The sequence below is a fragment of the Talpa europaea genome (assembly GCF_964194135.1).
Source record: "Talpa europaea genome assembly, chromosome: 9".
Taxonomy (NCBI): domain Eukaryota; kingdom Metazoa; phylum Chordata; class Mammalia; order Eulipotyphla; family Talpidae; genus Talpa; species Talpa europaea.
In genome coordinates, this window is record NC_140076.1 from 15,399,770 (window position 1) to 15,470,683 (window position 70,914).

Genomic DNA, 70,914 nt, shown 5'->3' on the forward strand with positions numbered 1-70,914 from the left:
TACACAGCTGAGGGGAGCAGCGGGCAGCAGGAGAGGTCTGCGCGCCATGTGGGACCCTCCTCCGGTGGCCGGGGAGCAGCCGGGGATCGAACCGGCGCCACAGAGGCCTCAGGTAGCTTTGCAACCCAGCGCTCAACCGCTGCGCCACCGGGGAGGCCCTGTAGGTGATTCTTTTTAATTTGAATTTTTATGTTTTCTCCCAGTTGACCATGTATTGCCTGTCATTTAAAAACCATTTTATTATGTAAAAAGCCCTCTCCGGGGGCTGACCTGTGCTGCTAAGGGCTTAGCTGAACTAGCCATCATGACTTGGAGCGCTGGGACGGCCTGCAGGCCCCTTGATCAGAGCTTTATGTGCCATGTACTAATTCATTTAGTCCTCACTAGCTTGGCCGAGGTCATGGAGCTGGGGAGTGGCATGCTGGAGCCTGGCCTCTCCACTAAGCATTTGTTGTTTTTTCGGAAATGGTTTTCAGTCCCCCATGGAGGCCACAGTGAAAACAGCCTCCATTCTGCTCTGAGTAGCGTCACTCAGGTGACCGGTGGCAGCCAAGGAGGGGGGCGGGGAGTGAGAGGAGTGTTCAGCCATTGTTTGAATCCTTGGAACTAAGACAAAGCTAATTCTTCTCTTGGGTGTCAGTCTACTGAACCACTGGGGGTCCCCCAGACCCCAGACTCCTGGACATGGTATGTGTGGGTCGAGACGGTGGCTCTTTGATGGCTGGAGACAGCTGAACTTTGGGGTTAAACACTCGTGTCTTCAAATCTAAGCTCTGTCACTTCCCGCTTGTGAGCCCTTTGCCAAGCAACTGGCAAGTGAGTCTTGGTTTCTTCATCAGTAAAATGAAGATCTTGGTAATTGTAGGTCTGGTGGCACAACGTACGGAAAACTCTAGGTACACAGCGACATGTATTAAGTGAAGGTTCTTATCACTGTTATTTAACAAGCTTTTTGAAGTATTTCATGCCCAGCACTGAGTCAACAACAGATTCCCTGGAGGTGCCAAAGTCCAGGCTCCAAACACCCACAGACATGAGAATTCCATAGAAGCAAGAAGCCAGTGCTAGAAGCCCCCAGCATGTCCACAGGCACGAGATAGGGTTTGTGAGAAATTCTCCCCAGTCCGCAGAGCACCCCTGCTCACCTTGGCCACAGAACCCGCAGCACCTACCATCCTTGGCTGACTGGCCAAGTTGTTGGCAATGTAGCCAGGTCGGGGGGTGTAAATTGGGTCTGGTCTGAACAAAGCATGGTTTTCCTGTTCTTTTGCCAGCAAGAACTTGCTCAGGATCACTCAGGGAGTTAAGTGTGATTTGGGGTGTGTGTGTGTGTTTGTGTGTGTGCGTGTGTGTGTCGCCATCTGCCACACAAGAACACTAGGACGTACTTGATGGGATTATTGGTAGAATTAAATTCACTTTACACACAAAGTACCAAGAATAGTAACTGGCATTCAACGAGTGTACAATTGACGTCAGCTTATTTTATCTTTCATTTCCGCCATCATCTTCCTCTCTCGTTTATCTACTTTGGATATTCTTTTTGTACCTAAAACCACCAGAAACGGTCCTTAAGTGGAGAGATCGTACCTCTCTGCCCTGTTCCTCTTTTCAGCGAGATGAAATATAGGCATGATGGCTGGACTTGGAGCAGCCATTTTGGGCCATAAAGCAAAAGCCGAATGTAGAAGATTATAGGGCAGCAAGTTAGAAGAAATCTAGGTTCCTAACAATTGCGGGACCATCATACTGGCCTGAACTGCATTCCTAGACATTCACATGAGAAAAAGTAACTTCTGTCTTGGTTAAGCCCATGCTGTTTGGGGGATCCATTACTTGTTGCTGAAATGAGTCCAAACTTGAAAGAGAACTTGGACTTGAACCCAGGATTGCCTGACTCGGAGACACTCTGCTCCTGACTATGGCAAACTATCTGTATCAGCACCATGGGTAGGGCGTTGGCTTAAAATGCATTTTCTAGAGAGTCCCACCTCAGTTCTGCTGATTTAGACTCTCCAGAGCTGGCCCGGGCAGTTCTATTTTAAGCAAACTGCCTCCCCAGAGGGTTCTGATATGCACTCAAGTCTGAGAACACAACTTGTCATTCTATTTCCACATGTGAGAAAATCGGGATCCATCCTGATCCCTTGGGTGGAAATGAAGGCAGGTAGTACTCAGGGACCTAAGATAACAGGGACTTGGGAAGAGGCAGGGAGGGCTTATGGGGGGTGGGGGGCGGTGGTCAAGAGTCCAGGGCCTCAGGTAACCTGCAGTGGCAGTTGCCCTCTCCCAGGAGAATTGTCAGAATTGAGGCCCCTGCCCTAGTCACAGAGGGCCTGGCTGGCGCGGAGGACCAGCTGCCCACACACTCCTGCCCTCACATGCAGTATTTGCTCCAAAGCTGGAAATGTTTGAGGCGCTGAATGTCTGTGGCATATTGAGATGCCCTTATGGAGCCTGGGATAAGCCCCAGGAGGCAAATCTTAGCCCAGAGCCAGGATTTCTGTGCAAAGCTGTGCCCCCTTCTGCAAGCCACTCTTTTGCTTTTAAGAAACTGTGCATGCCCTTCATAAGCTAGTGGGCCCGGGGGAGGTGGAAAGCCTGACACGAGGCACCTGGGGACCATGTGACACGAGCTGAGTGCTGTCTGACCTTGCTACAAAGTCAGGTGCTTCAGCAGCATCTGTCATCAGGGAGCAGGTGCGCGAGGGACAGAAATGGGCCTGGGCACATCCTGAGGCCCAGGCTAGCTGCTGAGCAGGCAGCTCGGTCCCCCGAGTCACTCCTTGGCTTCCCGCTACCGCTCCCTCCACCCACACCTCAGAGGCACGCCCCAGGAGTGAAGGAGCTCAGAGACATTCACAGCAGCACCGGTGAGGGCTGCAACTCAGGCAGGGCGCCAGCCTGCACCAGGTCCCTGACTGAGACTGGAGGCATCCTGGGACGTGGGACCCTGGTCCCTGTGGCCCCCAAACCCCCACACTTCTGCCCTCATAGCATCTGTGAGGAGGACCTTGGGGTGATGGAGTGAGAGGAACAAAGAGGCTGGGTTCACTTCACGTTTCAGATACTAAGCAGTCTGAACTTAAGAGGCGGCTGTTTGGGGGAGCAGGTCCTCATCTCATCCCCATCCAAGGGAGGTTGAGTTAGGCACAGTCCCGCCTTCAGGGACAGGAAACACTGGTCCTGGCTTGCTAGTTGCCAGGCAACCCAGGATGAGCCTTGGAGGTCATTTCTCAGGCAGCTCTGAGCTCTCTCTGCTGCCTGTTAGCAGATGGCTCGGCGAGCAGAAATCGATGTCTGTGGCCCTGCTGCCGGTTTCCGCAGCGACAGTGACGAGAAACATTTCCAGGACCTCCAGCACATTTTGCTGTCCACTTTGCATGGAAGGAGAGGTGGCCTGAGGTCAGGCTGGGTGTCAGCCCTGGGCAGTGCCTGGTGACCTTGCCAGGAGGGCAGACTCAGCCAGCCTGGATGGGGAGAGAATGGTGTCCCAGGTGACTATCCACCAGGGACACCCCTCGAAAGGGGGCTCTTTGTAATCAGCTGGCACCTGCATCTTCCCTTCTCTGTTTGGAGGACCTGGACAAAATTTGAGATGAGTCTTATCTTTGGTACTTCTCATTGTAATGAGACTGAAATTTTAGGACAAAAGAAATAGATTTTTTCCTGTCCAGTTTTTCTGATCTATGATAAGGCGAAGGCAACATTTGGCTTTTATTCCCTGGGGAAAAAACTGGTCCTGACGAGGTTGAGACTCTTATTCCTTTGAGGCAGCCTTGGAGATGACATCCCCCAGCATGATGCTCTTGCCTTATAAGAGGCACAAGAAGCTTCAACTTTCTAATAGAAGATCAAACCACTAGCCAGCATTTTTTTCCCACAGGACAAGGAAAAATTCCCTGAAGAATTTTGCAAACATCACATGTTCTTGCCCCTTGTTGCAACATGTATAATTCATCTTCTGGTATAACTTCCTTAATAGTCACAGTTTGTTAATTCCATCTGCTTCCCAAGAGAAGGACAAATTTGTTACATGGCCATGTCCTGGATTCTGAGAGTTTCCCATAAACCTCAGCTGGCTCAGGACGTGCTCAATGACAGGGCAGCTATCTGTCCTCCTGCAATAGACCCTTACTGTGGAGTTGGATCGGCTTTCCCACCCCTCGCTCTGCCCCTCTGAGAGGGAGCAGCTAACACAGCATGTGTCCTGCCTGGAAGCTCTTGTTTCTGTGACAATGCATATGGACACCAGTAGGGCAGTGCCCGTGGGGGGGTCATCATGTCGTACCATCCCTGGGGCCTGGTGGCCTGAATTCCGGGGGAACGCCCTCCTGCAGGCTCAGTTATGCTGTGAGCTGAGGGACATGCCATGTGAGACTGGCCAGTCTGCAGAATGTCGTGCCCACTCTGAACCAGTCACACGTGGCTTGACAGAGGGGATACACTCTGAGAAACACATCTGCAGGAGATTTCGTGGTTGTGCAAACATAGACAATAATTACACAACCCTGGATGGGATAGCCCACTTCACACCCAGGCTGCACGGTATTGGCCATGGGGACCACGGGTCTGAAAGGGAGGCCCGTGAGCCGGGAATGTGAGCTCATCTGAGACTGGGGTTTCTCTTCCAAGCGCTGGCTGGTGGTAGAATTTGACTTGTAGGACCAGGGTCCCTACTTTCTTGCTGTCAGCTGGGGGTCATTATCAGCTCCTAGAAGCTACTAAGTGTTCCCTGCTATGTGGTTCTCTTCACAACCTGCCAGGTCAGCAGTTGAATTTCTTTCAAGGGTTTGCCTGATTAGGTCGGGCCCACCAAGGTTATCTATCTTTTGCTAAACTCAATTAAGGATCTTGGGGCCTCCCCTGGTGGCGCAGGCGGTTGAGTGCAGCGCTGTGAAGCTCTCCGCAGCCTCTGCAGTGTGGGTTTGATCCCAGCCGGACGGAGAGAAGCCCACATGGCATGGCAGACCTCTCCTGTCTCGCCCGCTGCTCCCCTCAGCAGTGTGTTTCAGTCAGTCGGCCTGTTCTGTTCCCCACTCTGTCTCTGGTGGATCCTCTCTCCCTCCCACGCATCTGGCCTGTACCCTGGTTCTTGTATGCATGAATAAATAAGTCCATTTTTTAAAAAAGCATCTTGATTAAAGTGGCAAAACCTTCACCTTTGTCATATAATGTAACCGAATCACAGGAGCTATAACCCATCACACTCACAGGGTCAGCCCACACTCAAGGGGAGGGGCTTAGACAAGGCAAGTACACACTTTGGGCCCACCTTAGAAGTCTACCGGGTTGCCCCCAACTCTTACCTCCCCCAGTTACTGCCCAAGCCGCTTCTCCCCGACATGGTGACCTTGGAGGAGTAGGCCACTCCTTGGCCCACCGAGGTCGCTCTTGTCAAGTTTCAGGTACCCACCTTGCCAAATGCAACGGGCACTTTTCTCTTGATTTTTTTTCTGAGTTTTTTCTATTATGGGAATTTTCTAATGTAAATAAGAGAATAATACAATGATGTCCACAAACTCAAACAGCTCCAGAAAACACCAACACATGCCTCCTTTTTCATCTCTGCTCCACAACTTCTCTCCCTCTGTTCTTCTCTGTAATTTGAAAGTAACTTGCAGTTCTTTATTTCATTAGTAAATAAATCGATCCCTCATATGGATTTCTAAAAGATAATGACTTAAAAAAAAATGACCACAGCAGCACTGTCAATAAGAACATTAACAGTAATTCCTTCACATGACTTATTATCAGTCTTTAAATTTCCCTGAGTGCTCCATCAATGTCTTTGACAGTAGGTTAGTTTGAATAAAGATGCAAACAAGAGCTATTCATTGCATTTGGTTGGTGAGATCCTTAAATTTCATTTATAACAATCCTCCCATACTCATTTCTTACTGCTTATTTTTTGAAGAAATGGGCCATTGCCCCTCTGACCGTCCCACGTGTGGAGCTGGCTGCTTGAAGCCCTGATGTCCCTCTATCCCCTGGGCTCCTCCCTGGGGCCCTCAGACTCGTGGCGTCCACAGCGTTTACGCCATGGCCTGCTCTCCTCCCTTCTGCGTCCCTGGCCAGCCCTCTGGTTCTTCCACGGTTTGTTCCTTTTCTGCCCAACCTTGAAGAGTTGGGGGTTCCTTGGGCCCCAGTTGTGTTTCTGTCCCTTCTCCATCCATCCTCTCCTCAGGCTTTCTCACTGGTTTTATGGGTTTATTTTATTTTTAAAAAATATTTATTTATTGGGCCTCCCCGGTGGCGCAGCGGTTGAGCGCTGGGTTACGAAGCTGCCTGCGGCCTCTGCGGTGCCGGCTCGATCCCCGGCTGCTCCCCGGCCACCAGAGGAGGGTCCCACATGGCGGGCAGACCTCTCCTGCCACCCGCTGCTCCCCTCAGCAGTGTGCTTCGGTCCTTCTGCCTGCTCTGCTCCCCACTCTGGCTCTGGTGAATCCTCTCACCCTCCCGCGCTTCTGACTGTACCCAGTGCTTGTATAAACAAACAAACAAACAAACAAATAAATAAAAAGTAAATGGCCTTAAAAAAATATTTATTTATTTATACAAGCACTGGGTACAGTCAGAAGCGCGGGAGGATGAGAGAATTCACCAGAGCCAGAGCGGGGAGCAGAGCAGGCAGAAGGACCGAAGTACACTGCTGAGGGGAGCAGCGGGCGCGGCAGGAGAGGTCTGCGCCCCATGTGGGACCCTCCTCTGGTGGCCGGGGATCAAACCGGCGCTGCAGAGGCTGTGGTCAGCTTCGCAGCCCAGCGCTCAACCGTTGCGCCACCGGGGACGCCCCTGAGTTTATTTTAAATGCTCTAAGACTCATTTCTCTAGTCCAAGCCTCTCCTGCAAGCACCAGGTCATTTATGCAGAGACTGTCCTGATGGCTCCGCTCGGCTCTCTCACTGGCACCCCAAACTGGACACGTGATGACGGGCACTCCCTCCGGGCTTCCTGCTCCCAAACCTGTTCTCCGGAGTGAGCAGCACCTCCTGTCACCCTGTTACGAAAGCCTGGCGTTTCCCGGGTTCCCGCCTTGCCTCTTCTTGCAGGCAGCCATCAGAGTCGCCCCTATACCCTCAGATTCCTCACGTCTCCATCTGCACCCTTGTCCCGGCCACATTCACCTTTGCAGGGACACGGCTCCAGTCTCCTCGCTTCCTGCGCCCACGCCATACCCCCATCAATCATTCTCCACAGAGATCCTTAAAAGCATGAGGCAGTGATCTCACTACCCGGCTTAGATCATGCGAGACGCCCCCAGTGCACCTCAAATACGATTCACTCCTCTGGCCTCCCAAGTCTGTGTCGTCCGCCTAAGCCAACGGCTCCCTTGCTCCGGCCATGCGCGCCTTCTTCCAGGTTCTTAAAAGACCTCACAGTCCTGTCCATCCTCTGACCAGATGCTCCCCCTACTGTTCCGCTTGCCTGCCGCCCTCAGCCCCCGCCCAGACAGCTTTCTTAGGGGCTCACTTCTGAGTCTAAAGTTCTTTCTTATTCTGTCTCTTCAGTGCACTAGGCACAAACATATTGCCGTGAGCACGTATTTCTCTCTGCTCCCTCCTGCCCTGTTCTGTTTCACCTTGGTGCACGTGTGAGTTCATGGAGAAGGATCTGGATCCCAGTCGCAGGTCCAGGCTGCATGTGGCCAGCCAGGCTCGGGGCACTCCAGGTGCTGCAGGGACCAGTTACTCAGGATGTGGCATCTAGGCTAGACTTTATATCATTTTTTAAAGTGGAAATAAAATTCACACCTACTACCGCTCTTTGACAACACCCCGATCAAGTTAGAGGACACTTCTGTTGCCCCAGAACTCCTCGCTTGCTCCTTCTTGTCACTCCCCTGCCCCACTGGGCAGCTACTCCTCACAGCTGGATTTTCTGCCCTGCTCGGGTAAGGACACTAGGGGTTTCCTATACTCCAGGCCGTCCACACATCTCTACGCTATTTTCACCAATGACAGTCATTTCTATTCGTCAGTGAGTTTGCTGCCACAGCCTCTGGGATCGATGGGAAACAAAATAAACCGAAGCTCTGGTAGGTGTCAGGAGCAGAGAACGACCCTGCCGGCTAAGTTGGGGTGGGTAACTTCTCCTCTTCTCAGTGAGAACCCCCAATTGGAACAACCGGCTGGTCAAAAGCCCAAACAAAAGCACAGCCGACACCACGCTGCCCAGGCTCAGGTGAGCCTGTGAGAAGTAGACCCAGTGGGACAGGCTAGGCCGGGGCACCTGGCACTGGCTCAGGGCCGGGCCGGCCAGTGGACGAGGGGCCGGCGGCCTGCTGGCAGCAGGTCTGGGTGGCGTGCCCACCAGGGCGCAGTGGACACGGGGGTTCAACCCTCTGCCCACCGCGGCCTCTGACCACCCCAACCCCTCCCAAGATGCAGGGTGTCAGGGGTTCCTGTGGGATGTGGAAGGAGAAACAGCTCCAGAGATCCATGACCAAGGTCACCCCCTTCTCTCTCTCTGCAGCCCCAGACTGGCCACCCTGGACTCAGCGACTCTGCTCCTGCGGCCAATTCTCTTGGTCCTTCCTGAAGTCCCTCGCTGGGACACCCCGTGGTCTAAGGAAGTGGGTTTCAATTCTCACAAGTGCCCCCTTCTTGCCCCCCATCCTTTCTCTGAGCACAGAGTGCAGCACACAGTGGGGTCTCAAAAAATATTCCTGGACAGACAGTTGCTTTCCTGGCTCACGCGTGATCTTTTTACTGGGCTTCTAGAGTGGGCAGAAGTGAGGACTCCCTGGCTCCAGGTGAGGACATGAGACTGAAGGAATGTCGTCCCACGGCCTCCCAGTTCTTCCAGGACAGAGGCCTGTGCTTCTCTCTCCCCGCTTCACCCCACCCACGCCTATTTGCCTGCTTTCGGCCCAGGCCTTATTTGCTGAATTGCCTGGGGCAGCTAAGCCTCTTTCCTTATCTGTAAAGGTGGGGTATGATGTTGATGATCTTCAGCTGCCAGTACAGGTCCTCGCTTCCCCGGCTCCCTTCTGCTCCGGCAACAGAGGATGACCTTGCCCAGGGTTGCAACTCCCACCAGATTCCTGGCCCCGGCCTTGCACCCCCCTGGTAAAAGCTTCCTGCTGCTGCCCGCCCCCTGCTTCCCCAGTCTTGCTTGTCCTCTTTAACTCTGCCCACCGCTTGGTAATCTCCCCTTCATCACCCGCCTCTTCCGTGACCCCTGAGTGTCCATCTAGCCCCACCCGCGGCAGTCAGCCCTGCTGCACTAATGGGCACCAGAATAGCCCTGGAAACAGGTCTGGCATTCGGGGCCGGGTTGCTCACTCGTCTTGACTAGAGCCTGAGCAGGCTCCTGGCCGGGGGTAATGGACAATGGTAATCTGCGCGGGCAGTGGCGTCACAGCGGCTGACTTTATGACCAATGGTGGCGTGAGATGGACTAGGAAGACTTTGCAGATCAAGTGGCTCTGGCATTTAGTCACTATGGTGACAGCAGCGATTACAAAGGCTGAGGTGGCTTCTGACTCTCTGTGTGATTGCCCCAGGAAACCCTCCCGAAGGAAAAACAAATTGAAAGCCTTGAACTCGGTGGTCCTGGGATATAATTTCCATCACAGCCTGAAGGCGATGAGGGGTGGGGATGCATCCTGAGGAAACTCGGCTTCCCTGCAAGAGGGCTGCCCCCATGAAGTCGCTGAAAGCTTTTTAAGTGAGGGAGGACTGGTTTCTGCCAACTGAGGTCCAGGTGGGGGTGGGCTGCCTTCTCCAACAAGGAAGATTCAGGGGGTGTTGGGGGTTCAAAATTCTGCTCCACTCCATGTGTGGGCATCTCCTTTCCTTTTTTTTTTTTTTTTAAAGATTTATTTATTTATACAAGCACTGGGTACAGTTAGAAGAGCAGGAGGGTGAGAGAAGTCACCAGAGCCAGAGCGGGGAACAGAACAGGCAGACTGATGAAATACACTGCTGAGGGGAGCAGCGGGAGCAGTAGGAGAGATCTGTCGCGTGCGCCGTGTGGGGACCCTCGCCTGCGGCTGGGGATCGAACTGGCACTGCAGAGGCTGCGGGCAGCTTTACAGCCCAGCGCTCAACTGCTGCGACACCAGGGGAGGCCCTCCATTCCTTCTTAACCAGTGCCCTGGCCTTAGCAGGAGGGGATTGGTGGGGTTTGCACTTGGTTGGCTCTGCAACCAGGACCCTGCCAGCAATAGTCTGGCTTGCTTCTCTGCCGCAGCTACCCTGTGGCTGCAAAAGCACTCTCCTTCTGGACTGCTCTAGAAGCTTTCTGAATTTCCACCCTTGCATTAGATCATGCATTCAAGGCTTTCAATCTGTTCTTAGTCAAAGTGGATCCAGTGAGTCTATTGGCCCCTCCTGTGTCTGTAAATGAACTGGAAGATTTCCCCTGCTGATTCCCTGACTCATGGGGCGACAGCTCTTAAAGGCAGAAGGGCCAAGTGGAGGTCCCTAAATGGCTTAAAAATAGCAACCCACAGTGAGACTACATCTCTAGGAGGATTTCTGAAATTAGTGCCACCATCAGAGATCTGGAATATCTTTTAGCAGAGGTGGTCATTTCCATCAAGACTCAGTTTAACTCACCTATGTGACCAGGGCAAAAACCAGCTGGGGTTCAGGGGTGGCTGCAGATACTGTAAAATTAATTAGTGTGATGGCAATTGCAGCTGCAGTTCTAGATACGACATTTTTAATACTATTGATCAATACAACTCTGGGTCTGCTGTACATCTTGACCCCCAAAGCTGTCTCTTCTATTCTCCTAAGTAAAGATAATCAGAAACACTTTGCCTTTGGGAGGCAGGGGCAACAGCCCACCTTCACTCTCCTCCTCTGCTCTCTTGGGTTCTATCCTCATAGTCCAAAGGGACATTGGTCATCTTAAAAGTTCAGAACATTATGCTAGCCCATTGTGTTGATGACATTGTGGTAATTGGATCCAGTGCTCAGGAAATTGCAAGCACTTTAGATTCTTGTGGAATATAGATATACCCAAGGAGGGGTGATCGATCCCACAAAAATCCTGAGGTTTGTCACGCCAGGGACATTTCTAGGGTGTCCAGTGATTGGTACATGTTGTGATATCTGCTCTTAGATGAGAGACAAGTTGCAGAACCTTATACTACCCGCTACAAAGAAAGAGGCCAAATGTTCAATGGGACTCTGGATTTTTTGAGGCAATTCACAGATCATCTTTGGCAGGAAGCCCTAAGAATGCAAGTTTTGAGGGAGCCTTGCAGCAAGATAAGACTGCAGCAGGTCCAGACGGCAGAGCAAGCTGTCACATGAGCTTTATGGTGTGGAAGTGACAGTGGCAGAAAAAGATGGTCTATGGAACAGCTCTAACAGGCTGTTAGAGCTGTGCAGTGCAGATACAGACCCTGAGGGCTTGGGGTTAGTTCATATCCTCTTCTGCCAATAACTATTCTCCATTTAAAATCAGTTCCTGGCTCACGACTGGACAGGTGGAGGCTGACTGTGGGCCACCGAGTGATCTGCATAACTAGAGCTGGATATTACCTGATCCATCTCGTCATCAGGTCAGAAGTGCAAGGTGCCTGCTATTATTTGATAGATTGTGTGAGAGCAGGTCTGAGCAAGCCCAGAAGGCACAAGGAAAGTGCGTGAGCACGTGGCTCAAATTCCCATGGTATCTGCTCTTACTGCTTCACTGTTTCCCCCTCAGCCCACAGTTAGGGGTGTCACTATGACTAGCTAACATGGAGGGGAAAGCACAGACACCATGTCCATATGAGTTTGCTGGCGTGCGGGCACCAACTATAAATGGCTACCACTGCAGTAAAGCCACATTCAGGGCATCTCGAAAAGATGGAGAGGAGGGGGTATCCTCCCCGTGGGCAGAGCTTCTGGTTATACTGGAAAATGTCCATTTTGCACGGGAGGAGAGATGACTCGAGGTACAAATCGATACTGATTCACGAGTTGTGGCTGAGTTGACGGCTGGTCAGGGACTTGGATCAGCTGATTGGTGATGAGGGGGATCCATGGAGTGGACAGCTTGAAGTGGGTGAAGCTGTTTTTACTCCGCAAAAGTGCCCGGACAGGGTATCTGTTTGTGCAGGAGGCGCTCAGTAACCAGGCAGACAAGAAGACCCGTGTGCAGATGTCCACTTCTTTCCCGGCTACCTTGGTTCATGCTCGGTAGCTCCATATACAAAGTGGCCTTGGTGACAGGGATAGGGGCTGTTCATAGTATGGGAGGCAGAATAATGACCCCCCCATGCCGCAAAGATGTCCACATCCCAATCCTTGGGTCTTGTGAATGTTATATGGCAAAGAATGAATTACGGTAGTGAACAGAATTATAGGTTGCTCACTAGCGGAGCTTAAAAAGAGGGAGATTCAGGCCCCCCCCCCCCCCGGTGGTGCAGCGGTTGAGCGCTGGGGTGGGAAGTTGCCCGCAGCCTCTGCAGCGCTGGTTCGATACCCGGTTGCTCCCAGGCCACTGGAGGAGGGTCCCACATGGCGCGCAGACCTCTCCTGCCGCCCGCTGCTCCCCTCAGCAGTGTACTTCGTCTGTCTGCCTGTTCTGTTCCCCGCTCTGGCTCTGGTGAATTCTCTCACCCTCCAGCGCTTCTGACTGTACCGAGTGCTTGTATAAACTAAAAAAAAAAAAAAAAAAAAAAAGGAGATTATCCTGTACTTCTGGCTGGGCCCAGTGGAATCACAAGAGTCTTTAAATGTGGAGGTGGGAGGCAGAGTCAGAGCCAGTGGTCTGAGGTGACAAAGTCTTGACAGGCCATGGCTGGTTTTGAAGGTGGAGGAGGGTGCAAGCCAGGGAAGGCAGGCAGCCTCTAGACGTTGGGAAAGGCAGGAGGAAGACTCTCTAGAGCCCCAGGGAAGAAGGTCGTCATGCTGACACCTTGATTTTAGCCCAGCGAGACTTGATTCTGGCTCTGCCCTCCAGTACCATAAGATAACAGCTTTGTGTTGTTTTAAGCCATGGAATTTGTGGTTATTTACAGCAGCCCTAGGAAATGAATACACCTGCCCCTTACCAAACACCTCAACAACTGCTCTCACCAGATTTGAGCTGGCAGCACAGCTGAGCGCCCAGGCCACCAACATTCAAGACCAAATGGAACTTCTCAGAGGGCAATGGTTCCCTGGGGCAATGGTTCTCAAAGTATGGAATAGGAATCCCTAGTGGTTGCTCAGACCCTCTCAAATCTATTTTCACTTTAAGACATTCTTTGCCCTTTTTGCTGTCATTCTTTCATGGGTGGGTGTACAGTAGGGTTTTCCAGAAGCTACATGGCAGGTGTGTAAGAGCTTGAATGCCAAAAGTTTTGAGAATCTAGTCGTCTTCTATAAAGCCAGTCTCTAAAAAGATTTGCAAAAGTGTCAACTATGCCATTCTTCTCACACCGTTTGTTTTGAACATGCTATTTTTCATTAAAAATGTTTTATTTATGTTAATGTGTAATGGGTTTATTGTAAATATTTTAAAGCTTTAATTTTTAATCTAGTGAAATAGATGTAACCCAAGAAACAAAAACCCTTTGTCATTTTTAAGAGTATAATTTTCCAATAATTTTTAAGAGCATCAAGAGTTCTGAGACCAAAAATTTTGAGGCCCTGTCCTTGGGGGCGCAGCTAGTGGACATGGGAGTGGCTTTCACTACTGCTTCAAATGACCAACCCGGAATTCTGCTTTCCATCCCAACTTTGTGTTCAGCGGGTCTGCAGTCCTTAGTGCCCAAAGGAGGAACATTCTGGGAACATAGATGTGGCTCCTTTACATTGGAAGAGGAGTCTTCTCTCTTACCCTTTTGAGCTGTGTTAAGTTGCTTAACTGAAAAGCAGAGGAGTCACCCCTACCAAATAGTGTGGTTATTTTGGATTATCGGAAGGAAAATGGAAGGTGAGCAGGGAGACTATGCCTGGAATCCAGAGGATTCCCTGGGTACCTCTCAGATGTCCATGTCCAACAGTGACAGTGGGCAACCTGGTCACCCACCATAGCCAATCAGTATCTGAGATGCCCGGGAGTAAAGGGTTAGGACATCCCACACCTAAGGAATTCAACCTGCGGAAGCGCTGGCAGCTGGTAAGAGGAGCATGGATGCGGGTGGAAAGAGGCCACGAGGGCTCAGTTAGGTTTTTGACCAGCTTTAGGGAGCGGGAGGGACTGTAGTCGGTTTTTGTTGCTGTCATTCCCCCGCTGTCTTATCAGGAGGCCCTGGGGTGACTACCAGTTTCAGTGGGGCTCCAGGTGAGGATGACAGGCTGTGAGGAGTGTGACAAGGATTGATGGTGGTGGTGAGACTTTCCCTTGTTGGGAATGAGCATTTTTTAAAAACTGGAGGTGAAATTCACATCACATAAAATGAACCATTTTAAAGAGAACCACCGGGCGCATTTAGTACATCCACAGTGTTGTGTGACCTTCACCACAAACTTCGGCCGAAACTTTCATCAACCCAGACAGAAACGCCATTAGGCAAAGGGATGTGAGTTTCTCATCAACTGGGGGAGGGGCAAGAGGAAAGGTTTCCCATGCATCTCCTTCTCCCCTTCCTTGCTGCATCTACTGGGAGGCTGACATGTGGGGATTGGGGTCACTCAGGCGCTTTCCCTTCCGGTTGGGTTTGGCTAAGGGGAGGCATCTGCAGGACCCAAGCTTACCCCTGCTCCCTGCCTGCCAGGGGCTTATTCTGCACCCATGACAGTTCCAGGCCCTCCTCTCTTCCTGTCAGGTCTGGGGGATGTAATGGCTTCCTGTAGCTGGAGCCCTGGGTCCCATGCCTGGTAGGTTCCCGGAATGCTGCCCACACTTCTGTAAAGAATCCCTTAGTTGAAGGCTCTTCAGGATCTCTTGTTGGGCCCTTTTCTTGTTGGGACACCCATGGACACAGGAGCAGATGGTATGGTCCCGCCCCCCGTCCTTTTGCCTGGGTGTGCCCCAGGGTCCCACTGCCCTCTGGTGGCCAGTTCCTGGAAATGCACCTCAGGGATCCAGGCTCTGCTGAGTAAGCCCTGGACACCAGCGCTGGCCGAGCCCTTACACACCTGAGCATATTTCATCTGGGGATCATTGGCCCCATTTTACAGGTGAGAACAGGAGGGTTTCAGTGCCTGTTCCCTGCCTTAGTAGAAAGAGCAAAAGCTTAACTGTGGGCAGCAAGGGCTCATCCCTGCTTCCCCTAGTCCTGCTCTTGACCCAGCCCCTGGTCTTTCCTCAGATCATAGGGTGTTCACAGGTACAGATCCTAATTAGAATATTCAGGAACTCTTGAAACCTTCACCTGGCTAAGCTCAGCTCCTTCTCTAGTTTTGTCTCAGGACATCACTTAGGGAAGCCCCCCCTTCTCCACTACCTTCTTCTCCTGGCTTTTTATTTATAAACACACTGGGTTCTGCAAGAATGTTCCATGAACGCTGCGAGGCTGAAGGCCCTTGAGCACCTTGCTTTGCTCACCACCGTGCTACATACAGCAGCTGACATGGATTAAGCTTCTCTCTGCAATAGCCACTGAGCTAAGACCTTAGGGCCCCTCAGGCCACCCTCCTCCCCAAAGCCCCAGGTCCCCAGGAAACAGCCCTCAAGTCTATTAAAAACTCACACGGATTTATTAGAATATGAAAAAGATTCGATTTCTTCTGTACAGCGGCAGAGCAGCAGCAGCTGTGGTGGCTTTGAACGTGGTTGTCAATGTCACCCTCACGTGGTGACTCCTGCCCAAAACAGCACTTGCATGGGGAGGAGAAGAGGACGGATGAGCACCCGCTGCCCAGTCCATTGGGAAGAGGGAGACTCTGACTATTGCACAATCCTGGGGGAGCGCCCTGGGGAAGGACAGACAGTGAGCCTGGGCCTGGCCATGGTGGCTTGGGGGAGAGGAGTGTGTGCTTGTGAGCAAAGGCCTCAGGACTCCCCCCCACCGTCCCACCTGGGTGGGAGATGCTCAGGGAGACCTGCTCCCCTGAGGACAGGGCTTCACAGCATGGTGCATGTGAGAGGGAGATGTTCCAGGGGCCACTGGGGGGAGGGGAAGAAAGAAGAGGCCAGCAGGGACTGAGGTCTGGGCCCAGGAGCAAGGTGCCGGGAGCCCAGCGTTTGAGTTAGAGAGAATCAGGATTGGGGTGGGGCACTTCTGAAATCAGAGCCTTGGGGCTACACTTAAGAGCCCAGCAGGCAGAGGACTGATTGGGGGGAGAGCGTTGGGCAGGCAGACAGGCACGCATGAGGAGGGGTAGTTCTCTGGAGTAGGAGGGCCAGAGCTGTTGAGCCAGAGTTTTTTAAAATAGGAATGCCCTCTGTGCAAATAGAATCGTACATGGAAGAGTGAACAAACGAAACATAAAAAAGGCAGCACTTTCTGGAGCCCCTGATGGTCCCTCCCCTAGCAGTGGCGCCTGCAGGGCCGGTGGTCCCCAGCGGGGCACAGTCTGAAAAGCTCTGAGTCACAGCTCAGGTGCAATGTGTCCCAGCTCCACCGGGAGAAGCTCACGGACGCCCTCAGCCCGCGGCTCCGAGTAAGGACAGGTCAGGTGGCTGGCAGGGTGACAGAGCTGGCAGGAGGAGGTGGGAATGTCGCTCCTGCCATCATAGGCCTGGTCCCCCTAGTCTTTCCCTGTTAAAGAAGGGCCTGGCTTAGACCCAGGAGGCCTCGGCTCCTTCCCTTCTCACGTGGGCCCAAGGCTGAGCCAGAGGCTCTTTGGTTAGAAACTAAGATTGGTTTGAATGAGGAGGCTGATGGAGTGCGGGAGGGCGGCCACGGAGGTCGGGGAGACCCAGAGGCCCGAGTCCAGTGTGGGAGAGCCTGGAGTAAAAGGGCAGGTCTGCCTCCCCAGCCCAGCAGTTCTGCCGAATGGATCGGGATGGCAGCTCTGACGGGAGGGAGGCGGGAAGCCGTGCTGCACTGGGGGCTGTGGGCCCAGCTGCCATGCGTTGGGGGGAGCAGGGCCAGTCTGGGCAGGAAGGACGAGGGGCGCCCCTGCTTCCCCAGCAGCCCCTGCTCCATGGGAGAGTCTGTGGCGGGACGGGCACCACCACTGGTCCGGGGGCTACTGCCCCTTGGGGATGAAAGGCTCTCCCTCGCCAGGTTCGGGGTGTGGGCCCGGGTCACTGAGGCAGCGCTGTATCCTCAGGGAGCTGGGGCTGTCGCTGGGCCCAGGGGTGAAGACGTCATCAGTGCCTGGGGATGAGGTCTCCTTGGAACGCATCACGATGCCCCCGTCATCGTCCTCCTCCTCCGTCAACCTGGGTGGGTCCCGGCTCAGCCCTAAGATCTTGCCCTTCAGCTCCTCGTTCACCAGGTCCACGGACTCGGGTGACTGTGGAGAGGCTGGGTCGATGGTGATAACAGGCAAGTCGGCCTTCGGCTCATAGGCCAGCGGATCTGGGGGCCAAGAGCAAGGCACAAGCTGGCTTCCTCCCTGAGTGCTGCCCAGCACGCACCCCACCTCAGCCGTGTCAGCAACACCCACAGGAGCTCCCTGGAACGCAGCAGTCCCAACATGCTCACGGGAATTCACACAGGCCTGGACAAGCCCCAGCTGCTTTTCTCCTTCAGACGGTATTCCCCTCCTCAAGCCTGGGCCCCCTCAGGTGTTCTCAAATCAGGAACCAGGGCTCCTTCCTGAGTCACCATCTGCCCCTGGGGCCCAGGCCTGAGGGAAGGCCCACCCTGTTTCCCCACATGCTGGAGATCGGATGGTGGGGCCCCTCCTGCCTCCCCTCAGAGGCCCTGTCAGCACCCAGCTCTACGTGGAGTGCTCAACTCTGGGGGTGACAGCAGAGCCAATCTTCTGCCCCCTCTGGGGAGCTCCAACCGCACCTGATGCTCAGAGCCTGAGAGAGAGCCTGCTCCTTGGAAGCCTCACGCTCAGGTATCATGGTCCTGAGTGCCCTGAGTGCTCGGACCCAGCCTCAAAGCCCCTCGCTAGCAACCCTGCATCCACCTCACCTGAGCCGATGCGGGCCCGAGACATGGTGGGAGAATCCAGCTTGTGGGCAGGCACCGTCAGGTAGTTGTTGATCTGACAGAAAAAGTGCAGACAGGGGATGAGTGAGGGAAGCCCCTCAGGGGGCACCCGGAGGGGGCGGCGTCCCCCAGTGGCGTGTCCAGGGTTCTCCTCTGTCTGTGGCGGTTCCTCCACAGACTCTTCACCTGCCTGTGTCAGAGGCCTGCTGGCGCCCTGGGTTTGGGAGGGCTTGGGCAGGCTCTTAGCAAGTTGCCTGGTGTCCTGGGGACCGTCTCCTGGTGACACTGCCCCCCAGCCTTCTGCCTCAGCCCGCACCTCCCTGCGGCCCTGACCCATAAAGTCACATCAGGAGTGCACACCTGGGCCTGGGTGGTCCTGGGGTCTTAACACAGGAGGCTGAACATGAGCTCGGGCCTGGTCTTTCCTCAACCTGTACCATCCTGGGTGTCGCCTGTGGCAGCCATCACTCCCACCTGCCCCAGTCAGACAGGACCCCAACTCCTTTCCCTCTTCCCTCAGCCCCATCTCAAGTTAGCGACCACGTCTTGTACTTCCACCCCCCAAACATGCCTAGAATCTACACGTGCCTCTCCATCTCCCCTACCTCTGCCCTCACCTGGCACCCCCCCATGTGACATCACCCCTGTGCTTAGAGCCCTTCGAGACTCTCCACGTGCTTGGAATAGACCCTAAAACCTTAAGCCATTAACAAGCCTCCCTGAGAGCGGACTTTTCAATTTCTAAAAAGGGCTAAATTCTGTGACTGGGAACTATGCCCACTTCTTCCTTCTGCCTGAACCTCTCTGCCCACTTCCCTTCCGGGCTCTTATTCCTAAGCTTACTCCACCACCTGCCTGGTCAAGGGGCTCTGGCCCAGCATGGGAAGCCAGGTAAGGGGAGGGGCGGGCTGATTTCTGAGTCCACAGAGGCCACGCTGCTGCTTGGCCCTTAGGGGCCTCAACAGACATTCCTGAACAAACGACAAAGCGCGTGTGCCTCATGGTGACTTTGGCAGGTCCCTGCCTGCCTCCCCCAGACTTAGTTTTCTTACCAGAAAATCAGGGGGTTGGACAGAGCACATGGACAGATTCTTCTAGCTCAGATGCTGGGGATACAATGAGGGGGCCTGGCCTGCAGTGCTCTGAGGAAAGGTGCTGGGGGAGGGAGCTCGCTGGTACCTGCTTTGGGACTCAGCCTTCAAAACCAGATTCAGAGGGGGCCTCCCCAGTGGGGTTGCGAAGCTGCCCGCAGCCTCTGCAGCGCTGGTTCGATCCCCGGCTGCTCCCCGGCCACTCCCTGGCCACTCCCCGGCCACCGGAGGAGGGTCCCACATGGCGCGCAGACCTCTCCTGCCGCCCGCTGCTCCCCTCAGCAGTGTACCTCGATCCTTCTGCCTGCTCTGCTCCCCGCTCTGGCTCTGGTGAATTCTCACACCCTCCCGCGCTTCTGACTGTACCCAGTACTTGTATAAATAAATAAATCTTAAAAAAAAAAAAAAACAGATTCAGAGGGGCTCTATTCTCAAAGGGGCTTAGAAATGGGGGTGCGAGAAGAACCCAGATTTCCAGAGAAAGGCAGGAGCTGGCTCCGGTCCGCACACCTTCTGCTCCAGTTGCCGGGCCTTCTGTCTCCGCAGCAGCATCTGGTTCCAGGCCTCCTCATAGGGGTCTGCCACCAACGTGTGTCTGTTGTAGGACCGCAGCTGTGGGGGGAGCAGCTGTGAGGAGGGGGCAGGCCCCGAAGCCGGGCCTGGGGCAGGGGGACTCTGGCATGTGCAGGGGGCAGGGCTGGCGCAGAGAGGGTCTCCTCTGGCACAGGGGAGCCAGGCGGGGGTGTGTGTGGGGGGAAGCCCTTACCCGCTGCCTGGTCTTTTGTAGGTTGTTCCTCAGGATTTTGCGAATCTCCTCCTCCTTGTCCTTGGATAGTGCTGGCAGGATGCGCTCAGCAGGCAGGGCCTTGGGGTGGATGTTTCTGGGACACCAGAACACAGGTTAGGTCAAGAAAATTCCTGTGACCCTGAAGCCTGTGGGTTGGGCCAGAAGGGGGTCATCTCTGGATGGCCTGGGTGGACAGGCAAAGCCTTGGGTCCTTGCACTCGTCCCCAAGGGGACCAGGTTAGGGGGGAGGGGGTGGTTTGCGGCGCAGAGCTGAGAGGTGGGCACTCACTGCATGGAGACCGTGGAGACAGCAGAGGGGATCTTGCCCATGCCACCGCTTTCCACCAGCTCGATTGCCTGCTTCATCTCCATCTTGTGGTAGAAGGCGATGAGCTGGGGCTCCTTGGAGCGCTCCCCGGCAATGAGACACTTCTTCACATACTTCTTATTAAATCGGTTGAGCCTGGTGGGAGCAGGAAGGAGATGAATGGAGCCAGCTCCCAGGAGTGGGGAGACACCCAGGCCCTGGGAGACCCTTACCTGCCCCTTCCCACCCATCTGCCCACCAGGCTGCCACCTACTTGTCTTTCCAGTGGTGGTGGCCGTAGTGACCACAGATGTCCTCGATGCCTGTCAGAAGGTGGTCCAGGAACTGAAACGGGCCCAGGGCCAGGTCAGGGCTCACTATTGGGTTCCTCCCCTACCAGGCCTCCTGAATAGGTGGCCCCACCTTGCACCCTAGCTGCAGTGCTGCTCAGCCCTTCCCTGTAGTTCTAAGAGTAGCCAGGAGGTGGCGTCCACACCCCACTCATCCTGAATCTCAGCAGCAACAACTCAACAACTCAGCAGCTCAAATCCTCTGCCACTGGGGGGCGCTCTGCTGAGCCACCCTTCTCTGAACACACATGTGCCTGATGCCTGCCTGGGTGGATTCCCAACAGAGGCAGAGATGGCCTGATGCTTTCTTCCCAGGTTTCTGGCTACTCTCCACTGCTATATACTACATACTACACACTCCCTGTAGGGTGTGGCCTGGTGACCTTAAGGGGTTGCAGGACCACCCAGGAACTGGGATATGGAAGGCGGGCTGGCGGAGGGCATGGACACAGGCCTAGCTGCTCCCTGGCTCCCTGAGCTTCTCCTGCACAAGGCCAGCCCCTGCCAGTACCTGAGTGTGGATCTCCTCGTTGATGGAGCGCTTCGTCTCTTGCTTCTTCTTCACAGCCAGCAGGTCTACCAGGGGTCGGATGGTCATGCCCTGGGGAGCAAGCAGGTGTCAGGCACCCCAGTCCTGTGCCCCTGACAGGGAGAGCAGGCGCTGCTCACCTCCCCCAGGACCCCAGGGCTGGGAAGTTCTGCTTCTTCCTGAAGCCGGATGTTTGGCAGCCTACCCAGCCAAAGACACACTCTGCTCAGCGAGCCAGGCCAAGGCCTGAGGGCCCTGGTTCAGGTGTGGGCCCCACCATTGCTATGTTCTGAAGCGCTGGGGATGTCAGGGCTGTTTGTGGGTAGGACCATCTCTGCTTTGCCCCCTCAAGGACTATGACTGAGGAGGACCCAATAACAGTAGCAGATGGTTTAACTGCACTTATGCTTCACAAGTATCAGGGCTTCCCTACCCATGACCTCAAGGGGCAAGGCCTTCCACTGTCCCTTTTTACAGATAAAGAAACAGGCTCCGCTTGAGATCGCAGGCTCTCCCTTCTGGGGTGAGGTGAGGATTCATGTTCAGGAAGGAAGGAGGGGGGCTGGTGGAGGTACAGAGGCCTAGGCGGAGCCTTTCTTGCTCCAGGTCACAGGCCAGGTAAGGTTCAGCAATTACACCTCCCAGGCTGGGCCTCCTTGGGGTTCTATTGGCTCTCAGCTGAGCCTGGATCATTTATAAAGGCACAGAAATTATTGACCAGCATAATGGAAAGATTCTTCGAGAACATCTGGTCCAAACCCCTCACTTTGCAGATAGGGTACTAAGGCTCTGAGAAGGGGAGAGGTCTTTCTGGGGATCCCAGACATAGCAGAGCTTGGGCTGGCTCTGGGCCTCCCACTGCCGGCTCAGTGACCCTTCTAGTTCCTGTGTTGGGAAATTATCCCCATTTTACAGATACAGAAGTGAGATACAAGATATGAAATCACTTCCCTAAAGGTCTATAATGAACACCCTGGGCTTGCTGACTGTCCTCATTTCTCCCAACACCTTGGGGTTCCTAACTGGGTTGAGTAGCCTTCTGGTTGTTTAACATTCCGACTGGGTGCTTCACGATGACTTATATTCACAATTCTCCTTTACGACCAAAGGAACTGAGGCCCAGGAAGAGGAAGTGGCTTGCCCGAGGTTGCACAGCAAGTTAATTGGTGGAGTTGGGACTAGAACGGGGCCTCCTTTTGGGTCATTGGCAGAGTTGAGGTCCCCAGGTGGGGCTGTCCCCTGCTGGGCAGCACCTGCACAAAGACAGTGAAGAAGATGACGGTGATGATGGCAGTGAGGAACAGGTCACACATGGGGAAGTGCTTCTTGTCCAGAAGGTAGCCCAGGGAGAAGGCAATGGCCCCTCGCAGGCCTCCGTAGGCGATGATGAACTGGTCCTTGGGGGTCAGCTTCACGATACGGAACTTGTTGATGAACCAGGTCAGCCCCAGCACACCTGTCGGGGAAGGGGGAGAGGGGTCAGGAGGTCTTGGCCCCTCCTGACTTCTGCGCTAGCCAGTTCTTGGAGAAACCTCCACCACTAGCCTGCCCGGCCTCTCCCACCCTGGGCCCCTCAGTCGGGGCGCTCTGAATCCTTCAATCCAAGAATTGAGTGAATCCTTAAGTGGGGCCCCCAACCTGCAAGATCACAGGCCTCCAGGGCTGGAGGCTGGGAGCAGGGTGGGAGAAGAGAGGAAACAAGTCAATGACAGTTATATATGCTGGGTGTGCGGGAGTCTATGTTTCTGTGTGTTTGAAATTTTTCATAAGAAGTTACTAAAATGCAGAGGTCTGGGCCCAAACTCAACCCACAGAATTGGAGTCTCTGGAGGATGAGGTCCAGGAATAAAGGAATTTAAAAACAGTGCACTAAGCAAATGTGACACCCAGCCAGGCCAGGTCACAGGCCTAACCCCAGAGGGAAGGCGGGTGAGCTCCAGAGGGGACCTCACTGAGGGGGGCTCTGCCTGGAAAATGAGCCAAGGACTGAGGCTTGGTCCTGTCTGCAGTCCAGGTCCAGAGGAGCAACACACGGCTTCGCCAGTGCAGAGAACACTGACGGCTGGGGCCGTGATCCCCGTCCCCTCCGCACACACATCCGAGCTCCCTCTTCTCTGACACAGTGGCGCAGTCTCCCCGGAAATCAGACCCACTGCAAACACGTCTCGCTCCCTTCATGGCCACGACGGAGGCCTCAGTATTGCAGAGAGGAAGGGGGGCCCCTCCTGTCCGGATGCACTGGGAGCCGCTCCAGCACCGCCCCCGCCCGGGCCCAGTGCTCACCCAGCACACGGGCGATGAGGCAGAAGAGCAAGGTGCTGATGACGAAGGTCCAGTTCCAGTGGTGGGAGCCGGCCACGGTGGAGACGCCCAGGAAGATGAAGATGAGGGTCTCGCTGACGCTGCTCCACATCTTCAGGAAATACTTGATGGTGGTGTGGGACTTGTGGGAGATGTTGGCCTCCACATAGGGGCGCATCACTACTCCCGAGGCAATGAGGCTGCATGAGGAAGAGCGGGATTCGGGGTTCAAGTCCCTCACTGCCAGGGAGGCTGCCAGGCACCCCTTCCCTGAGCTCCTCTCATGGGTCAGACACCCCATGCAGAATGAGCCCCACCCTCCTGGCCTGGTGCCCACTCCTGGGGCCCAATCCTTCTGGCCTAACTTCCTCGCTGTGGTCTGAACCCCCATCCAGCCCCACTGCTGTGCTTCTGATGCCCCCCATCGGGAACATCTCTCCACCCATGCCTCTCCATATTCCCCTGAACCCCCATACCCAGGGAGGCCTCAGGACCCCCAGGATTCCTCACTTTAATGGGATCTTGGGCCTGGGGGGCTCAAGCACCCGTGCTCAGCTCTAACCCAAAGGCTTTGAGACAAATGAAGGGACAGAGCAGCAAGGCTGACTACCAGGACTTTAAGCTCAGTGGCTTCCAGGGGCAGTCCCAGGGCCGGGAGCCTGACGCTGATGTCTCATCCCTGGAACTGGAGGCCAGGCTCCGGGGTGCTTCCTTATGTCCCTTACAAACCTGGGGAATCCATGTGGGCAGCCTCCCCACCGCCCCTCAAGCTGCTGCCGGGACTCACGCCATGATGCCTGACAGGTGGAAGAGCTCGGCGGACAGGTAGGCCATGTAGCTATAGAGGAAGACGAAGAGTGGCTCGATGACGCGGATGTGGTTGGTGAAGCGGGAGGTGAAGGCTGCGATGACCCCATAGACCACTCCCACAAACACCCCACCCAGGGCCACCACGAAGAAGCTCAGGAAGCCCAGGACGATGTCCACGATGCCCACGCGGTCGTAGTTGGCAAACTCCTCAAAGAGATGATACAGGACCTGGGGGAGGGCGTGCAGGTTGGTCGGGAGGACAGGGCCCTGGCCCCACGGTGCCCTGGGGTCCGCCCAGGGTGACCCTGTCCTCTTTGTGGACGATGGCCACAAGGAGAGGCCACGTGGAGGCAGAGAAACCCTGGTGCCAAGTGAGTGCTCAGAACCTCCTTCCCGGATCTAGAGCCTCGTCGTCCTACAGCAAGTGCTGGTCCAGAGCACAAGCTCTGAGGCCAGTCTGCATGGGTTGGAATTCTGGCTGTGCCCCCTCCCTAGCTGTACACAGGAAAATACTCAGTCTCTCTCTGCTTCAGATTTCCTGCGTATAAAATAGGGTAACAGTATCTATCTCATAGGGCTGTTGTGAGGAATACACCAGTTCATCAAGGCAAAGTGCTAGAAGGCTCACAGTGGTGGCCACACGTGCACCACGAGTCCGCCCCTCCCTGCCTGACCTTGTCACATCCCTTCTGGATTTCAGCACAAAGCAGGGAAAGTTCAGACAGCGAACTAGGACAGGGCTTCTTAACCTTAACTTAACCTAAGCTTAACTTTCCAAGCTTTCTGCAAATACACACAGCCAGGTCAAACCCCTACTTGGACTCTGGAGGTGGGGCCCAGAAATCTCGACCCAACGACGGTTGTGATGAACAGCCAAGTCCAGGGACTACGGAGCCTCTCCTAGGTCCCGTCTCCTGGGCTGGGACATGAATAGTCACTGTGACACTCTCGTCAGGCATGTCAGTGGCACCTCACACACTGAAAAGCCACTTGACCATCATCATCCTGCTTGAGGCAGGTGGGCCTTGTGAGGCAGGTGGGCCAAGGACCTATTCCTTGATCGCCTGAGGCTCAGAGGGCCTCCAGCCGGGAGCAGCAGAACTGGGCCCAGAACTTGCTCTCTACCGCAGTGGGGGGGCCTTCTGGGCGGGTTCAGCTTTGAGGTTCTACCCTCTCTTAGGCTGCCAGACCTACTCAAGTCTAGGCCTAGAGAGCTTTGCCAGGAAAGGAGCTGGGAGTTTCCAGGCCTGGGGGGTACTGGGGGAGACAAAGAGGGGTCTGAGGCTCTCTGAGAAGGAAATGTTCAAAGCCCTAGTACCTGGGCAGCACCTGGAGGCAAGGAGAATGGGGCCGGGGGGGGGGGGTGACTTAAGCAAAGGCCTACAGCCAGCTATCTGGGATACAGGGTGCTCATGCCTATGCCCAGAACTCCAGAAAGGGCCAGATTGGGCCATGCAGGAAGGGGAGCTGCCGAACACTGGCCAGTCCTGATGTGGCCTGGACCACAGCTGCCTGGGACAGGGAAGAGCTCCTGCAGGGGACACAGGTGAGCTCTCAGCTCCTGGCCTGAGGGGATGAAGGTGCTCAATGTTCACAACCCGGGCAACGGGGCAGGCAGAGTGGGTCCTCCTCTCTGGCCTGGCGCATCCCGGGGACTGGAGAAGCTGTGGAGCATAGTGGTAAGCTTTTGGGCTCTGGACTTAGACTATGTAGACTGAACCCTGGCTTTGTCACTTACCAGCTAACATGACCTTGGAGGAGTTACATAACCTCTCAGTGCCTCAGTTTCCTCACTTGGAAAATCTGGGGCTAAAGGCAGTGCCAACCTTATGGAATTACCATGGGGTCTGGATGAGGCACTCCATATTCAGACAGGTTGTAGCCACCTCCACTGCCACCACTGTGAAGAGGTGTGGCCACGGGTCCAAGGTGACCAGACACTCGTGTCCACCTGATATAACCATACCCCACTGCTCCCCAGCAGTGACAGACTGCACCCCAGCTGGAAAGGGCCTTGTCTTTGGCATCCACTGGTTACACAGACATGAGTGAATGACTGCTCTAAAAATCCTAGGGCATGACAGGCTGGGTACTGGATCCTGGCTACAGATGGGGAAACTGAGGCTATGAGTCACCCTGAGCAAGAGCTGGTACTAAAAGAGATGAGGACCAAGGCCTGTTGGCTCAGGCCAGGCTGCTGCTCTACCCAGGGCTGTCAGGAACGACTGGGGAGCAGGGGAGGAGGAAGCTTAGGCTGTTGGCTGCTGACCACCACTTTCTGTCCTTCTTTGAAGCTTCCTGAGGGGCTGGGGCAGAGGAGAGGGGGGTATGTGTGAATGTGCAGTGGGTGTGCATGCATGTCTTTGTATGTGTAGCTGGTTCCCAAGGGCCAGTGAGGAGGGGGCTGGGATATTTCCATAACACGGCAAGTGTGCACATATACACATCTGTTTCCTGAGGAAGCTGGCCGGGAGGAAGGGCCTGTGAAAGCACGTGGGGCTGCCCTGCCTGGGCCCTGCAGCTGCTCAAGATAAGGCCCAGAGAGGCCAACATTGGCCAACCCATTCTACTTACCCCTTTCTTGAGTTTGGGGGTATAAGGGCCCTTTCTATAACTGCTATCCCCAAACTGCACAAACCAAAGTCTCCGTGAAAGCTGAAACGCCCTCAGGGTAAACAGAGGCACAGAGAGGCTATGTAATTTAACGAAGATCACGCCACCCTGCAAGCCAGGGAGGGAGCACGTGACCTGGAGAGGCCAAGAGCCTGAGCCTGGATCCTGACAGACCTGGATTCTAACCTTGTTTCTGTCACATTCTGGCAAGTTATTTAATTGCTCTGGTCTGATTCCTCCCTGTAAGGTGTGAACGGTGAGCACCTCTAGGCTGTCACGAGGGTTAAATGAGACAACCCGCTAGCGCTGGGTGCACAGTGAGCAGGACGCCGCTGTTAGCAGCGGGCGGGTGTGGGGTTCGCATGGGCCGGACTGGGTTCTGGCCCCTGTGCCCGTGGGCGCTGCCCCTGCCCCTCACCACGGTGACGGCGTCATTGAGCAGGGACTCCCCAAAGACAAGGATATGCAGCAGCTCATTGATGTGAATCTCTTCGAAGACAGCCAGCACGGCCACGGGGTCCACCGCCGAGATAATGCTGCCGAACAGCAGGTTTTCCAGGAGGCCGATGTTGTTGATCTGCTCGCCGCCCACCAGGCACACGGCGTACATGAGGCCGCCCAGGAAGAAGGCGTTCCACAGCGTGCCCACCACGGCGAAGATCAGGATGGTGCCCAGGTTCTCGGTGAACTGCCGCAGCGGCAGGAAGTAGCCGGCGTCCAGGATGATGGGGGGCAGCAGGAAGAGGAAGAAGACATCCGACTGCAGGAAGGGGGGCTTCTCCCCCACACCCTTGATCAGGCCCCCCACCAGCAGCCCCACCACGATCAGCAGGCAGCTCTCCGGGACGATGCTCGAGATAGTGGGGATCACATGGAAACCTGGGGAGGGCGAGAGAATGGACGCCGTGGATTTGCGGGGAGCCAGAAGAACAGGAGGTTGGGGACTGGGCTGGGGACGAGGACAGGAGCTGGCAAGAGGAGCCCAGCCTTGTCCGGAGGCCCACTCTGCTCACTGAGCCTTGGCTCCCTCAGCTGTAAGATGGAGGGGATACGCCAGCCCTGCAGGATGGCTGGATAAACCCCGATGGTGTTTTTTTTTTTTTTTTAAAGATTTATTTATACAAGCACTGGGTACAGTCAGAAGCGCGGGAGGGTGAGGGAATTCACCAGAGCCAGAGCGGGGAGCAGAGCAGGCAGAAGGACCGAAGTACACTGCTGAGGGGAGCAGCGGGCGGCAGGAGAGGTCTGCGCGCCATGTGGGACCCTCCTCCGGTGGCCGGGGAGCAGCCGGGGATCGAACAGGCGCCGCAGAGGCTACGGGCAGCTTCGCAACCCAGCGCTCAACCGCTGCGCCACCAGGGGAAGCCCCCGATGGTGTTTTTAAGGGCAGTTTTCAAGGAATATGCAGAGACTGTCTGTCACAGTCATAAAATAGCAGAACGTGGCAGCTCTTTAGACCTTCAGAAGGCAGAAATTAAACATTACCAAGGCTCTGAGTACCTCACAGCATTACCTGAACCCCAGTCATCTCTCTGGGTACAAGTGCAGATTGGAATTCAACACCGGGCGTAACAACCTCCCAACTCTGAGGGAGGTCAGGGCGCTCCGGCTATGGAGGTGTCTAAGCAGAAGGGAAACAACTGGCTGGCGGGGAAGTGATGTGGAGGGAAGGAGACATAGAGGCGCACAGAAGAATATAAGACGTCAGCGCAAGCAGGAATGTGGGGGTCATGCGGCCCAAGCCCTGCAAGCCTGCAGAGCGCACGCAGCCACCTCCAGGCACAGACTCCCCAAATGGAGCTGCTCACAGCTGCAGATTGCTCTCTCACAGCAATCAGTTTTGACCTGTGAGGCAAACCCTATTTGTCACTGTTTCTAGCCCAACCCCACATTGAGCATCTGAGACTCAGAAAGGGGAAGGGACTTGCCCAAGGTCACACAGCAAAACAGCAGTAGGCCCAGGCTAGAATCCAGGTCTGACTCCCCAGTTCCATCAAGCCCCACAGCCAGTAGATCAACCTCTCCTATCTTTCCTCCCTGCCAAGGCACGAACATGCCCTTCTGCACCAACCCTCTCCCCAGGTGAGGACAGCATGTGGATTCAGGAGAGCAGAGCAGGCATGGGAGAAAGCAGCTTCTCAAAGCCAGGAGCCCAGCTTCAGCCGCTGACCTTTGTCAACACCCTATCCCCACCTGCCCTGGCATTCGCACCAACATCTGCCTGGAGAGGGAGAGACTAAGAGCCCAGAGCAGGTTGGTGACAGCTGCCACCGCACCTCGCATTTCAAGCCTCCCCACCGGTCTGTGCCATCAGGCCATTCCACGAAGCTGTCCTGGTCTCAGCAAGTGCCAGACTGTGTCCTGGAGACCAGAGGCCAGCAACTGCGTGTGGAACAAGGACAGTAACAGGAGGAATGTCCGTTTCTCCTCAGGTGAACCAGATGCCAGGTGCTGTGCCAGGGCCTGGAGCGTCCTCCTTAGTCCTCACAACAGCCCTGAGCAAGGGGCACTGTCCCCATTTTGCAGAAGAGAAAGCTGGGGCTCAGCAAGGCTCAGGGCTTCCCCAGAGTCTAAGGGAGGAGTTCCACTCTGGCTGAAAGTGCTTCAAACCTGTCACAGGGAGAGCTCGCTGATCCTTCACTTGAGCCGCTATTTCCTCTGAGCCAGGCCCATAGTGTGCTCTGGGGTTGCCAAGGTGGCTCAGAGCCTCCGTGAGGAGCTCGCAGGATGACCTGCTTGCTCTTCCTGACCTTCGGTCATGGGTGTCCATCACTAGGTGAAAGGACAGCTAGCATTCTTTTTTGACTCATGACAAAGTGGAGCTCAGAGGAGGCAGGACAGGTTGGGTCACGCAGGACTAACCTGGTCCTGGCCTCCTGACTCGGGTGCAGTGAGTCAGCTCCCAGGACCCATGTTTCCTGAGCAGGTCTCCCAGAGCCTTCTGTTCTGCCCTTGCCTCTCGGAGCAGAGGGACCTCCAGGCCCTCATGGGCCAGGGTGGGGAAGGCCGGGCCAAGGCTGAGGAGGAAGGTCTGGGATCCACTCTTGGCTTCTTGTCCAAGGGTAGGTGGCAAGTTACTGGAAAGCAACTTCCAGGGTGGGGGGAGGGGTGGATCTCGGGGCTTGTTCTGGCTTGCTCCTCTCCCGAGGCCCCCTGCTCCACCAGTTCACCCCACTGCATGACCCCAAAGAGGTCCCTGAAAGTGCAGGACATTTGCCAAAACCTGGTTTGGTGAGAGGGGCATGGGCGGGGCTGAGACCTCCTGACTGAGGCCCAGCACTGAGGCAGATTCCAAGACGCCCAAAAATGAGGCAAAACTTCCAGGGCCCAAATGTGCTGCGCTGGTGATGTCACCAGGATGGAATTAGGAGTGGGGCAGAGGCATTTAGAATCAAATCCAGCCCCTTGAGAGTTGGAACTGGGGTCACCCAGATCCTCCACCACGTGGTTGGGAGACTGACTCCAAAGCACCAGGGACCAGGAAGGTCACATGGCCAGTTCCACCACGAAGCTCACACCCAGGGCCCCTCCAGCCCAGGGCCCCTGTGGGGCTCCAGGCCTCTCAGCACAGGGCCGTGTGGAATTCCACATCTCTGCACCCCGCAGACCTGCTGATATGTCTGGTTGGCGCCCCTTTTAGGTGAAGGGGGTGGGAGTGGCCCTCATTCTACGCAGGCTCAGTGGTAGCTGGGACCTGGGGTGCTGGGTGAAACGGCACTTACCTGCACCTAACACCACACACTCGTATTCTCATGTCTCCCGAGCACACTCACTCACTCGTACACATGTCCACCCACCCTCTCACATACATTCACCTATATTCACTGACACACGGTCACACACACACTCATGTGTGCACCCTCACTTTCACATTCTTTCGCTTACACACTCCTTCACTCTCCTGCACCCAGGCTCCCAATCTATTTTTATTTTTTTTAAAAGATTTATTTATTCATACAAAAGCTGGGGTACAGGCCAGAGATGCAGGGGGCTGAGAGGATTCACCAGAAACAGAGTGGGGAGCTGAACAGGCAGATTGACTGAAATACACTGCTGAGGGGAGCACTAGGAGAGTCAGGAGAGGTCTGCTGCACCATGTGGGTAGCTCCCTGGCCTGTCGGGGATCGAATTTGTGCTACAGAGGCTGCGGATAGCTTCACAGTGCTGTGCTTAACCCCTTGTGCCACCAGGGAGGCCCCCAATCTCTTTTTAAATTTAATTTGTAATCATTCTCACGCATTCACAGCTCGTACACACACTCACGACTTTCATGCACTGTCTCTTACACACACACCTACAGGTACACACAAAGGCACACTAAACAGACTTGACCAAACTTCCAATGGTGAGGGGCTCCGGATTCCTCTGCAGCTTCCCTGAGCGTCACCCCATGAACATTTTATTTACGCTCCTGATGGTCCCCATTTGTGAGACAGCCGTGCTGGAGCCAGCAAGCTGCCCCATGTCACCCTTGGTTGTCAGGGACACCACACACCCCATCCTATTTCCTGCACCTCTCCCCTGGCCCGGGCCTTCCGAGGAGAGTGCTGGGAAAAGGGCCTCCTTGGCCCACCAGTGCTGGGGTCACCAGAGACCCGGGGGCACGTGAGGGGCCCTGCCGTCCCAGTTCCAGACCCGAGCACTGCTCTGGGGCTGCAACTCGGCCAGGTCCCAAGGGATCCTGGTTGCACAATGATTCCATTTCTTTAACTCCCTCTTCAACTGCCCCAGCAACCAGTCTCCACTACGGTGATGAAAGGCAACACCTCCAGTGAAAGCCCACACCCTACAATCCTTTATACTCGCACCTCCACAGTGCCAGGAGGCCACAAATAGCATCCCCTCATTTCAGAGCTGAGGAAACTGAGGTCCAGAAAGATAAACAACTTGCACAAAGCCACAGAGCTGGAAACTGACTTAAGCTCAGGTGGTCTGGCTCCAGAGGCTGTCTTCTTAGCCACCCATCACAGTAGCTCTGGTTTTCTTATTTCTAAGGGGAGGTCAGCCCAGGACTACAGAGGTCCAAAGTGGTTCATTGGCATCCATCCCTCTGTTTACAAACACATTCAAGCTTCTCTCAGGCTAAAACAAAACAAAACCAAAAATTAAAACAAAAAATAAAACTTTCCTCCTTTACCTCTAAAACCCAATCTATTTATTCTACTTCTTTCCTGTCTTAAGTTTCCTGTCTTAAATTTTATGGTTCCCAGAGGACCAGATGTAGTGTTTCTTTCCATGGGCTCTTCTCCAGGGAAGTCTCATCATTGCTCCTTTCCATTCTACTGACCTAATAAAGACCTTGGGAAATGCTTCCTCTTTTAAGCCTTGCCCCCTCCAGGAAGCCCTCCTGCATTAACTCAGATAGGAGGGCTCAGTCTTTTCTATCAACCTCCTAGAGAAGGAGGTAGGAATTCACAGTGTTCAGCCTGTGCCTGCCTGGTATGTACCCAGCCATGGGCTCCACGGGGGCTGCAGGGTCCTTTGGGGGTAGGAGGGGCTCTGATTCTTTTCTTTTTTTTTTTTTTTTTAAAGATTTTACTTTTTTTTTTTTAAAGATTTATTATTATTATTTTTTAATTTATTTGTACAAGCACTGGGTAGAGTCAGAAGCGCGGGAGGGTGAGAGAATTCACCAGAGCCAGAGCGGGGAGCAGAGCAGGCAGAAGGACCGAAGTACACTGCTGAGGGGAGCAGCGGGCGGCAGGAGAGGTCTGCGCGCCATGTGGGACCCTCCTCTGGTGGCCGGGGAGCAGCCGGGGATCGAACCGGCGCTGCAGAGGGCGCGGGCAGCTTCGCAACCCAGCGCTCAACCGCTGCGCCACCAGGGGAGGCCCGGGGGCTCTGATTCTTTGAGTCTGATTCTTCTTAGTGTTGATTCATCCATTATCAACATCAGTTATAACCAGGCAGAAAGATAAACCAGACTAGAACAGACTGATTTGCTGCCTCGGCAAGTTCACAGGTAGACCAGCAGGGAGACTGTGGCACTAACCGCCTGCCCTGGGTCCTCATCAGGGTGTAGCTACTGACTAGTTGGGTGGCCTTGGGCAAGTTATTTTATATCTCCTAGCCTCAGTTTCCCCATCTGTGCAAAAGCCCATTTCCAAGGGCTTCTGGAGTACAAGAGGAGAAAAAAAAAGGGTGAAGAATGCCAAACAAAGTCAACCCTCAATGTTAGCAAAAAGTGGGGACTGCTGTTACCCTAATTTTCTTCAAGGAGAATATGAATCACTCACTCTACATTATGACCCATTGGTGTGTACTTGTCCATGACTGGATTTTAAGTTCCCTAAGGGTGAGAACTCTCTGGAGTTATCTGGGTCTCCAGCATAGGCATTAACTCTTTGTAAATTAGATAAAATTTACTTTTTAGATGTAAGTATAGGGAAGAGGAAGGAGGTGGGTTTGCTCTGAAATGTCAAGAGTAGGTGTTACTTCCAGAGAAGTGACCATTTTTTTTTTTTTAAGATTTATTTATTTATTTATACAAGCACTGGGTACAGTCAGAAGTGCAGGAGGGTGAGAGCATTCACCAGAGCCAGAGCAGGGAGCAGAACAGGCAGATGGACAAAGTACACTGCTGAGGGGAGCAGCGGGCGGCAGGAGAGGTCTGCGTGCCATGTGGGACCCTCACCCGGTGGCCGGGGATCGAACCGGCGCTGCAGAGGCTGCGGGCAGCTTCGCAACCCAGCGTTCAACCGCTGCGCCACCGGGGAGGCCCAAAAGTGACCATTTCAATAGGGGTTTTAAAGGATCAATAGAAGTTTGCCAGACAGAGAAGCAGGAGAAAAACCATTCTATAAACTATATTGTCTACAGAGCCCAGCATATTAACCCTGCATATAGCAGAAAGATGTATGGTAATGAATGGATGAGGAAAAGGAGAGAGAAACAAATAGGATGGCAGGCTGACTTCAAGATTTTGCCAAAATCTAATCAGGAGTGCTGCTGTGAAGATAAGTCAAGGTGCAGAGAGGTGAGATGCTCGCCCAAGGATGCCTAGCTGGGAGTGGTAGAAGCAACACTGGACCCCAGGTCTGATGGCCAGCTCTTGGTGCTAAGCTGCGTCAATGAAGATGATGCTGTCAGGAGCAACAGAAAGAGACTGTGCAGTGCGCCTCCCCCACCAAAACAGTCTTAAATAAATCTGCTCCAGTACCTGGCAGAGACTGTCCCCCAAATGGCACCTCTGATGCTTGCTTGCTTTAACCCAACTCTCAGGGAGACACAGTCCCACCCTCCAGAACGTCAAGCCTGGGCGGAATTAGCTTAAAAGCTAGCTGAGAACACAAGTGGCACACGCTGGGCCACCTGGGGCAAGGAAAACAGCAGGTGGGAACAGGCACCAAAACTCAGGTCTGAGGCCCACCCAGCCCTGCCTGTCACCAACAATGAGGCTTTGGGCAAATCATTGCACCAGACGGGCCTCAGTTTCCTTGTGTGAGACGAATGAGAATAGAAGGACTGGACACTGAAGCACTAGTCCATTGTGGAGTGGTGGACAAACTTCAGGGATGACTGACACAGGAGAGGTACTGCCACGCAGACAGGAGGGGCTGGGCAGCCATGGAGACTTGAGAGCATAAGCAGAGTGCTGCAGCGACTGCAGAGCCCTCTTGAGGCCTAAGGAGAGCGTCTGCTCTGAGCAGGTAAACTGCAATCAGGATTCCTGATCCTGGCCCAGCTCAGCATCCACCCTTAGAAATCAACTCCATCAACCCCGTGTTCCAGCGGCTGGAAGTCTCCAAACCCCACTTCTGCACCAGAGGAAACTTGTCTTCATCTTGAACTTCTACCCACCTTTCAAAACCCAGTGCAGGTGTCACCCCCTCTGGGAAGCCTTCACTGAAAACCCCCGGTTGATCGAGGTGCTCCTCCGAGTTGAGGAGCAGAGTTATGTATCGGTGTTCACCTGGCGTTGCAGCTCAAGGCCTGGGTCCCAAGAAAGTGACTCACGGAAAGCAGGCAAAGGGAAGGGTGGTAGTTGCTTAAAGGAGGTGGGGCTGAAGGAGGGGGGGGTGTCTCAAAGGTAAGGGGTTTGAGGGGAGAGTGTGAACAGAGAACCTTAAAAGACTTTCCAGGGCCCAGAAACCTCCAGCCAGCCTAGAAACAAGACCATACAGTGGGGGAGACGCTGCGACGCAAGTAGCGCAGGCAGGTCGTGGAAGGAACTGAGTCAAGGCGGTTGAGATGATGCTGCAGGCTTGGCCCAATCACCCTGGCTAGCCCTGAGCCAGCTCCTACTCTGGCCCTGCCTCTTCTCCCACCAGCCATCTCCCTGGGACTCAAAGACCCATTTCAGTTGACCCTCCTCATCATCCCCAGCGAGGGCAGCATCTCTTGGTACCTAACCCAGCCCTCCCCTGCTATCCCCCATCACCTAAACTCTATAAACATTTGTTGAATGAATTTTGCTCCAGCACATTCTCCCCACCCCCCACAGGAAAGGCTGCAGATGGAAGTCCCCGTGCAGTGCAGTGAGGTGGAGATGACTCACACCGGGGGAGGGGAGGGACCGGGCTGGGAACTGGCAGTAAACAGGCACTGAGTGTTGACAAGATACAGAACTCCAGTAGGCAACAAGAGGACCTGGCAAGGGAGCGGTCCCCAGGCAGCCAGTCCGGGTGGCAGCTCAAGGGGTGGGGTCAGACTTCAGACTTCCAGAACGTCTGTCTAGAGCCTGGCTGCTTTGGGTCCCTGGTAGGGGGCCCTGTCATACACATTGGTTTATTTTTACTTTTTTCCAAGTGGAAATATATTGCATTAGGGATTTTAAACATGACTGGTGGTCATTTGCAACTTCTTCCAACAGTAGGTGAGTGCATTAAGCAGAAGAATAACCTGCTAGTGAGTCTCCCTTTTCTCTACACCCACTGTAAGACCCCCCAACTCCCAAGTCTACACTGTTGACAGTTTGATATCCAAACTTCTACACTCTCCTGCATCTATACGTTTAAAATTCTGTATAAATGGTACATTTTATATCCTGCTTCTATGAGGCAGGGCCTGCGCCAAGCACTTTACCACAGGATCTTATTTTATTCCCTCGGCAACTCTAATGCAGAGGGTACTATTATTATTCCCAAATACTGTTTTCAGAGGGACGAGCACTTACCTCCCCCAGAGTCACAGACTCAGGGCTACAGAGCAATTTCGCAGGCCCAGGCCACCCCAGCCCCCCAGCTCTCAGTGGATGACTCCCTGTAGGTAAGGCGTGGCCTGTGCCATCTCGTCCTGACTGCTCTGGGGAGATGCACAGCGCGAAGGCTGGGGTGGCATAGTCTGAGATTCTCTGCTAAGAGCCCCGAGTGCCCCTGGCCTCTGAGGCCTTGGCTTCCACTTTCTCCTCCCTGTGGTATGGTTGGCATTAGAGAAATCTTCATCATTTCCCTCACAAGGGAGGTCTTTTCAGCTCCTGAATTTCAACCCTGGAGTGTAGGAGAGGGGAAAACACAGAATGCTCGAGCCGGAGCAGAACCTGGAATTAGTGTAGAGTTGAGGTGCCATCCGCTTCCTTTCTTGGTGCCCCCCGTGCCCTGGTGCGTGGCTCCCAGCTGGGGCTCTCCCCTTGCCATGACCCCCCCTTCCTGGGTCCTGTCTGTGACTCCTCCAGCCCGCTCTCAGGACCTGCACACAGTAGCAGGAGCCCCAAGCTCCAGTTTGTCCCACACCCGGAGAGATTCCATTTCTAGAAACTTTAGAGCCATGGGAAAGCTGTTATTTTTTCTTTTCTTTTCCTTTTGGTAGGGGTGGGGTAGAGTTTGCAGAATGCAAATTGTGAAGTAAACGGACCTTGAGTATACGAAATGGCTGATGTCCCTACCACTTGAACGTCACTTAGCTGAGAAGCCTAACAATGAATTCAATCCATCATATATAACCTGAACTTGCTCACAGTATCCTCACACTTGGGTCTGGAGGTGGAGTAGAAAGAGGTGGCGGTGGGGAGTTAGCACAAGGAAATGTTACCATTTCCAGGACAACAGCCCTGCAGAAAGCCAGTGTCAGACACTTGGCTGTGAGGGGAGAACAAGATTAGGTAAAGCTGGCCGGGTGGAGACATACGGTGCTCCTTCAGCCCCTCCCAGCTCTTCACCTCAGCATCTAATACGTGCTTCACAGCATCTGGGGGTGGCAATGAAGAAGGGGTGTCAGTCACCTCTCAATTTTGGCTCAGAAGTGCCAGGCAACATCACTGAAAGAAAAGACCTGCAGAGGATGAGCCAGGAGTGCCCCAGAGAGGTGGGAGGCGCCAGAGGGGTGGGTGGGGGTGACCCTGAGGTGGCTGAGTTCGGGTGTGCATGGGGTGGGGCAGCAGAGTGACAGGGGCTGAACCTTCCCTTCTGTAACCCCACCCCTGCTCCTACAGTGATCCCCATGTCCCATGACCACTGGCCCCAATGCTGGCATCACCCTGGCACTTCCCTCTCACCCCACAAACCCACCAGCACCCCACCAGCTGCTCTGTAGCTCCACAGCCTCTGAGCTTTTCCTTGCACACAAGTACAGTCCCCCTCAGGCACTGGACCCTGCTGCTCCCTCTGAAATACTCTGCACTGCACAGGGGACAGAGCATTCCCTCTGCTGACCCTGCCTTCTCTTTCTCTATAGCACTTACCACTTCCTGAAGACCTGGACGTGCTTGCTGACGGCTCCCCCGACCCAGGGCTGTCTCCGAGGCCCCAGCTCCCACAGGCCAGGTACACGGTACACCCACACTCGCTCAACGTCTGAGCATCTCCTGCCTCAAAAGCCTAACAAGTTGGGGAGGCCCACACAAGACCTGAGAGCCCTGAGGCGTGCTGGGCCCCAGCTCACACCTCCTCCAGCGGGGCAGACTCTCGCCACACTCAGGTTCGGGGACATACGGTCTCTCCGACAGTGTTCACACCGTGCGGCTGGCTGCTATCTCCTCTCCAGATGCCCCTCGAGGTTCCCATCCCATTCATCTTTGACCTCGTGTCTAGCACTGAGCCTGGCACACGGCAAGGATGAAGACTCGCTGAGGCGGCCTGACAGAGGGCAGAGTCCCTGTCGGATCTAGCCTGGCTGCCAGGGTCTGGCGCTAAGCACCGTGTGCAGGAAGCACTAGCTGAACTGACCTGAGCCTGGAGGAAGTGCTGGGGCTGAGGTGCTGGGAGGCCTTCCAGGCCAAGTAGCAGCATCTGGAAAGGTAGGAGAAGGGCAACGAGTGTGTAGGTAGAGAATTTCTACTGGGCATAGATGACCATGAAGGCTGAAGAGGAAATAATCACTCAGATGGTCAGAAAGCAGCCATTCCTCTGGCCTTTCACGAAACCCCTGCACAGTAAACAACAGGTGAGAAAACGGAACTTCAGAGAAGTCCAAAGACTTTCCGAGATCAAATGGGTGGCAGCAGAGCCAGGTCATATGCCCAAGACTTCAGACTCCCGGGCCAGTGCTCACCCAGGGCTTAAATATCCCGGGGAGGGAATTCCAGCCCCAGCTGGTGACCCTAGCAAAGCCTCGGGCAGGCTCTAACCTGGGGTGGCATTGAAGTCCTGCCTAGGAGCACCTCAGGGAGGAAATCCTGGGAGCTGGAACTGGGCCCCTGGGCCCAGGGCCCAGCGCCCTGAGGCAGAGCTGTCCAAGCGTGCACATTAAGTCTAGGCTCCAGGGGCGGCTGTGCTGCCACCTGCAGATTCTAGCAGATCGGGTGAGCCTGCCTCCATCTGACCGCCGAATGCCTCGAGACCAGAGAGCTACACTGGGGAGAGGAATGGCTTGAACCAAGCCTGGAATGGGAGTCAGGACACCTGGGTTTCCTCTTTAGACCCTGCCACCAACTCTCTAGGTGCTTTGAACAAGTTCTTGCCTCTCTCTGGCCTCAGTTTCTCCATCCTCAGAGGGTGTTGAGAGCCTTTCCAGCTCTGACACCAGTGAGCTCTGCTGCTGGACAAAGCCAGGCTCTGTAATACTCACTCTCGTCTGTGCCAACAAGCGTGGTGTCTGGGCCCAGAACAGCCTTGGCGTAGAGTGAGGTCACTGCAAGGTAGCCTGGGGTGCGGTGAAGAACCCCGTCCTACCCACAAGGAGGCTGACTGCTGTCCCAGCTCTAGGGGGCTGCTGCCCCTGAGCCCACCCCTTCCTCTGCCCCGTGCCACTTAACCCACGGGACAGGGGGCTGTGAGGATGAGGAGGAGATGGAAGCAGAGACTCAGAGGAAACAAACAAAGCTGCAGCACTCACTGTGAGAACTGTGCTTTCAGTGCAGGCTGGAGGGAGGGGTGGGGTGGCAGGGGCCTCTCAGTTCTTGGGGAGGAGAGCGTGTCTGTGTCTACCCTCCAGCTCTCGGCTGGCTCTGCGGCTGCCTGACAGGTTGGACGAGGGCATCCTGGGAAAATCATGGGCCCCCTGCCTGAACAGGAGTCACTGTGGAGCCTGGGCCCGGTCCCCCTGCTGGGCTCTGAGGTGAGGTGGCAGCCTGCACTCTGGGGGACCGGGACACAGGGGCTGGGCCTGGTGCCCTGCACGGGCAGGTGGAGAGATCCCGAAGGAGAGGCGTGGAAGGGAGGCCTTAGGAAAAACAAGCAGGTTTTCACATCAGGGATCTGTCCCAAGTTTCAATCGAAACTCAGTCACCAGTCCGGAGAGGCAGGGAACCCCCTTGAGAACCGGAAGCCTGGTTTCCCGGCTCTGCCACCTACTAGCCATGTCTGCTTGGCAGGTACTCATCCTCCAAGTCTCAGTTACTTCATCTGAAAAGTAGGCTGAAAATCACTGCTATCTCAAAGGACTGTGTGGGGATCGGATGAGATCATGTACTTGAAGTGAAGGTGCCAGAGCCGGCGCTCAGCTAAGGCAGGCTGCCTCTCCGCACTCGGTCCCCAGCCCAGAGAGCGAGGGCCCGCTGGCACCAGAGCTCAGGCGCCAGGGAAGCAGCCACAGCCTGAGGCAGCTACTCCGAGGCAGAGCTTGGCGCTTGTCCCTGTCCTCTTTGGGTTCCAGGACGACCCTGGCCAGCAGGAGTCCCCAGAGGTGCTGAGAGCGGCTCAGGGAGGCTCAAGGAGGCAGAGGAAGCCGAGAGGAGGTTAAGAGGTAGAAGAGAGGCGGAAGGCGGCAAAGAGAGGCTGAGGGGAGGCAGCAGCTCTCTGGAGCCCCACCGAGCCCACTTGTCCCATGTATAATCTGTACGTTTCCTTGCAGACCCGAGTGCAGGTTCTGCAGCTGTGCATGTGCCTGGGCCATGCAGATGCAGGTGCCCTAAGGCCTTTATCTCCAGAAGATGCCCTGAAAGTCTCCCACCTGTTTTCAAAAACTGCAGCTGGCTGAGCACAATGGAGTTTGAGACAGAGGTCACTCCTGGAGGGTCTCTCTTGCCTCCTTTCCCTGCCCACTGGCGACAGTTTGTCACCTCAGGTCTCCAGGAGCCAGCAGACGGGCTGAGTAGATGTGAGAGCTGAGCATGCTCAGAGGAGGCTGCCCTTTTAGAGGACACTGCAGAGAAAAGATGAGGACACGGCCGGCTGCAGGCCTTCATCCCGGTGCCAGGCGGGCCCAGGGCTCAAGGCACAGCGTGGGGAGGGCAGGCCTCTCCTGGGGAGAAGAGGCACAGCAAGAAGTCAGAGGAGGTTAAGGAGGCAGAGGCTTTCCAGCCATTCTAATCTAACCCCTCTAGATACAAAACAAAGCCCAGAGAGGGGCAGGGACTCGGTCCAGGTCACACAGCAAGGTGATGGCAGAGCTGAGACTTACACCCAAGAGTCCCACTCCAAAGCCAGTCCTTGCACGGGGTAGCGCCGTGCTCCTACCCTACCCCTCCTTCTAAGCACATCACTGGGAGGCTCTGTCCGTGTCTCTCTCCCACCTGCTAGTTCCAGCAGGTTGGCCTTGCCATGGGGACATTTGCATGAGTAGTCAGTAGGTCCAGATCCCCTTCATGTGAAATGAATGGGGGGGTTCCACATGGTTCTCCAGAAAATCTGACGTAGGTATCACCATCATCATTCTGCAGCTGAGTAAAGTGAGGCAGGGAAAGGTGAAGGGACTTAACCCAGGCTCTGGGGCCTGGTCCTTCGGACTCCGGATGCCCAACCATGCTGCCTCGAGCTCTGAGTCCTGGCTCTCTGTCCCGCTGTGCCAGGGCAGGAACTCTGGTTCACTTTGGTCTGCTGCTTGCTGTGTGAGTGAGCCACCTACCTTCTCTAAACTTCTAAGGCCCCAACAGCACAATATGCCTGCTTGTGCATGTGCTTCGCCAGCAGGGGAACGGAGGCCTGGCACCCTAGTGCAGGAGGAGGGAACTCTTCTGGGGCACCTCCCAGGCCTGGGTCTGTCTGCAGGGCCCCTGCTTAATACCTGTATGCCCTGTCATGGGGGGCACGGTGCTGCCTTCCAGCTGCACACCAGTGTGGGAAGGAGACTTAACACTGACTGCTGGATTTCCTCATTTTTTTTTAAAGATTTAGTTATGCATACAAGAACTGGGGTACAGGCCAGAGGTGCAGGGAGTGAGAGGATTCACCAGAGACAGAGTGGGGAGCAGAACAGATGGATCTACTGAAATACACTGCTTGGGGGGAGCAGCGGACGAGACAGGATTGGTCTGCTGTGCCATGTGGGTCACCACCCTGGCCAGGGATCGAACCTGTGCTGCAGAGGCTACGGATAGCTGCATAGTGCGATGCTTAACCCCTTGCGCCACCAGGGAGGCCCCCAGACTTTCTCATTTAACCTCTGCCATGCCAGGAGGTCAGCACTATATTTCCCTTTTCCAGAAGAGAAATTGAGGCTCAGGGCCTAAAGACCTTCCCAAATGGTACACACCCTCTAAGCAACAAAACTGGTATTTGATCCCAGAGGCCAGGCTCTGCCCTCACACCAGGCAACTTGGTAGGAAGCATCCTGGTTACTGCTTCCTGCGGTGCCACTTGGTCCTCCGGGCACAGCTCTGAGTTCAGCTCAGATGTGGCTGTGCAGTGAGTGCTTGGCTGGAGGCCAGCAGCCCATCTATGAGAAGCCGCCCACAGGATGGGGGTGCAGGTCCCCAGGCAGGTGAGAAGTGCCAGCCGGACTCCTTGCCTGCCACTGGCCCATGCCAGAAGTCACTGCCTGTGGCCAGGAAGGAATAAAGAAAGCCTCTGTCAGCACCTGCCTGGCATGATCTCGCACGTGGCACAGAGGCAGGGACACCTGTGGCAGCAGGAATGAGGAAGCAGCCACTGCAGGGCCTGGACCTCCAGATGGAGTCCTCGTGAGGCAGGGATGTTAATGATTGAGGGCTCCCGAGTAATCGACGGAATGGAAAGAACACCTTTTCTGAATGCAGTCCTCACACTGCCCTGGCCTGGGGCTGCTCGGCCACATGCGGGGAGGACCTCGGATGGTCCTTTCAGTCTGGCTTCCTGGGATTCAAGGCCAGTTTCACCACTGTCTGGTGTGAGCCTGGGTAAGCTAGTTAACCTCTGTGGGGCCCTCATTTATAAAACGGGGACACCACCACCCACCTCCATGGGTCAGATGACAACTACCTGAGATGAAGGCAGAGGGCCTGCATGATGCTATGCAAGGCAAGTGCTTGGTTTAAGGTGGCAGTGCCCCCTGTGTTTGGGGATTTTGCGACATCACCACTCACTGCCACCTGAATGTGTGGCCCCACAGTTTTGCCCTGACACCAGGGGTCAGAGCCTCTCCCCAAACTGCACCTAGACCAACAGGGCGCTCCCAGGTGGCCCAGCCTGGCTCCCTGGTATCACTGCCATGGGGGTCCTCCTCCTGAGCTGTGGCTCTGGAGAGGCGGGAGTCAGGCCTCAGAAGGCACTTCTGCCACTGGGTGCCTGGTACTGCGTTGGGTGGCTAAACACTGGGAGAGCGGGGACACCTGTGCAAACCTTATCACTCTGAATTCTTCCGGGAGAAGCAAGTGAGTCAGAGAAAGGCCAGTCAGAGAAAGGCGAGCCTCAGCCTAGGCTCTAATCTCACAGGTCTGGGGGACCTGTTTCGATCCTCCTGCAGAAGCCACGAGGGCGAAGGCGAAGGCTCAGGAAATCCAAATCCTGAGCTAGAAGACTCTAGAGACTAGTCAATCCAGGACTTTGTCTGAGAGGATAGGGCAGGGGTCCTTGCTTGGCTTCTTGGGATGAGGGAGAGGGCTCTGTGGGGAACTGGCAGAGGCCCAGGTCTGGGGGTACATTAGGACAAGGAAGGCACTAGTCTAGAGAGGGCAGCTGCTGCATGGTACTGCTAGACCAGAGGATGGTGAGCAGGCATCACTACTTGGAGGTTCTAGTCACCCCAATGGGCTTGGCCAGGGGTGAGGTGGGGGGACTGGGCCATTCTTTCCTATTAGAGGGTCCAGGCACATAAAACTCAGAACATGGGAGCCAAGCTCTGACTCAGAGAGAGTGGGAAAGTGGGACGCCTCAGAGGGAGGCCTCGCGTTCTGGAACCATCACTGGCCGCTCCGTGGCCCTCCCGCCAGGACCTCCTCATGTTAAGAGGAAGCACTGGGCTTGCTCCTCAGAGGCCTCCAGCTCTGCAGCCACGGGTTTACGCAACAACCACATGCTTCACTTTCCATCTTGCTTTGTACTTTGTCCTTAACCCTCGGCATGCCCCCTCTCAGATGGGAACAGGAGCTATGTTAAAAATAAGAAAACCAAATCTCAGGGTATTTGGGGTCCCAACCCCAGAGCCCAGGTTCTACAGAGGAAAGTCAGGGAGCCGCTCCTGGGGACTGGGTCAGGGGCTCTGGCCTGACCCTCCCTCACCACAGTGGAAGGGACTCTTGAAGGCTCAGATTTAATGGGGAAAAGCAAGATGCCAACGACTTTGGACCACATGATTGTTTTTATGAAATAATTTTTATTAAGAAGAAAGTTACACAACTGTAGGGAATAAGCCCAGGCGGGCCCCTGGGCTGTGAAGAATGCTCAGCTCTGAGGAGCAAGGGCGGGGAAGGGACGTGACCTGAATTTTTTTCTTTTATATATTAATGTAGCATTTGGGGTATTTTTCTTTTTTGTGAACAACAAGAATCTGGAGTAGGGGGTTTTTTGAGCTTCTACACTGAGTCAAAACTCAGTACTGGATACTTAACAGATGATCTCATTTAATGCTCACAAAACCCCCATGGAGCCTAAGAATGTTCATAGTGGCTTTATTCATAACTGTCAAAAAGGGCCCCAACCCAAGTGCCCATCAACAGGAGAGTGAACCGGCTGTGGTTTGCGCAAGGCCACGCCGCACGGCCTCTGGCAGGACAAGCCCCTGGGCCGTGTGACAAGAGGACTCGTGGGCAGGCTGAGCAGAAGCACCAGGCTCGAAGGCACCTGTCGTGCTATTCTGCTTATGTGAGCTACAACCAAGTGATTCGACAGGAGTCAGAACAGTGCTACTTCAGAGGAATGTGGGGTGCAGACTTGGGGTGGCACAAGCAGACCTCAGGAGAAACATAGCCGACCTGTTGTGATCTGGGTGGTGGTTAACATGGATGCAAACATTTATAAATAACCACTAAGTTGTACACTTTTAGATTAGTGCACCCTAATATATGTGTGCACGGATGCTATTCCTCAAATAAAAAGGTATAACACAAAAACTCTGTGGGGGAAAATTACCTCCAGAAAAACGATGCTCCTAGGTCAGGTAATCAGCCTGAGGTGACAAGAGTTGGCAGCAGTGGAGCTGAGGGTCAAAGCCAGGTCTGCCGGGCTCTGACAACCCTCCGCTGCCAGGCTATAGGGAGGGCTTCCTGACTGTGTTGAAGGTTGCCTTGGGTCACCACCATCCAGGCCCTGCATAGGCAGCCTCTGCATGATTCAGACGTGGGGACCCGCTTGCTCCTCCCTGCTAATCATTGACACCCTGTATCAGTCACCTGCACACCTGCTGGAGCCTAGTTCACCTGAAGCCTCGGTCTCTGTGCCACTGTGTGCCTGGTACTACATGAGGTCATCCCTGAGCTGGCTAAGGGATGGCAGGCAAGGCTAAATGGGACCAAGGCAAGCCCACAAGTCAGGCTTGGGCCCACCAGATGCTGAGATGTAGAGCCCTGGGCCAGGAAAGGGTGCTCAGTGCACACCCACCTGCCACAACAGGCCCTGACTCACAATGATGGAATTTCAGATGCAGAAGGCCTCATGGACCATGTGACCGCTGAGCAGAAGAGCTAGGCCCAGAGCACTGGGCAACACTGCCTCACACTTTCCCAGCTCCTACTGACCCAGAAGAGGTGGACCCTGCCACTCAACTTCATGCCCTCCTCCTACCAGGGGCTAGGAGTGGAGGAACTTTGAGGGGCTCAGTTCTCCGAAAGCCACCCACTCCCTGCTTTAAATTCCAGCCCTGCCCAGGTTGCCCTCCCTCCCCCTCAAAAGAAGCCCCCTCCTGCTGCTTGGCTTGGATCCCCCTCCCCTGCCACATCCTCTCCACCCTCCCCCCAACTCCTACACAATCCTTGTTCTAAACCATTTCCTGCAGTTTCCCATCTGATCAGTTTCCTAGGAAGGATAATTATCCATGGAGGGAGGAGGCGGAAAATTCCCAGAGCCAAGAACACTGGGGAAAAACTTCATCGAGTCCGTTCTCCACCTGTCGGGAAAGCCTTAACCCTAAACACAGGCCGGCCAGGCCAGACCTCCCCTAACACCCCTGCAGTTCCCACACCTACAGGAGAGCCTGGCCCTCTGCTCTGGATCAGTGGCCTGCCTTCGGGGTCCCCATTTGGGTTCAGGGCTCATCCCACCACATTTTAAGCGGCAGGGCCAGAATGGAGAACGTCTGTGCCGGGGCCCACGCTGCATTGTGCTGCCTCCCTGGGTCACTCCAGCCTGCCTTGTATTTTAGCTGTTTACATGCTTATCTCCCACACAAAACCGTCAGCACCGCAAGGTTGACTGCCACCTCCCACACTGCCGGGCCTGGGGCATAGTAGGTGTTCAGAGGCAAGATAAAGAGGGGAGGCCTGGGGGCAACCGCCTGCCCCTGCAGAAGGAAGGGGGCTGTTCCAGAGGAAACTGGGCAGGAAAGAAGGACCCTTACACCATCACAAGAAAGTCACTGCACTAACCCCAGTGACCTGTGGGCAAGTCATTTCCGATTGGGCCTCTTGCTTCCTCCTCTGACTCGAGAGGGTGGGGCAGGGGCTGTTCACCAGACATAAGAAGCCCTCACCACTAGGTGTGCCCCACAGCTCTGCACCCCCAGGACCACATGCCTGCCAGCCGGCTCAGGATTCAAATCCAGGACCCTGATGCCCAGCCTTTTAATCTGTTTTCTATTTATACCCCCTGGATCTCGGTGCAGTCTCCAGCATCCCTTCCAGCATCAGATGCTGGTTTTCTGATTCTGGGCCTGCTCCTTCTGGGCCTGACAACTCCCCAGGCCACGTGGGACCATAGGGTTCGGCGGGGAGCAGGCATGTCAGGGCCTGGTGCTGGCGGTGCCATGCCTCCCACGTGACGGGTCTGGTGACCGCCTGCCTGCGGGCGCTGAGCTGGGCAGGAGGGGGCAGGACTCCAGCAGAGCCTGGCACCCCACTCAGCCCCTCCCTTCCTCACGTGCCCTCACTCTTTCCTGCTCTATTCCCGATCCTTGCTCCCTGGGAAAGGCTTTCCCAGCACAGAGCTCCCATCCCAGTCTGGACTGGCCAGAGGTGTCTGTCTGGAAGCTTCACCCTCGTTGCTCTTACAGGCCTGGGCAAAGCAGCTGTGGACCAGGGAGGGACCAGGGAGCTGTGGGCCAGGGACCTGCTCTGCCAGAGCCAACTCTCCTTCTGGCTCCCGGGCTGCTGCACGTTCCCCTCCCCCACAGGTCTAACCACCATCACGGTACTCCCGCTCACAGCACCTAGTCAGGCCCAGCACTACCCGCCCCTGCTTCCTCTTCATTCTCACATTCTGCCTTCCCTCTTCTTCCACTCTGGGCTTCTCAAACACACCTTGCAAGGCCCCTGGCCTTGGAAAGCCAGGCTCCTCGCCACTGCTCAGCTCAAAAGTCACCTCCTTGGGGAGGCCTTTGCTGATCATACAGGGTAGCCCGAATCTCTCAGTTACTCCTGTGGCCACTGACGTTGTGCCCACTGTCTAACTCCCCACGCTAGCGGCGGGGAGGGGGGACCGCATCAGGAACTTCCTCCTCTTGCTCCTGGCTCTGCCCCCAGCACCCAGAACAGAGTCTGATGTGGGGGTGTCTGGAGGTGTGCCACACACTAGACTGGTGGGCAGGGCAGCCTCGCTGAAGAAAGGTCTGACTGAGGGAGCGGGCCTGGGGGTGTATGGGCTGGGACAGGCAAGTGGGACCACTGCATGGACGGACAGGCCAGTGAGGCTCGGTGTCTGAGGAGCCCAAGGAGGCTGGGATGAGTGGGGAAGGGAAAGAGCAGCAGGCAGAGGTGGGCAGAGGTGCCGGCCATAGCTCCTGGATTTATCTCAAGTTCATTAAGAAGCAATTTCAAGGCTGTCAGCAGGGGTGCTCTGGCTCACACCTCTGGGCGCTCTGAGAGAACAGACTACAGGCACGAGACGGTTCTGGCCACGGTGTCCCAGGTTAGAGAGGCTCCTGGCTTGGGCAGGGAGAGCAGAAGTGGAGACGGGGTAAAGGGTGAGCTCTGGGGCCTCCCCAGTGGCGCAGCGGTTGAGCGCTGGGTTGCGAAGCTGCCCACAGCCTCTGCAGCGTCGGTTCGATCCCCGGCCGCTCCCCGGCCACCGGAGGAGGGTCCCACATGGCGCGCAGACCTCTCCTGCCGCCCGCTGCTCCCCTCAGCAGTGTACTTCGGTCCTTCTGCCTGCTCTGCTCCCCGCTCTGGCTCTGGTGAATTCTCTCACCCTCCCGCACTTCTGACTGTACCCAGTGCTTGTGTAAATAAATAAATAAATAAATCTTAAAAAAAAAAGAAGGGCGAGCTCTGTACTCAGGGCCCTGTGCTTTCCGCCAGCCTGAGAAGCCCTGGCACCGTCGGCACCATGTGGCTGGAGTTCGAGGTGCTTGGGAATTCAATCCAGCCCAGCCCGTCTATGCAATCTTCTCTCCGACCCCCCCACCCCGTCCAGACTCCCCCTAGCTGGTCGGGCCTCCTCTCAGGTGCCCACTCACACCCTCTTCTCAGAGCTTTAGCAGCCGGGACCCCCGAAGAATCCGCTACCCTCACTCTGTCTCTGGAAGGCAACCAGCACCATGGCCACTGCTCCCTGCTCAGCCCAGGCGTGTCCCCCATCCCCGAGGCCTTCAGGGCAACAGCCCAGCCATCATCAAGCACTCAATCGTCCTTGGGTGAAGGCAGATGGATGACTGGCACCCCTCAGGGTTGTGGTGACCCTGAGACAAGGATGCGGGAGCAGAGCCCCCTACAAGTTCAGCCTCCACTGACGGCAGCCTCCACCTAATCGCCCACATAACGGTGACACATTTGGTTAGAATCCACTGCCCCACAGGGAGGGAGCCAGCTAGACAGGTGGGAGAAGTGTGTTTGGGGTGAGGTGAAGGGGGTGGAGAAAGCCCAACTGGGTTTCAGAAGCAAAGGCCAGAGCACTCTCTCTGGCGCTGCCTTATGCCTGTCAATGCCTCTCCCAGCTCCTCCCTCCGAGGGAGTGGAACAAACTCCTACCTAACCTCCAGGAGCCGGGAAGCCTTCCCCACTCCACCGCCCACCCAACTCCTCCAGTGTACCCACAGCTGCGGCACTCACAGCGCATCACATGGGGCTGTTTACATGCGGGCCTCTCCCGTGAGGCTAGGTTATATTTATTCATCTTTCCATCTTCAGCGCTGCATTTATGAGGCACGGATCAATGTGTGTCCCCCACTCCCAACCAAGCTCACACACTTCAGCTCACGGTCTCTTCTGCACACCCCCCAGCACCCACCACCAGCAGGTGACATTCAGCCCCACCCCATGCCCTCCAGCCCACACACCTAAAATCAGCCCCCACCCTCATTTCCTCTTCCTTATAATGCTTAAGGAGTAGGTACTCCCACTCTGAAGCTTACAATGTTCTCAGGGCTTTATAGACATTGCCCTACTAACTGGGGAAACTGAGGCTTGGACCATGTGATGCAGCGAGGATGTGGCAGAGCCTTCTGCCCTCAGCACTGGCCCAGTTCCCCTGGCACCTGATCACAGCAAGGCCTATTTTAAAAACCATCATCTGTTCTGCAAAACGTAGTACTTTTATAGCTGCACATCAGGTTTTCACACAAAACGTGCTTTGCTCCTTAAATGTTTTAAGCAGTGAGGTCTGTTACTCCAGCAAGGTGGTTAAAGGACTGTAAGGCAGGAGAAACAGCACAGGCCTTACAGTGGAAGGCCTGGGTCTGACTTCAGCTGTACCACAATGTGGCTAACGTAAGTCACTAACCTCTCTGTGCCTCTGTCTCCACTTGTGAAGAGGAAAATAACAGTATCTCCCTAGAAGGTTTCCTGATATATGTTGGTCGAGCCACCTTAGGGGTGTCCTCATTGAAAGAATAACCATTATTTGTTGCTATAGCACTGGAACACAGTAGGGCATCAGTAAGTCTGGCTTACTGGGAGGTTCAGGAGAAAGCGAAGGCATGTGGGATTCCTCTTCCTCATGATCCTGGAACAGCTCCAGAGCGCCACCACTTACTGGGTGTTCATAATGTGCCCAGCTCTGTGCCACCTTGAACCCTCCTAACATCCCTGCCAGGCATTGCCCTGTGATCCTCAAAGTCAAGTTAGACTCAAAGGGGAGTCGAGCTCTATCCCAGGCCTGTCCGGTTGCAGAGCCTATTCCTGACCCCACACTGTTTTCACAGGGCCCAGCCCTGGGATGCTCCTTCAACCCAGAGGGCTGCCCCAGGGGAGCTTCCAGCAGTGCCCAGGAAGACCTGCTTCACTCCAGCAACTCATCTATATCCTGCCTACCCTCAAGGCCAATGTCAACGCCCACCCCCCACTCTCCCCACCAAACCTTCCTGAAATCCTCCCAGGAGGGAAGGTCCTTCTGCCTTCTGAACCCTCATGGAATTCCATCTGCACCTTGAACTGCACCCCAGTCACGCATCAACATGATATTTCTCAGACCAGTCGCGACTCAGCTCTGCATCTCTGTTCACCCCACTGGCCGGGCGCCCGGAAGGGCAGGGCAGGCCCGGGCTTCCCTCCCCCACCCAGCTATAATAGGAGACTTGGGCTGTGCTCAGCTAGGTGAGCTGGCCCCTCCTCAGGCTGGCATCCTACCTACCTGGTACAGCATCTAGATTCCTGTGGGCCCTGACCCAGGACCCAGGATTGATAAGGAGCTTATAACTGGTTTGATGGCAAAGATACTATAAAAAGCACAGCACCCAGGCACAGCATTGAATGGTGATGGACTACAAAGGCCAGAGACTCAAAGGGTGAGGGCAGAAGGTGCTCAGCCGGCTCAGAGGTCGGAGTCTAGCACTTGGTACTGCTGCAAGGGTGTGGCCTAGGCCAAATGGCTTCCCTGCCTGGAATAGCTTTCCAATAGATACTCCAGCCGGAGGTGGCCCGGCCAGGCTGACTGGGCCTACTGGACAGCTGCTGATGCTTAAGTACCAACATCCAGGCCAAACGCCACAGCCCCTCCTCTTGATCCAGACTCTTTCAGCTTAGAGACCCCTGGAATAGTTCAAAGAGCAGGGAGAGCTGCCTCTGCCACTAATTCCTGTGTGACTCTGGGCACCTGGAAATGAGAGAACTGGATCCTTTTCCTCTTTGGGCACTGAGGCCACAGCCTGTGATGAGGTTCTTTCCACCTCTGACATTCTAAAGGGAGAACAATATTCTTTCCTTTTACTCCCAGCAGTAGGATGAGAATAGGAAAGGGAGACATGGTCCAGGAAACAACAGAGGCCAACTGGGGCTCCTAGCACCGCCCCTCAAGATCTACTCCCTTTAGAGCTCACCCTTGTTTCTGGCCCTCAAAGGCAGCTGCTTTTCCTAACAGAGGCTTGGGGGTATCTGGACCCTAACCTGAATTACACCTTCCTTAGGTGTGAGCTGGGCTCATCATGGAAACCAGCAGACCAGGGGGCAGAAAGCACCAGTACCTTCCCTGTGTCCAGGGCCTGAGGAACTGCTGCATCTGTCATGGTCCCCGGTGCAGAAAAGTTTTTCTGACTGAGTCCTCTTTCCGTCTCCCCTCCCAGGACACTGCTTACTCACTCTGACCGGGTCCATTCCCCATGGCCCCCAAGCTAACCCCTCCCATTCCAGATTAAGTACCAAAACTGGGCCTCCCTGGAGGCACAAGGGGTTAAGTCTCAGCACTATGAAGCAATCTGAATCCACTGTAGCACGAGTTGGATCCTTGGCCAGGGAGCTGATCCACATGGCACCGCAGACCTCTCCTGTTGCTCCTGCTGCTCCCCTCAGCAGTGTATTTCAGTAGATCCACCTATTCTCCCCACTCTGTCTCTGGTGAATCCTCTCACACGCCCCGCCCCCCCCCCACCCGCCCCAGTACCTCTGACCTAAACCCCAGTTCTTGTATGCATAAATAAAATTTAAAAAAAAAAATCTTAAAAGAAAGTACCAAAACCCTGTATCCTTGAGAGCAGAAGCTTGAAACCTTTCGGGGGCAGATTCCTCTGAGAATCTGTGGCTACTATGGGCCTTCTCCTTCTGATAAAAACACACCTCTGCAGATTATTGGGGGAGGGGGGTTCCATGGGTCTCCTGAATGACATCATACACTCAGGAAAAATCTTAGAAACCTAGATCCTAGAAGAACAGCAGGTCATCTGGCCCAACTGCCACCTAGGCCAGGATCCCTTCTTACAGCAAGTCCTTCCGAATGATATTTCTCTTCTCCACCTGGCCCACCACCCAAAGCCACCTCCTTTTCAGGCAGCCATGCCTCATGTCTCCTCCCACTGATTCTCCTGGCACCCAGCCTGAGCCATACAATTTTCCACCTGTGCTTTTTCCCTTTTGTACTGTCTCGCCTCCCCAGCAAGAGAGCTGGCTCTCTGTGGGCCCATTCATTCAACCCCCAAACCCTGAGCTAGAATTGCAGGTGACCATGACCCTGTACTTGAAAATTCTGTGCTTTGAAGGCCCTAGCCCATCCCCCAAAGGATGGGGTTGCAGAAATTCCCTTGAGGGTCTCAGTCTGCCCGGGGTCTTCCGGGGCCAGGGGCTTCCCTGGCATCACTGCTTTTCCAGCTGGAAAGCCCCAGAGTCTTTAAAACAACCGAAGTTGACAGACAGTGAAATAAAGGCCCAGGGAGGCAAAATAAGTTACTACAGGCCAATACTAGTCCCGGGTCCCTGATTCCCGGCCTAGGGCCCTTTGCCTTTACATGAATGGCTTTATGAAAGCTGAATCTGTTCCCACACTCAGTGTCTGCATTGGGGACTTCTGGAAGGTGCACAAGTTAACAGTGGTAACCCCTGGGGAGCGTGACAGAGGTGAGGAGGGGGGGGACTTTTACTTTTGACCTAGACACCCACCACTCTGTACTGTTATTTATTTGTATGATAAAAATAAATCGGTCACAGAAAGGAGGTTCTAGCCCCAGTCCACCCCAAACACAGACATAAAAACAAAGAGAAGCCGTAAGTCAACCTGCCCAGGTACAACTATAAATTAATAAAATAGCTTTCTGCATGGTTTATGACCAACTGGTCTCATTAATTCACAGTCACAGCATGGTTGATGGTTTAAGGGATCTTCCTAGGAAAAGCCTAATTCAATTAGGGCTCTGGGCAGCTCTCTGAGGAGGCTCTGGTATCTCGCTTTTACTTACACCAACCGAGGGCATACCCAGACTTTCCCAAAGCGACCCCACCCAGCCCAGAGAATGCCTGGCAGATCCTCCATTAGAGCCAAGCTGAGAGACAAGAGGGAGGGGGGAAGGGAGGGAGGAGGAGGGAGGAAGAGAGAGTGGGAGGGAGAGATGGAGGAGGCCAGGCAGCAGGCTTACACCCAGGCTGGCGCCTGAAGCATCTCTGAGTGCTGCTCTCCAAGCTCTGCTCAGCTCCCTTTCAGTCTGGCCACTAGACTCTCCAACCCTGCTCTGCTCTCTCTCCTCTCTGAGCAAACTGGCTTCTTGTCTGCTCCAAAGGCTTCATCTGGACCCTATTTCTGTACAGAAGTCGGTCCTTGCTCATTCATTCCCCTCACTCTCAGGCACAGATAAGGAAGCAAACAAAGGCCCTGTCCTCATGGGGCTTCTGTGCATCGGTGCGCTCTGTCCTGCCTGCTTATCTAATACTGCTCCATCTTTCAAGACTAGCTCAAGTTCCACCTCCTTGGAGAAGCCTTTCCTCACCATCCCTGGCCTCAGGGACTGCTCTGCCCTCTGAACTGTGCCAGGAGTCGGCCCAGCCCTCATGTAGGTTCCACCACTTTCTGAGCTGACTGGAAGTTCCTCATGAGCAGGGCCTGGCCTTCACTCTTCTTGGCTCCGGGCTGGACCACCACCGGGCTGACCTGCCTCTTCTACCCCAGCTTGAACAGGAGAATAGGCCGCTCTCAGTCTGGCCAGCCAGCCAAGACACAGCCTTTGTGGGCTCTGTCTGACACACAGCTGTGAAGTTGCCCTCCACCTTCAGGGGCCTGGTCACAAACAGGCTGAGCATGACGGAAGGACCAGTCTGGGCTGAGGGAAAGGGTCCCCCAAGGGACAGTAAGGGTTAAAAAGAACAGGTTCTCATCTTTAACTGCACTGGACACAACATGCTTGTGGACACAGCTTTTCAGGGAAGAACTTGCTGGGGGAACTTGAGAAACTCCAGGTTCTCAATAAATCAGTATTAGAACTCAGGGGTCAGATCTGGCCTATTATACCCCTAAACTGGTTGTGCAGGTTAAATGAGCTATAGGGGGAGGAAAACAAAGTCAGCATGATCCCAGGAAAGTGGGTAGGACACTTCTCCAGGCCCAATCCAAAACTTAGTTCAGTTAAAATTAGATTAGCCCATAAGATTAAAAATACCCACATATAATCACGGGTTGCCTTAAAGTATCAGTTGATGTTTATCGGCATCTAAAGAGACGGTTTGGCCCAGTGCGGTGCGTGCAGACAACCTTGGGGAGACATGTCTGACTCAGACTTTTGCAGGGGGGAGTGAGTGCTACGAAGCGAGGCCCACACAGGCGATGGATGACTCAGGGATAAGCTGGGTCCTGGGTTTGCTGAGTGAGCCTTCTCTCCCCACCGTGGAAGGAAAAGAGGGTGTCGGGCAGAGGTGGGGGAAGGAGGCAGGCTGTGAGCAGGGTGGCATTCCCACAGGGAGCTGGGCCCCTCGGTGCCTCCCTGCCCGCCCTGCGTTCTCAGTGCCACCACTTCTGAGAAGAGCTGTTTGCCGCGCTGTGGGACTTGGAGCAGGTCACCGCTTCCCCGCAAACCTTAGAAATGATCCAGGGCAGCCAGGACTTGACAGACAGAAGTCTTTAAACCTTTCCTGCTCAAAATGACTGTGGGAAAAATAAACTTCTGAGCTGAAAGGGAACCAGGGCACAGTGATGGAAATAGACGTGGGCGCCGAAGTCACACAGATCTGGGCTTAAACCCCAGTGTTTTCTAATCCTATGAGTGCCTGCCACAGCCTCTGAAATAGGAGCTTAATAAACGGCAGCAAATATAAGTAACAAATATTTAACATCCACAAATAAGGAAGCGGGCTCAGACAAGTTATGCTTTGTGCTTAAGGTCACACAGCTAGGCAGGAGAGAGATATGGCCAGATCTCAGATTTCCTGACCTCTCCCCCACCCCACCCCACCCACCCCATCCAGTAATCCACTTCTCTGCCTCTCCTTTCTGCTCCTGGAGAAATTCAGGGCTTGATAAGAAGTCAGACCTCAACTGACCTGGGCTGACCTGGGTTCCAGACCAGTGCCCCTTCAGCCCTTCCTCCTGCAGGGAACTGATGTCCCTCCTGACGACCGTTCGGGTAACCAGTGTGCATGTGTCTGGTTATTCACTCTCCTCAAAGTCCCTTTGGACCACTAGCTCTCCATGGTCCTTGCAGTGACCCAGCATGTCAGTCAGGCAGGAAAGAGGATCAGACCTTGGGTTTAAAAAGTCCAGGACCTGGTCCTTTGCCACTTACTTGCTAAGTAACTCAGACATTGTCACAACTTGAAACTCAGTTTCCTTAGATGTTAAATGGGTACATCAATACTATCTGCTATGTGAATCCACAGGACTATTAAGAAGAGCAGAATTAAATATTGCCTATGCTAGTGCTTTGGAAACAAATTACGGTATTAGCGAGGATTACTACTAAGTTCTGCTTGCCTTACGGGGCAAAAGAAAGTTGGGCCACCTGCGCCCAACACAAAAGCTACCTCTCAGAAGACCCTGCTGGGCCCTGAAAGTAACCAAAAGCAACCCAGTCCCAGAGGCAGATCATTATCCCAAGGTTAGCCACCCTCTGCTGGCTGCAGGAAACCACTCATTAACTGGCACTCCTCTGTGCAAGCAGAGAAGTATGCTCTGGCCACACCACTGAGAGGGCACCAGCTAACAGATGGCAGGCAGGGCCACCATCAAAGGATAAGGGTAGGCCTGGCCAAGTGTGGGACCAAGGTGCACCCCTGCAGATGCCTGGGGCTGAGGATGGGCCCAAAGCTGGTACAGAACCTTCAGTTCTCCCAGGGCAGGGAAAAGGGGCCCACAGTGACGTCTGGCAGCCCCTAGATGGAGTCTTAAAATTCCCAATGGCCGGTGCAGGGAAGTGGGCACCATCTCAGGACATCTGCAGAGGGGAGTTTGAAGGGCAGGCCATGCAGCTGCACCCCTGGAGGAGGCCATGCCAGAAATACACTGCAATCTTTGAATTATTTCCTCATCTTCAAAACAGAGAGCTTTTATCTCAGATGATTTTAGAAGGGGATTATGAGATTGCTTTTATAAAATGCCTTCTACTGCTCTGCAGACACTCAATAAGAGGTAATTCTTATTAACACACACATACACAGACATGCTAACAGAAGAGATGTCACAGGGCAGGCGAGGCCTAATGCCAAGATTGTGGATGAAAAATAAGGGAAACGGGTTCGAGGGAGAAGTGAAAGCAACTACTGTGGGCTGGGAAGAGGGTCCAAAGGGAGAGGCCTCTGAACAGGCCCTGGAAGCTGCCCAAAGAGCTGGGCACTGCGTGGACATTCCCGTACTCCAACTCCCCATCGGTCCTGGAAGAGGAAGGCAGCATCTCACTGATGAGGCAAGTCAGGTTCAAAGAAGTAAGGAGCCTGGCCCGCGGTCACACAGGAATCAGGGGACGGGGCAGAGGCCAGGCTTTCTGACCTAGTCTTTCTTTTTCACCAGAGCTGGCAGGGCTGGATGGGGAATGGTTGAGAAAAAAGGCGGGCTCATGGGCACCTAGCTGAATGAAGTTCAGGCAATTTGACCAACTAAGTCCTCTAAGTACCCTGGAGCTTCTGAAAACACGGAAGGTTTCTGCTTAGTCCCCATATGGAGGTTTCTACCCAGTCCCCAGCTGACCTCCCCCCACCCACTGCCCTCCATTCAGTTAGCTATTTTTCCAGAAAGAAAAAGGTCACCTCTTTCTTTTAAGAGTGTCCCATCTGGGCTTCTTGTGATAGTTTCAAAGTGACCTTTAAGCTGTCTTCTTTTGAGAAGTGGGAGAGGTAAGTCTTATTTTCACAGGAAACCAGTGGCTGGTCTGATAGCCATGCATGTCCAGTGGATAACGATCCCCTATTCACAGACTTGTTCTAGGGGAGAAATGGCAGGACACGCCTTGCAAAGACCAAAACAAAGATGTAGAGAGACAAAGGAAGGCTTTTCTGTCCCTGGTCAGGAGACAAGATGAATACCTGCTTTATGGGCTCCCAGGCCTCTGCCAGGAGGTTCCAGGTCAGAGATATGGGTAAACAAGTGCAGGGGCTGCCAGAGCGGGGTTACAGTGAGGTCCTTCCCTTGTAACAGGCACTGGACTGACATGCAGGTGAACTGGGGACAAAGCAAAACTCATGCAGAGTCCAAACCACAAAGTTGAGAGTGGACGTCATCTAAGGCTTGGAGACGTCACCTAAGGCTTGGAGACCTCATAGCTCTCCCAAGAGTTTAACCCCCTCATGCCACTAGCCCCTTCTTGCCTAGGAAAAGGCAAGAACCTCTGGCTGTCAGAGAGAGGAAAAAGGCCCAGACATGCCTCCTGCCACCCACTGAGTCAGTTGGAAGAGAACCCAGAAGTATTCTAGAACTTCAGCTCTAGCCCTACCCTCCCCCTACCCTCCCTCCCCCCTCCCCACCCTGGGAGCACCTACCTAAGGCTCTGCTCAATGAGAGGGAATAAGAACTGAGCACAGCACTCTATTCTGAAAGGAGGGTACTTGGCAAGGGAAGCACTGCCAGAGATGACAGAATGAGGCCTCTGACATAGCTCCTTCCCACGCCGGGCACTGAGAGAACAGGCTGAACCCCAAAATGAACTCCCTACTGCTTGGGTATCTGACACTGCAGAGGGAGCACGGTCTCAGCCCCCCAACCCTATCTCCTAAGTCAGTTGGTGCCATTTCCTCTCACTCTCCCCACCCCTCTCCATCCCCAGGAGAAGCCTAGAGGCAGTTTAAGTGAAAGAAAGAACAAGTCCCAAGCCCTGGAACCTTAAGGACAGCCAGTGGCGGCCCAGCGTTGAGAGATCTGTGACCCTCTGGCCTCAGAGGAAGACTGTGGGAGGCTGAGGTAGGGTGTGCTGCCTTAGGTGGTTAAAATACCAACAGGGGCAGCCACCACTTACGAGTGCTCCCCGGAGTACAAGGTCAGTTTTATGTGCTTTCGTTCATGTCAGCTCACATCAGCAGCATGGCCGTTACTTAGCATTATTTCCCCCATGCACGAAAGTGACAGCATGATAGAAAGCTTATCGAAACTCAGTTCTCACTGCAAAGGTAAGGGCGGAAAATGGGTTCTCATTTTTGCCTCCTGAACAAGGCCCTTGAGTTCTTTGGGTTTCCTTTCCCTCTACTCCCTTCCCCAGGGTGGCCAGATCTGGGACTCCTTTGTTTTCAGAGGCAGAGAAATGCCTTTCCAAGCCAGAGATAGACTACTGGAACATCATATCCTCATTTTATCATGGGAAAACTGAGGCACGAGGCTGAGTGACTCGCCAGAGTTACCCAAGTCAGTGGAATGGCAGAAATGTCAGCCCTGGAAGGGACCACAACGATCAATTGACAGATGGAGAGGTAAGAGTGACTCAAGGTCACAGAGAGTAGTGGGATGAGAAGCCAAGTTTCCTAACTTAGTCTAGAATGACACCCTTGCTATGGCACCATCTCTGTCCTCCAGATGCCCAGGGTCCTGGGCACAGGTGCTGGTGGGAACAAAGCAGTCCAAGCCTGACCCCCTTAGGGGTCAAACTCCTGATTGCCCAGAGGAGGGTCTCTGTAGTCATGCTGTCATCCCACCAGACAGTACTGAGACCTGCAGTGTGTGTACCAGTCCCAAGGTCCTAACACAAATGCCAGGTGTGCTGGGAGGTGAGGAGGTTGGAGAGAGGAGGGCAATTTATATACAGTGCTGTGAGGTCTCTTCCTGCTCTCACACAGGCAAATGACACATCATGATCACTTATAACAAATTAAGCCTCTTACAACAAAGTAAGACACACGGTTTCATGACTCAACTGATGTGGTCAAATTTGGAGATTCTTGCCAGTTTTGCAGATGGGCGAGACCAGCAGAAAAAGGCCCCAGCTTTTCAAGGTCATGCATTTATCAGAATCAGTACACATGGCTCCCCGTGCCCAGTCCTTGATTTTTTTTCCAAGAAGATGGTTGTCATCAAGATGCTGGTGCTGGTGGCCCAGCTTCATGTACAGGCCCTGTCACTGTCATAGCACCAAAGCCCCACACCTGGAAGCCAGCTCCTGGATCTGTCGTAACAGAGGCACCAGTCCTCTCCTGCAGCATGTTTCAGAGCCTGTCTCACACCAGCCTGGCATTACCACTCAGCTCCTGTGCGTCCTTGGGAAAACTGCAGGGCTTCCTGCCAAGAGTCACAAACTCCCCAAGCCCCAACCGGCAGAGTCCCAGGCCCTTATGCCTTCTACAGCTCAACTGGGGGCTAAAAAAAGCAAAGGCAGCTCTCAAAGCCCCTCTGGACACCACTTCCAGGGACTTTTGGGCTACACAGGTTCCTGAAATGCCATCAATCACCTACAGAGCAGAATGCTTAGGCCTAGAAGGGAATCAACCCCCTGGAAGGGGACAACTTTTCTGTTTCTTCTGAAAAGAATGTTTCAAAGTATCTTCAGATCAGAACATCCAGAGCCCCTCTACCTGTCCCTCCCTACATGGCTGAGCAGCAGGTTATCTCCACTATCCAGCCCAGACAGCACCTTGAGACACAGCTGGGTGCCAAACTGGAGGTGAGCTGGGGTCTAACCAAGTTTCAACCCTCGCAACTCCCCCCCTAGCCCTATAAACTGTCCCATACACTGTATAGGGAATGGCCTTCCCGGGCCAGAACTGACTCAGAGGCTCCCAACCAGCTCACACGGGCAAAGTTGTCAGGTAACATTCTAGGGATGGAGGAAGGTGAGAATATGGAGACCCCCTCATGTTGTACCACATTTGTGAATCTCCAGTGCACAGATGCCCCACTCAAACTCCTCAGACAACAGAGTAGAGATACACCCCATCCTGGAACATCCTCCCATGAAGCATGTAACTGCACTGGTTGCTGTGACAAAGTCGACTGAACCACTTGCTGGAAGACACTCCTCAGTCTCACACACAGCTGGGTGCCTGGCTCCCCTGGAGGTCTGACCCAACCAAAGGCAATTTGCCAAGCCCAGAAACCCTGCTGAAGGTACTGAGCACCAGAAACATCCCATGCTGTAATCCTGCTCTTTCCCACACATGATGCTGGCTCCAATCTTGGGAGGCCACGGAGTTCGACTTTGCAAAAGACCAAGATGGCCTTATGGAGGCTGCCTATGTCACAGTTATCCAGACCCTCATTCTTGGGAAGGCTCAAGTAGTAAGAGAGGAGCAAGAAGCTCACCAGTGCGGGGGTGGCAGAAGCACTGGAACAAACTAGACTTACCTATCTTCATGAGGCAGGCCAGCAGAATCCAGAGGGAGATCTCGAAGGGTGTGCGCACGTGGTCATAGTCGATGCCCAGAACTGGAAAGACCTTTCGCGTCTTCATGCTGTGTTCAGTGACAGACCGGTTGACAGGGCGGCTCTCAGGGACGACATCCGGTGGGGCAGTGGTGACATCCCCAATGGAACGTTCCCGTGGTGGCTCTGAGCTTCGGATGGGGTTGGCAGTAGGGCTGGGCTGGAGGCCATGGCTCCTGAGAACAGGTAGCAGCCCCACCAAGGCTACCACCACCAGCAATGAAGGGAAGATTCTTGGTGGAGAGAGGCCACAGATGCCAGACCACAGGAGCATGGCGCGCTTCCTCAGACCCGAAGGCCTTGACCCTCAGCAAAGTTAGAGTAAGACCTGGGACATAGGTAGCAAGGGGTCAGCAGGTGGAAGGAGACTGGGCTAGCATTTAGGAAAAGTTCATGTTTCTGAGAGGTATCTTTGTGGAAGCAGTCCTCTGGGGAGACTGGCGCTGGAGGGAGGCTGAGTTCCCGATCCAGAACTCCAAGCCAAGAAAGAGGGACAAGGACCCAGGAGGGACCACCAGGGGAGACAAAAAGGTCTGGAACTCCAGGCCTGCGAGATGGGGAGGGGAAAGAGAAGGCGCCCGAGGCACAGAGGAAGGGACAGGAGAGTTGGACTCCAGGCAAGGAAAAGGAAGAGAGGAGGTTGGGACCCTCCGCTGAGCAAAGTGACTGAGGAACTGGGACTGGGCTAAGGGAAGGGGCAGGGAGCCCAGCTCAGGGAAGGGAACCGCAGGAGGTGGGACCCACCCCGGTAAAGCACAGGGGGGCCTGGGAGTCCAGACTGCGAGGAAGGAGTCAAGCGAGAAAGCGACGGGGAAGCCTCCCCACCCAGAGAAGGGCCGGGGTGCAGGCGCGCCGGGCTGAGATTCGGGGAAATGGAGGGAGGCGGAAGGCGGAGGCAGGCGGCCTGGCCGGAGGGCACCTCGAGTCGGGCTGCCGGGGGCTCGCGGAGGGCCAGCAGCAACACGCCCCTCCTTTCGGTCCTGCCGCGGCACTGCGCTCCGCCCCGGCCCTGCTTCAGTTCCTGCGCGTCCAGCCCCAGAGATCGCTGCAGACCTGGACCCGGCCCCGGCGGCGGCAGCGACTGCTGCTCGGCGGCGCCCGGAGCTGCTATTTATAGGCACCAGCGAGCAGCCCGTGCAGCAGGATAGAGGGACCTGTCAGCGCCCTCGCGGCGCAGCGACCCCTATCGCCTGCAGGAGGAAGTCCCGTGCAGGACGAGGAAGAAGAGTCGGAAATGCCCCCACCCCCCCAAAAAAAAGGTCCCAAATGCACAAATTCTAACATGGGTAAATTACTTTGCAATTTACAAAGCGCATTCACATCCACTTCCTCACTCTCATGAAGTTTCCCAATAATCTGATCAAGGATCTATTTTATGTATTTAGTCACCGTGTGACCTTGAGTAAGTTACTTAACCTCCCTGTTCCACAGCTTTAGTCTCCATAATGGAGATAGTAGTAGTACCTGTAGCAAAGGGTTACTCTGATGACTAAACTGGACAACCTATGTAACGTGTTTAGAAAGGGATCCACACATAAAGTTGTTATCATGGCTCCAGCTTCTAAAATGAGGAAGTAGGTTAAGAGCATACCCTAGCTAGTATGTAAGTAATTGTATTCATTTGCTAGGACTGCTATCCAAAGGACCACAAACGGAGGGGCGCAGAGAACAGAAATATGTTGTCTCACATTCTGGAGGCTTGAGTTCTGAAATCAAGGTGTCGCCAGGATTGGTTCCTTCTAGGTTTGTAAGGGAGCACCTGTTCCAAGCTGCTCTCCTAGCTTCTGGTGGGTTTGCTAATGGTCTTTGTGTTTCTTGATTGGGGCTGCATAAGTCCAATCTTCACGTGAGGATTTTCCTGCATCTCTGATTCTGGGTCCAAATTCCCCCTTTTTCAGAAGGACTAGAGTCTAACTGGATTAGGAGACAACCCTAATATGCTCAACTTGACCCTCTTTGACAATCCTATTTCCTAGTAAGACCATGTTCACAGGCCTTTTGGGAGGACATAATCCAGCTTACAATAACAGTGAAACTGAGATTTGAATGGATAGTGTTGATTGGAATTTGTGAGATTCAAGAGTCTTGGCTGCACACTGTAACAATTGCCTGAGACCCACCTTCAGAGAACTGGATTTAATTGTTCCAGATAGTACCTAGCCATGGCCATTGTCTTCAAAATTCTGTCCTCAGCCCCTCCCCTGTCATAATTCTAATGTACATCTAGGGCTGAGAACAATTGAAATTACTCAAATGCTGAAATGTTTTGCAGAAGAGTAAGTCAAGACAAAGAAAGTAAAAGTGACTAGCTCAAGATCACAAAATGATTTCAAAGGTGTTCAGTTCAGTTTAGCAAATAATTCCTGGACCTCTTGACAAAGTTTTGTGCCGGGTTCTGGCAACACAAAGACAGAGACACAAAGGAGGTGTAGTAATTGTGAGGGGGCTGAAGTGGGAGCAACGAGGGCTTCTAAGGTGATGATAATGTATTTCTTTACTGGGTGGTGGTTCCAAAGGTTACACAGATGTATTTGTTTCATGACTCATCAAGTATTCATGACTTGCATGCTTTTCTTGAGATATGCTTTCCATTCAGGGAAGGGTATATTACAATGATAATAGAGTGATGTGGTAGTGACTGCAGGTGCCAACATTAAACTGAACTCCCTGTACCTCACATTCTCCTGGCACAAATTCAGCCACTTGGGAGATGACAAAAGAGTCTTCAGAGAAGTCCAAGAACTTTGTGGCTCTTGGGATCAAGTGAAAGAACGTCAGCTATAATGGAAGCAACCAGAGAGGAACAGCATGTAGGGCAAGGATCAGAATATTCCATTGGTGCCTCACAACGCTTCAGTCCTTTCTTATCACAACCAAGTGCCCCAAGTTTATCAGTGATACAATCCTGGTGCACAGGGAGGGTTCGAGGAACAGTAGGTATTCTCATTTCTACTTTACAGATAAAAAACAAAAAACCAAGACTCATATATGAAGCCATTTAACCAAGGTCACACCGCTGATAGGTAACCGATCCAGGATGTAGGTTGATGCCTGAATCAGTGCTCTTTCAAAACACCACAGGTCCAGTGTAGAAAAAGAAGAGTGGAAAAATGGTAGGGCAGTGGAAGGACCATCCTTGGGTGGCATGGGGGAAGAACCCTGACTCCAGAGTCCTTTCCAGTTTGAGGGCAATGTTCACTGGTGTGCTCTGATGCTCCCTCCTCTCTAACATACCTCATTCCAGTCCTCAGTGAGTCCTTGGGTGCCAGTGTGGGAGGCAGCAGATCCCATGAGGTGAGGAATTGCCAGGCCTGAGATCCTCCACAGCCTAGGGAAGGTTATAAAATTATGACAGAACCAGGGAAAAGCCCTTGGGAGGAGCTACCTGGGACAGCCCATGGCCAAGGCCTAACCCAGTCTGTACCACCTAATAGTTAAGTACAGGGATTGCCTAACGCCGATAGCCAGATTGTCTAAGTACAAATCCCAGGCCCACCACTCACTGATTATAAGACATTGAGCAGATCAACCAAACTCCCTGTCCTACAGTTTCTTCCTCCATAATGAGGTCAACTGTGGTGCCAATGTCATGGGGCTGTTGGGAGGATGGTCAGTGTACAGGAGGCACTCAGAGCAGCTTCCAACAAGATGGAGCTCCCATCATTATCTGTATTCACATGCACGGAGGCCTCAAGTGTAGACATTTGAAGTTAGGCTGACATGGAGTTAGACACCCAGTCACAGAGGTGCATAGATAGGCTAGAAAGAAGACCCTCACGTCTGTGAGGTTGTTCCCAGATTGCAGCATCTGCAGCATGCTATGCATTCATTAATTTTAAATAAAGTATGCTTCTGTGTGTTATGTACGTTGAAAGTATGATCTTAGGGCCTTCCTGGTGATGCAGGGGTTAAAGTCTCAGCACTATCAAGCTATCACCAGCCACTGTGGCCTGAGTTTGATCCCCGGCCAGGGAGCTACCCACATGGTGCAGCAGACCTCTCCTGTCTTGCCCGCTGCTCCCTTCAGCAGTGTATTTCAGTAGATCCACCTGTTTTGCTCCCTGCTCTGTCTCTGGTGAATAGTCTCACCTCCTCCCCCACACCTCTGGCCTACATTCCAGCTCTTGTATGCATAAATAAATAAAAAATAAATCTTAAAAAAATAAAAAGTGTGATCTTATTAAAGGTAATCAGGTAAAGTGTGCTTTAATATTTGTAATCCTGTTTTAGCAAGTTCTCTTTTATTAACCATTCTAGGCCCACACTGTTTTTGTTTTTTTTTTAAGATTTTTTTTTATTTATGCATATAAGAGCTGGGGTACAGGCCAGAGATGAGGGTGGGGTGGGGGTGAGAGGATTCACCAGAGACAGAGTGGGGAGCAGAACAGGCAGATTGACTCAAATACACTGCTGAGGGGAGCAGCAGGTGAGCCAGGAGAGTCTGCTCCGCCATGTGGGTTGCTCCCTGGCTGCCCGGGGATCAAACTTGTGCTGCAAAGGCTGCGGATTGCTTCATAGTGTGGTGCTTAACCCCTTGTGCCACCAGGGAGGCCCAGCCCACACTGTTCTTGACTCAAACAGGCCATGCCTCTTCAAATCCTTCCCCCGAAAGTCTAGGACAGCCTCAGGATGCCTGGGCATTGGGTGGCAACCTTCCTGGCTTAGGCCATGTCTGCTCTCCTATCTATCTGCTCACTGAATTTTTTCACTGAAAGTTACGGGAATTTTATGGAATAGCCATGACATTGACAGATCAGTGGCAAGTAACACCTGGTCCTGGATCACTTGCTAGCTGTACATCTTGGATAAGTCATGTGTTGCTTTTGTCCCTTAGTTTGTTCATATGCATAAGGAGGGTGGGTCGTAATACCTGTTTTGCAAGGTTATTGCAAGGATTAAATGGTCAATATATGTCAAGCTCAGTTCCTGGCACATAGTTGGCTCTCAGTAACAGTTCATTTCCTTCGCTATGTACTACCATAACCCTGCAAGGCCATCTTCTTCCAATCTCCCCTTTACTCACTCCAGTTGAACCACACTACCTCCTTGCTATTTCCCAAATGCTGCCAGCCATATTTCTGTCTCAGGGCTCTAATATGCGCTGTTCCTTCTACCTAGAGCACTCTTGCCCAGATACTCATTCAACTCATTCCCTCACATCCTTCAGCCTTCCTACAAATCTCCCCCTGTGATGTGGACTACTACGTAGTAACTCTATTAAATAGTGATGCTTTCCCTGCACAGCCACCGCCACTACAAACCGGTCCCAGCCCTCACTCTCTTTTCCTTTTTCCATAGCACTTTTCACCTTCACAACAACTTATGTATGCATAATTTGCCTATTTATTTTATTTCTTGTTTATTTCCCCCACCCCCCAAAAAGTGTGAACTCCAGAAGGGCAGGAGAGCCTGAGTGAATCAATGAATAATAGAGTGCCTTATTTGCACAGGAGAAAACCAAAGCGCCAAGAGCAGATCCATTTGTCTGAGGCCACAGAGTCAGATCCAAGTCTGTCCGACTCCAAAATCCAAATTTTTCCCACTTCTCTGGCTGATAGCTCCCTTGAGAAAACACTCACACTCCTGTTCAGTAAGAGTCTGGATGGGGGCCTCCCTGGTGGCCCAGGGGTTAAAGACAGCACTATCGAGCTATCACCAGCTACTGCGGCAAGAGTTCTGTTCTGCTCCCCACTCTCTCTGGTGAGTCCTCTCACCCCCTACACCTCTGGCTTACACCCCAGTTCTTTTTAAAAAAAATTTATGCATACAAGAGCTGGGGTACAGGCCAGAGATGCGGGGGTGAGGGTGAGAGGATTCACGAGAGACAGAGTGGGGAACAGAACACAGGCAGACTGACTGAAATACACTGCTGAGAGGAGCAGCGGGAGCTGCTGGCCAGGGAGCTACCCACGACTCAGTAGACCTCTCCTGTCTCACCTGCTTCTCCCCTCAGCAGTGTATTTCAGTCAATCTGCCTGTTCTGCTTCCCACTCTGTCTCTTGTGAATCCTCTCACCCCCAGCACTTCTTGCCTGTACCCCAATTCTTGTATGCATAAATAAATAAATCTTTTAAAAAAAGAGAGTCTGGATGATATTAAGGAATTAGAATTAGGGATTCAGTGAGTTTTTTAAAAGTTAATGTCATAATTCATTCAGTAAATTTTTAGTACCTACTGTGTGTAAGTCCTTGTGCTTCCTATAGTGTGAGACTTGGTAATGACACTGATAAACACCCATCAGTGGACTTGATGCTCTAGATGTCCCATAGCATCTCCATCTCCAAGGTAGAAAACACTGCCCACCATCTTCTGAATTTGCTGACACTCTATAGTTGCAGGTACAGATTGCCTGGCCTTGCTAGACAGATTAGGATTTAGCAGGCTGGAGCGAAGGACCCAGGGAGTGCCCTAGGGAGATTTTGATGCATAAGGTCCTGTCCACACATTTTGGGGGGAATTTTATAAATATTTACTATTTAATGTATTCTTTCATTTCTATATTTATTGTACTTGTAATTAATTATATACAAAACGGTTATGATGATATTGGTCATTTTATAACAAATTCTCTTAATTCCCCAATATCATGCCCCCAAATGTCATACAAATATTTTCATGGAAATGTCAGGAACCACTGATCCAGAAATGCCAGACACCAGTCTAACCCATTAATTACCATCTTCAGGGTGCAAGAAACTATTACTCCATCCCTGGGACACCTTAGTACCTTATCTTCTCTCCTTCCACCAAGAGGAACTTAGGGAAACTCTCCTACCCATGCTTTGGAAAACTCTGGCCTGAACTCAAATTTTTCATTTCTCCCACCTCGAGTCTGCCCTCGCACACTTTTCTGGGAGAAGTTTCTGAGTCACGCCCTGTTTAGACAGCATACCCCATCCTCAGCTAGTTCTCAAGGTTCTTCACACATTCTTTCCCACAAACTATTATCCTCTTAATTATTTATAAGAAAAAAAATTAAGTATAGAGATAATCAACTAACCCCCATATTTTCAACTTTCAAACTATCAGCTGTTATAGGTTGTTATATTGCATTCAATATTTTGTTTTGCTTTCAGTGTCCTTTTATCTGTACTGTTTGGTGGAATTTTAAAGTCTCTTTGGACCATCAGTGACATCCACCTCTATTATGAGTGTTGCTCAACTCCTATAGATGACAGGCACCTCCATCATGAGTGTCATGAATTATTTTGACACCTTACACACAGTTCTCTTACACCCAGTCTCTTCCAGCTACTGCCGAACACTTCAGCAAGCAAGCTGTACCGCCTGCATATTTCTATGCTCCCAGTCTCTCAAATTGCCACCCCACCTCCACACATACACCCCATCTGCTGTCCCTAAACTGCTCTTCTCAAAGTCACAAACAACCTCTCTAGGGGAGAAAAAATCTCATTCTCTACCCATTTAAGGTTCTCCAACCAGGACCCTAGAATTAGACTGGCCAAAGGCGGATGGACGAGAGAAAAACAAACAGAAGTTCATAAATTCATGCATCACATACGAGCGTAGCAGAGACCAAGTGATTTCTGGGTTTGGTTAAGATGTGGCAAAGGAACAATAAATGTTTAGCAAGGGACAAGACAAAGACCTGTCTCTAAGGGTGGCGAGGCAAACATGCAGTAAAGGGATGGTAGGCAAAGGCTAGTTAGTAATGTCTATCATGTAGATTCTTTGCAGCTTTTTCCAGGTTGACGAGGGTCCAAAGTCATCTCTAGCGATTAACTTTTGTCCTTTCTGATAGAGATGGGAGGGACACCTGCTTTTGTGCAAATAGATGGCGGCAGAGAGCTTTTCTTGCATCTGCTCTGAATTGCCTTCAGCTCAAAATAATCCTTGTGCCAAAGTGACCTGTTTGGGGTGGTGAGTTCTGACACCCTACACCTCCACGTTGCGCTTCTCAGTCCTCTTCTTTCTGTACCTCTCAGCAGCCTTCAATGCTTTCAATCACTTGCGCCTTTTGGAACATTTTCTTCCACTCTTGCCTGGGTTTCCTCCCCATCACTGGTTATTCCTTTGCTGTGGACTGTCGCTGAACCTCCTCCTCCTCAGCCACAACCTTGGAATGTTGGGGCCCCCAGGGCTCAGTTCTCACCTTTTCACTGCTCCATGTCTATATTCATTTCTCTGATGATCTCTCTTGTGGTTTCAAATAACATCTGTGAGTAGAGAGCACACAGATTCCTATCTCCTCTGTGCTAAGCTAGAGAGTCCTACATCCACCGAATGCTCCATCCACTGGTGGGTCGACAGAAGCCCAAACTCAACACGTCCAAAACCCCTTCCCCAAACCTGCTTCTCTCTCTGACTTCTTCACCCAGGAAACAACCACTCCATCTTCCCGCTTATTCAGGCCCTAAACCTGAGTCATCCTTGACTCTTTTCTTTCCTTTATGCCACTTGTTGGCAAATTCTGTCAATTCAATCTTCAAAGTATATTGAGAATTTAACCACTTATTGCCACCTTCACTGCTACCCACTCTCACCCAACTTACAACCATTATGCCAATGATGACAACAGCCTCCAAGCAATCCCCTCTCAAAAGTTTCAACAAAGCAGCCAGAGAGATCCCTATAAAGTCTAAGGCAGGGGCCTCCCCGGTGGCACAGCGGTTGAGCGCTGGGTTGCGAAGCTGCCCGCAGCCTCTCCGGCGCCGGTTCGATCCCCGGCTGCTCCCCGGCCACTGGAGGAGGGTCCCACATGGCGCGCAGACCTCTCCTGCCGCCCGCTGCTCCCCTCAGCAGTGTACTTCGGTCCTTCTGCCTGCTCTGCTCCCCACTTTGGCTCTGGTGAATTCTCTCACCCTCCCGCGCTTCTGACTGTACCCAGTGCATGTATAAACAAAACAAACAAACAAATAAATAAATAAAGCATGCCTCTATAAAAAAAATAAAAATTAAAAAAAAAAAGTCTAAGGCAGGTGCTGTCACCCCCAGCTCAGACCCCTCCAAGGTCATTATTATGACTTACAAGGTCCCACCCCAATTCTCTGACCTCATCTTCCACTCTTCCCCTTACTCCCTTTCTTTCTTGTTATTTATTTTTCAAACACTCTAGGTCTAGCACTTCCTCAAGGTCTTTGACCATGCTGTTCCCTCTTCTGAAATGCTGTAGCCATAGATATCTGTGTGAGATACCCTCTTTGAAGGGGAGGATCTTTGTTCAGATATTGGTCAGTGAGCTCTCTGAACCCTGAACTCTTTGAAATATAATACCCCCTTGGGGCCTCCCTGGTGGCGCAGGGGTTAAAGTCTCAGTGCTATCAAGCTATCACTAGCCAATGTAGCACCAGTTCAATCCCTGGCCAGGGAGCTACCCACATGGCGCAGCTGACCTCTCCTGTCTCACCTGCTGCTCCCCTCAGCAGTGTATTTCAGTCAGTCTGCCTGTTCTGTTCCCTGCTCTGTCTCTGGTGAATCCTCTCACCGCCCCCCACCTCTGGCCTGTACCCCAGCTCTTGTATGCATAAATAAATCTTTAATAAAACAAACAGACTTGGAGCCAGACTACCTGGGTTTGAATGCTGTCTCTACTACTGTCTAGCTGTGTGACCATTAGTAAGTCACTTCACTGCACCTCTGTGTCTTCATCTATTAAATGGAGATACTAATAGAACCTGTATCATAAGGTTACTATGAGGATTAAGTGAGCTAATACATATAAAGTGCTTAGAATTATATCAGCTATTTAATAAATGCTACATAAGTGTTTGCTGTAATTATTTTTATTACAGAATGCTTGGATCATAGCAAGTCCTAAATAATTGTTAGCAAGTATTGTTCACTTCTGTAGGCTCAGAATTGAGGATAGGCATGCAATAAGTCATACAAGAACGATTTGTTAGATGAATGAGGAAGGATATGGGCATACATAAATGATACATGGTATTTTGTGTATCTTTTAAATTTATATCAGTGACATCATAGATTTCCTACTTTGTCTTTACTTTTTCACTCATTATTATATATTTTAACATCTAGTCAAACTGATACACAGATATCCTTCTTTTCCTTTCACTGCTTTGCAGTAGATAGTCCATCATATTAATATATCTCAATTTTTATATCTGTTTTATTGAGAGACGCTCTGGTTGGCCCAGTTTTCTGTTACTGTGAGCAATGTTTCAAAAACTTCAACACATACCTGTTAGTGTGTGTGTCCTGGTGTAAGAATGTACACAACTGTGCCCATGAACAAGAATTCTTCTCCCTACACATTTGAAAATGGAATTTCAGGGTTTGTATAGTCTCTGCCTTCCTAGACTAAATTGTCTTCCTAAAATACCTTTTGCTCTCCCTCCTGCAAGTCTGAGACTACCATTTTCCCATACCCTCCTAAATACATCTTTGGGTCAGATTTTTTTTTCCTTTGCTAATTTGATGTTTAGAAATTAGTATCTCTTCATTTTTTTCAATAAGCTTTTTACTTTGGAATATCTTGAGATGCACAGAAAAGCTGTAAAGATAGTCCAAAGTGTTCCCATTTACTCCTCACTTAATTTCCCCTAATCTTACCATTTTAGGTTACGAGAGTAGATTTGTCAAAACTTAAGAAATCAACAATGGCACATTATTATGAATTAAATTCTGGACTTTACCCAGATTTCACACATGTCCTTTTTCTGTTCCAAGATCCCAGCTAGGGTACTGCATGGCATTTATATCCATGTTTCCTTAGTCTCCTCTGGTCTGTGACCGTGTCTCAGTTTTTCTTTGGTCCTGTGACTTTGATTGTCTCAAGGAGTATGGTTTTGTTTTCCAGAAGGTCTCTCAATTTATCTGACGTTTCCCTCATCACTAGACCAGGGATGTGAGTTTAGGGGAAGAACAGTACAGAGGCTGTCTCTCTCAAGGCATCGTATGACGGGGCACCTGCTACCCATGTGACCTATGACTGGTGGTGTCTTGGTCCCTTGGCTAAGGTGCTGCTTCCAGGTTTAGTCACTATTTTTCTCTTTTCCACACTCTGTTCTTTGGAAGTGGCATCTAACCATTTTAAGTTGCATTTCCCTTCTGCTGGGAATGCCTCGCAGGAGAGAATTGCCTGTTCATGCCATTTACCTGTGTTTCAACTTGTCTTTCGTTCTGACTGATTTCTGGTGTTAGACTGCCGTGATCTCCTA

General features: G+C 53.2%; 1 protein-coding gene across 1 annotated transcript; it reads right to left on the minus strand.

Annotated features, from left to right (window-relative positions):
• Positions 1-17,012: 17,012 nt before the first annotated feature.
• Positions 17,013-60,047, minus strand: SLC9A1 (solute carrier family 9 member A1; the record flags this gene model as incomplete). The annotated part of the gene is made up of 12 exons (XM_084244253.1): positions 17,013-17,347; positions 17,915-17,987; positions 19,534-19,635; positions 19,790-19,904; positions 20,100-20,273; positions 20,392-20,462; positions 20,979-21,068; positions 22,250-22,452; positions 23,280-23,497; positions 24,085-24,335; positions 27,139-27,599; positions 59,696-60,047. The coding sequence occupies 12 exons, from the start codon at positions 60,045-60,047 to the stop codon at positions 17,013-17,015; spliced, it is 2,445 nt and encodes an 814-aa protein (XP_084100379.1).
• Positions 60,048-70,914: the final 10,867 nt, after the last annotated feature.